Source organism: Zingiber officinale, chromosome 1A (assembly GCF_018446385.1).
Source record: "Zingiber officinale cultivar Zhangliang chromosome 1A, Zo_v1.1, whole genome shotgun sequence".
NCBI lineage: Eukaryota > Viridiplantae > Streptophyta > Magnoliopsida > Zingiberales > Zingiberaceae > Zingiber > Zingiber officinale.
Window position 1 is genome coordinate 32,260,203 of NC_055987.1, and position 72,089 is coordinate 32,332,291.

General features: G+C 36.9%; 4 protein-coding genes, 1 long non-coding RNA gene and 1 other non-coding gene across 10 annotated transcripts; 3 read left to right on the top strand and 3 right to left on the bottom strand.

Moving 5' to 3' along the window:
- Positions 1 to 19,360: 19,360 nt before the first annotated feature.
- On the bottom strand, positions 19,361 to 20,134 carry LOC121997332 (protein MIZU-KUSSEI 1-like). The gene has a single exon (XM_042551689.1). The coding sequence runs from the start codon at positions 20,132 to 20,134 to the stop codon at positions 19,361 to 19,363; it is 774 nt and encodes a 257-aa protein (XP_042407623.1).
- Positions 20,135 to 22,992: 2,858 nt separating this feature from the next.
- On the top strand, positions 22,993 to 31,717 carry LOC122022795 (plastidial pyruvate kinase 2-like). Its single transcript, XM_042580913.1, has 12 exons — positions 22,993 to 23,410; positions 23,736 to 24,023; positions 24,291 to 24,456; positions 24,736 to 24,870; positions 24,982 to 25,092; positions 25,185 to 25,273; positions 30,014 to 30,076; positions 30,330 to 30,505; positions 30,752 to 30,854; positions 30,976 to 31,124; positions 31,252 to 31,360; positions 31,481 to 31,717. The coding sequence occupies exons 1-12, from the start codon at positions 23,159 to 23,161 to the stop codon at positions 31,586 to 31,588; spliced, it is 1,749 nt and encodes a 582-aa protein (XP_042436847.1). The 5' UTR covers positions 22,993 to 23,158; the 3' UTR covers positions 31,589 to 31,717.
- A 5,748-nt stretch (positions 31,718 to 37,465) lies between these two features.
- On the bottom strand, positions 37,466 to 38,279 carry LOC122001975. Its single transcript, XR_006117545.1, has 2 exons — positions 38,117 to 38,279; positions 37,466 to 37,647 (listed from the first exon to the last, which is right to left on the bottom strand). It is a non-coding gene; the product is annotated as an uncharacterized LOC122001975 (long non-coding RNA).
- Positions 38,280 to 38,363: 84 nt separating this feature from the next.
- Positions 38,364 to 38,436, top strand: TRNAA-AGC. Its single transcript has one exon. It is a non-coding gene; the product is annotated as a tRNA-Ala (tRNA).
- Positions 38,437 to 38,762: 326 nt separating this feature from the next.
- LOC122022805 (protein N-lysine methyltransferase METTL21A-like) lies at positions 38,763 to 42,942 on the bottom strand. 2 transcript variants are annotated; one of them, XM_042580921.1, is made up of 8 exons: positions 42,755 to 42,942; positions 42,600 to 42,667; positions 41,015 to 41,134; positions 40,871 to 40,944; positions 40,519 to 40,573; positions 40,260 to 40,361; positions 40,068 to 40,176; positions 38,763 to 39,007 (listed from the first exon to the last, which is right to left on the bottom strand). In XM_042580921.1, exons 1-8 carry the CDS (start codon positions 42,925 to 42,927, stop codon positions 38,881 to 38,883), a joined length of 828 nt encoding a protein of 275 aa, XP_042436855.1. In that variant the 5' UTR covers positions 42,928 to 42,942; the 3' UTR covers positions 38,763 to 38,880. The 2 variants fall into 2 exon arrangements, with proteins under 2 accessions (XP_042436855.1, XP_042436862.1); XM_042580928.1 differs by lacking the exon at positions 38,763 to 39,007 and having other exon boundaries at positions 40,068 to 40,177.
- A 151-nt stretch (positions 42,943 to 43,093) lies between these two features.
- On the top strand, positions 43,094 to 47,584 carry LOC122022818 (tRNA(His) guanylyltransferase 1-like). 4 transcript variants are annotated; one of them, XM_042580939.1, is made up of 8 exons: positions 43,094 to 44,030; positions 44,116 to 44,236; positions 45,118 to 45,249; positions 45,661 to 45,705; positions 45,904 to 46,073; positions 46,169 to 46,254; positions 46,657 to 46,764; positions 47,014 to 47,584. In XM_042580939.1, the coding sequence occupies exons 2-8, from the start codon at positions 44,133 to 44,135 to the stop codon at positions 47,146 to 47,148; spliced, it is 780 nt and encodes a 259-aa protein (XP_042436873.1). In that variant the 5' UTR covers positions 43,094 to 44,030; positions 44,116 to 44,132; the 3' UTR covers positions 47,149 to 47,584. The 4 variants fall into 4 exon arrangements, with proteins under 4 accessions (XP_042436873.1, XP_042436878.1, XP_042436884.1 ...); XM_042580944.1 differs by having other exon boundaries at positions 43,094 to 43,970; positions 44,105 to 44,236; XM_042580936.1 differs by having other exon boundaries at positions 43,095 to 43,970.
- Positions 47,585 to 72,089: the final 24,505 nt, after the last annotated feature.

Here is a 72,089-nt window from a genome sequence, read left to right on the forward strand (position 1 = left end):
TCAGTTTTCAAGTAGACTTCCATCCACTTATTCTAGTATAAGAAATCATCCCCGTAAAATAAGGGTGGATGAACATTGCTATATCCTTCGTTTCGAGCCATTTGTCACTAAAATAGAAAATTAGAGAAAGATACCAAGACTTGCTCTTGGATTAGCAGGGTTCTAAGAAAATAAAATATATCAAGGAACTCAAGTGGTGTTGTACCAGCTTCGAGTAAAAATTGAACGAAAAAGAGTTATTTGAAGAGGTAAACTTTTATTAATTCAAATAAAATGTAAAAAACTAAAATCCAAAGAAAATAAATCAATTCCCCCTGGCTTTATTGATGGTTGCACCAATTCATAGCAGAACTTGGCTCTAATACCACTTGTTGGATCGGGTCGCATGTGAGAGGGGGGTTGAATAACGTGATTTTTGTTAGGATGTATACTAAAAGTCTAGCTTTTTGTATGAACATTTATTTTGAAATGAGAATCACATTGGTCAAATGTCTGTATTTAGTTAAATGCAGTTGTTCATTTAATTTATATTGAAGATAACATGGTGTGTGGTGTCACACAGAAGATCATGTTATCAGTTCCTTATAAATTATAAATAGTAGCTCACAACCAAGATGGATTGGGACAAACCATTGGAATGGTTGTAGTGTAATTTGGTATTAGTTTATCTTGACTATAAAATTACACTAGTACACTATGTGTGTATTGAGCAGGACCATTTGAGGTTGTTTCTTTTTATATTGACTATATAAAAGAACATAACCTCTATTATTATGGATGTGCGTACTCTTAATCCCGATATAATAACAAGCACATATACTTAGTATTTATTTTTTTTATTTATCAATGGGTGAGATTTATTCATTAAATCAATAGGCCCGATAAGTTGGGAAATAATATTATTTATATGGTGTGTTGTTGATTATAGAAGGAAACTGTGTCCTAGTTATCTAGGTTGATGATGTCCCCTTGAGGAGCTCATAAGGATTGTCATGTAAACCCTGCAGGTGGACTTAGTCTGACATGACAATGAAGTTGAGTGGTACTACTCTTGGAGCTAGATGTTAATTAAGTGAGTTGTCAGTAACTCATTTAATTAATAGACATTCGATATCTTAAACACAGGGAGATTAATGCACTCATAATAAGAAGGAGCCCATAATGTAATATGGGATTGGTGTGGTAGTTCAATAATGACTCTTTAGTGGTATGAGTTATTATTGATGAACTTGAGTTAGGTGTTTGGGTCGAACACAGGAAGCTCAAGTCCATCAGGAGGCCAAAACCAATTCCTCCTCTAGGTCCCTGTTGTAGCCTCTTAGACCATCCACACCTGCTTCCCTATCCAAAATGCATAATTTAGGGTAAAAAAATTACGTTATTAAATTTGGATATCCACTTTTCAATACATCATATATCAGTTTCCCTATTTTTTTCTCTCTCCTCTATAATGTTTAGGGAATGGAATCCATTCCCTAAATTTAGAGAAGTATTGTTCATAAATGCATAATTTAGGGAATCGATAGGGTAGCTGATGTAAAGATTTTTTAGCTACCCTATCCAAAATTTAAGGTAAAATTTTTGAATAGGGTATCTGATGTGGATGCTCTTATTAAAAGCCTTTTTATCCACCCAAAGCTCAGCTTCTTACCCAAGCTAGGCGTCGGCCACATCCTTGCTTGGTGCCCAAGCAAGGGGCCTGCCAAGCCCATCTTGGTGTCCAAGATGTGGTCGGCCAAGCCTCGCTTGGTGACCAAGCAAGGGGTCGATCACTAAAGAAATAAAAAGAGATGTTTTAATTTTTTTAAAATCTTTCCTTTTATAGCAATTTACAAAGGATTAAAAGAGAGATTTTAATTCTAAAATCTTTCCTTATTTTGAAGTCATCCACATGGTTTTAAAAGAGAGTATTAAATTTTAAAATCTTTCCTTTTTTGTTGCCATCTATAATGATTTAAAAAGAGAGATTTTAATTTTGATAAAACTTTCCTTTTTTGTAACCATGATTTAGAAGAAGAGAAGTTTAATTTTAAAATCTTTCCTTTTTGTAGACATCTACAATGTTTAAAAGAAAGAGATTTTAATTTTTTAAACTTTCCTTTTGTAGCCATCATAATAGAAAATTTAAAAAAGAGAGATTTTAATTATTATTAAAATTTCCTTTTATGTCATGACCAAGGATTATAAAAGAGAGGTAGAGGGTGCCTTATGGGAATAACACATCTCCATATTTCTCTTGTTCCCTTAGAGTCGAAACCTAAGCTTTCCCTCTTCTCTTTTCCTTGGTGGCCAGCTCTTCTCTCTTTCTCTTCTCCCTTTGTTTTCTTCCCTTAAGGCCGGCGGCACATCAAGCTCCATCTTCTTGTGGCCAGTTTGCTTGGAGGGGAAGAAGAAGAGAAGGAAGTTTCCTATTTTGGCATTCCTTGGGTGGCCGAAACTTGTAGGCAAAGAAGAAGATTCGGGTGGATTTCAACTTGGTAGATCATTGCCCACATGACGTCCAAGAGGAGGAGAGGAATACAATATAAGATCAAAAGGTATTTAGCTGCATAGAAAGGTATAACTAATTATTTATTTCCGCTGCATAATTAGTTTGTGTTCTTTGTATGAATCCTAAAATACCAACACAAGAGACTATCGATTTTATATTTCGATTTTGTGTTTCGATTTTATGTTTCAATTTTATGTTTCTATTGTAGTCTTTATAGTTAAACCTAAGGTTACTATAAGAAGTTTAAATATTCAATTTCTTTGAAAGGCTTTGTCTAGGAAGTAGTGGATGATCCCATATCCAAGAAGGCCGAGTGCCTCGCCATGTTTAACCTGGAAGTCAATCTTTGAAATAAATATTTAATCAACTTTTGTAATATGGTTTAACTTCTGAAGAACACATGGGTTGAATTTGGAGTAAAAATGATAAGTTCCGTTTCCAATCCAAGTTTAACTTCTGAAGAACAACTTGGATTAAAAATGTTAAGTTTTATTTGCAATTCAAGTTTAACTTCTGTAGAGCACATGGGTTGCTAGGAAAAGTTCTGTTCTTGTACAAATTTTTGTACAGGGGAAACGGAACAGAATTCTGAGTAGCACCCAATAATTGGTATCAGAGCTAGTTTTCTGCTTCTGTGTGTTTGGTTTTCAGTTAAATTATGTACTTTTCATACATAAATTTAGGCAGGATAATAGTAGGATATGCAAATAGATTAACTTTGTGGTTCCAGGCATCCTAATTCCAACTATTATGGCCCTATTGTGTTTATGTGTGATTGGACCCTCGGGCATGTCGAGGGCATTTTATGTGTGTGCATGATTGTAATTATTAAATACAGCAGGAGTTGTATTAGTTTTAGGATTTTATATTCTGTTCGATCTAGATTACATGTACATTCCCTTGTAGTTTATAGGATCTATAAATGTAAAATTTTATTTTTATCGCGGATCGTATCCTTGTGAGGCGTGGTGCTATTTGAGGACCAGAGGCGCAGCGGAAAAGGAAGCAAGATAAACGCGACGACATGACCCATTGGAGGCGACTAAGGTTGGTGGCACACGGAGGATAGCTATGGATGAGGCCATAATAGTTGAAAAATTATTTTTCATATTTATTGCCTTTTATGCTGTTTATATGTGTTGTGTGTGCGTGCATGTTAAAATTCCTCGCTTTAAATAACTAAGTGGGAGAGGAATTATTTAAAAACTCCACGGTCTCCATTACTGGTTTGTAAGTGATGCATTCAAACTTGCGCGTTGGCTTTGAGTGTCTTCCTCCACATCGGATGAGTTTGTTTGCGGATCAATATATCAAACTTCCTTTATGGATGATTATAGGAAATTATTTAGGTTTGTGTGATCTTCTCCATCTGAAGGGGCACAATCCTATTTAATAGACTAAGTATCAAGTAATGTTATACACTTAGGCACATTTAATAGTATCCTCCCCATCAGAGTCACTGCTATTATTTGTGTGATCAAAGAAAAATCAACTATTAATTGTATTTATCATAAAGTTAGGTTGACAAGATAATAAAATTAATGGGTAAAACTCTCTCTTACAAATGTTTAAATTTGTATGCATCCACACTATCGTGGCATACAAAATTCATGGTATTTTGAGGTGTTGGTGAATTTAAATGATATTATTTGACGAATCAATATTATTTTAAATTATTAAGTTTTGACCAAATATTTTATGATTATTAGGATTTCAAATAGATATCAATCCTCTTGCTGAGGAATACAAGTTCGTATTTCTTGAGGTCTGTCCTAGCGTGCCTGATAAGGATTCTAGTGAAAAGGAGATAGAGAGGCATAGTTAATAGGTCAAGGCAGATGAGATGGCGCGGTGTTACATTTTGACTTATATGTCAAATGTGCTGCAACATTAGCATCAGGCCATATCCACTGCCTATAACATGATGCTCAAGGAACTCTTCGGACACCAAAATTGAGTTGCTAGGCAAGAAGCCATGAGATACATAATGACCACCACCATGACTGAGGGGACACCCATAAGGGATCATATCTTCAAGATGATGGCTCATTTGATGAACTATCCTCGCTGAAACAAGAACAATAAAGGTGTATCTTATTCATTAGTCGTCGAAACATATTTAGCGGTGTTATCTACCGATACCTGGTGTGTAGATACGGGAGCCACTGATTATGCATACAATTCATTGCAAGGGTTCCAGGAAACCCGACGACTACATGAAGGGGAAATCACCGTCTACATGGCCAATGCTACGAAAGTGGTGGCTATTGCAGTGGGAGATGTTTATTTATCTTTTGATAGAAATAAAACATTGATTTTGAGAAATTGTCTTTATGTACCATGTTTTAGAAAGAACTTGATTTCAGTTGCTAAACTATTTATGGATGGATATTCTGTTTCTTTTGATAACAAAGTAGTTGTCAAGAAAAATAGGGTAGTTATCTATTCTGGTACGTTGGTTGGTAATTTGTATACTCTAAATCCAATAACTCCCATGATACAACAAAAGAAAATTAATAACACATCTTCTAATTCTAATAAGAGAAAGCAACCTCGAAAATAAACCAAACATATCTTTGGCATTTAAGCCTTGGTCATATTAACTTGAGTAGGATTCAAAGGCAAATAGCCGATGAACCTTTGGGTTCATTAGTGGTGGAAAATTTTTCAACCTGCGAATCTTGCTTGAAAGGAAAAATGACCAAGAGACATTTTTAGGCCAAGGGGTATAGAGCCAAAGATGTGTTGCAATTGGTTTATTCTGATTTGTATGGACCTATGACTATCCAGGCAAGAGGTGATTTCAAATATTTTGTCTCTTTTATAGATGACTATTCGATATACTGGTACATTTACTTGATGCGCCGCAAGTCTGAGTGTTTTGATAAGTTCAAAGAATACAAGGCTGATGTGGAGAAACGTCATGGTAAAGGTATCAAGACACTACGTTCTAATCGTAGTGGCGAGTACCTCTTAGGAGAGCTTAGGAGTTACTTATCAGAGGTCGGGATTCAATCCCAACTGTCTGCACCTAGTACATCTCAACAGAATGGTGTGGCAGAACGAAGGAATAGGACTCTTATGGAAATGGTTAGATCAATGATGAGTTATTCAGAATTACCAAATTTGTTTTGGGGATATGCTCTGGAAACGACACTGTACATTCTAAAATTGGTACCTTCTAAGTCAGTACCCTCTACTCCCACAGAATTGTGGAATGAGCGTAAGCCTAGTCTGAAGCATATTCAGATTTGGGGTAGTCCAGCACATGTGCTGAAGAGAGACACCGTAAGTTGGAATCACGTACAGAAGTTCGCTTATTTGTGGGTTATCCTAAAGGAACGAAAGGTGGTTTATTTTATAGTCCTAAAGATCAGAAGGTCATTGTTAGCATCAATGCCCAATTTTTAGAAGAGGACTATGTAATGAACCACAAGCTCATGAGTAAAATTATTCTTGAAAAATAAGAGAAGACACATTTACCTTAGTACCAACGGTACAAGATGAGATACCACAAGAAACTACAACACGTGCCACAAATGATGCACAATTACAAGTAATGCCTCGTCGTAGTGGGAGGGTTATTAGGCAACCTGATAGATTCATGTTTTTAGGAGAATCTTCAGACTTGATCCCTGATAAACATGAACCTGATCCCTGGACATATGATGAAGCACTCCAAGATAAAGATGCAGCATCAGTCTATCTATGGATTGAAGCAAGCTTCGAGATCTTGGAACATCCGATTTAATCTTATGGATTTATTCAGTGTTTGGATGAGTCATGTGTATACAAGAAGAGTGACGGAAACGTGGTGGTATTTCTTGTACTATACGTAGATGACATTTTGCTCATTGGCAACAATGTCAAAGTGTTGTCAGACGTAAAGGTATGGTTGTCCAAGCAGTTTGATATGAAGGATTTAGGAGAATGTGGACATATTCTTGGGATCAAAGTAATAAGGGATCGCAAGAAAAGAATGTTGTGCTTATCCCAAGCTTCATACATCAATATTATCCTAGCTCGTTTTAGCATGCAAAACTCCAAGAAAGGTTTTCTACCTTTTCGGCATGGAGTACCTTTATCTAAAGAGATGTGTCCTAAAACATCAAAGGAGATAGAAGACATGAAGGCAGTTCCTTATGCTTCGGCTGTAGGAAGTCTAATGTATGCAATGCTATATACGAGATCGGATATCTGTTTTACCGTGGACATGGTTAGCAGATATCAAAGTAATCCAGGACAGGGATATTGAACTGCCGTAAAACTTATATTAAAGTACTTGAGAAGGACTAGAGATTATATGCTAGTTTAACAGGCAGATGATTTGCTCTCTGTGGGTTACACGGATTCTGACTTTCAATCAGATAGGGATAATAGTAAGTCGACCTCGGGGTATATGTTTACTTTGGGAGGTGGAGCCATAGCATGGAGGAGTTTTAAGCAGAAATGTGTTTCAGACTCTACCATAGAAGCTGAGTATGTGGCAGCCTCTGAGGCAGCCAAAGAAGTTATATGGCTTAGAAATTTCTTAATGGACTTAGATGTGATTCCTTGTTTGCCCAAAATTATCATAATTTATTGTGATAATAGTGGTGCAGTAGCAAACTCGAAGGTACCACGAACCCATAAGGCAAGTAAACCCATTGAGCGCAAATACCACCTAATACGAGACATCGTAAAATGAGGAGAAGTTGTTGTCGCCAAAATTACATCAGTAGATAACCTGGATCCTTTCACTTAGGCCCTTCAGGCGAGAACTTTTAATGGGCATGTTAAGGGGATGAGAATCAGATGTATGGCAGCATAGTTTTTTAGTATAAGTGGGAGATTGTTAAGATGTATACTAAAAGCCTAGCTTTTTGTATGAACATTTATTTTGAAATGAGAATCACATTGATCAAATGTCTGCATTTAGTTAAATGCAGTTGTTCATTTAATTTATATTGAAGATAACATGGTGTGTGGTGTCACACAGAAGATCATGTTATCAGTTCCTTATAAATTATAAATAGTAGCTCACAACCAAGATGGATTGGGGCAAACTATTGGAATGGTTGTAGTGTAATTTGGTATTAGTTTATCTTGACTATAAAATTACACTAGTACACTATGTGTGTATTGAGCAGGACCATTTGAGGTTGTTTCTTTTTATACTGACTGCATAAAAGAATATAACTTCTGTTATTATGGATGTGCGTACTCTTAATCCCGATATAATAACAAGCACATATACTTAGTATTTATTTCTTTGATTTATCAATGGGTGAGATTTATTCGTTAAATCAATAGGCCCGATAAGTTAGGAAATAATATTATTTATATGTTGTGTTGTTGATTATAGAAGGAAACTGTGTCCTAGTTATCTAGGTTGCTGATGTCCCCTTGAGGATCTCATAAGGATTGTCATGTAAACCCTGCAGGTGGACTTAGTCCGACATGACAATAAAGTTGAGTGGTACTACTCTTGGAGCTAGATATTAATTAAGTGAGTTGTCAGTAACTTATTTAATTAATGGACATTCGATATCTTAAATACAGGGAGATTAATGCACTCATGATAAGAAGGAGCCCATAATATAATATGAGATTGGTGCGGTAGTTTAATAATGACTCTTTAGTGGTATGCGTTATTATTGATGAACTTAAGTTGGGTGTTCGGGTCGAACACAGGATGCTCAAGTCCATCAGGAGGCCAAGACCAATTCCTCCTCTAGGTCCCTGTTGTAGCCTCTTATTAAAAGCCTTTTTATCCACTCAAAGTCCAACTTCTTACCCAAGCTAGGGGTCGGCCACATCCTTGTTTGGTGCCCAAGCAAGGGGCCGACCACTAAAGAAATAAAAAGAGACATTTTAAAAAAAAAAATTAAATCTTTCCTTTTATAGCAATCTACAAAGGATTAAAAGAGAGATTTTAATTTTAAAATCTTTCTTTTTTTGAAGCCATCCACATGGTTTTAAAAGAGAGTTTTAAATTTTAAAATCTTTCCTTTTTTGTTGTCATCTATAATGGTTTAAAAAGAGAGATTTAAATTTTTATAAAACTTTACTTTTTTGTAACCATGATTTAGAAGAAGAGAAGTTTAATTTTAAAATCTTTTCTTTTTGTAGACATCTACAATGTTTAAAAGAAAGAGATTTTATTTTATTTTATTTTTAATTTATTTCTGTAGCCATCACAATAGGAAATTTAAAAGAGAGAGATTTTAATTATTATTAAAATTTTCTTTTATGCCATGACCAAGAATTATAAAAGAGAGGTAGAGGGTGCCTTATGAGAATAACACATCTCCATATTTCTCTTGTTCCCTTAGGACCGAAACCTAAGCTTTTCCTCTTCTCTTTTCCTTGGTGGCTGGCCCTTCTCTCTTTCTCTTCTCCCTTTGTTTTCTTCCCTTAAGGCCAGCGGCAAATCAAGCTTCATCTTCTTGTGACCAGTTTGCTTGGAGGGGAAGAAGAAGAGAAGGAAGTTTCCTATTTTGGCATTCCTTGGGTGGCCGAAACTTGTAGGCAAAGAAGAAGGTTCGGGTGGATTTCATCTTGGTAGATCGTCGCCCACACGACGTCCAAGAGGAGGAGAGGAATACAATAGAAGATCAAGAGATCTTTAGCTGCAAAGAAATGTATAACTAATTATTTGTTTCCGCTGCATAATTAGTTTGTGTTCTTTATATGGATCATGAAATACCAACACAAGAGGCTATCGATTTTGTATTTCTATTGTGGTCTCTATAGTTAAACCTAAGTTTACTGTAAGAAATTTAAATATTCTGAAAGGCTTTGTCTAGGAAGCGGTGGATGATCCCATACCCAAGAAGGTTGAGTGTGTTTAACCTGGAAGTCAATCTTTGAAATAGATATTTAATCAACTTCTGTAATATGGTTTAACTTCTGAAGAACACATGGGTTGAACTTGGAGTAAAAATGTTAAGTTTCATTTCCAATCCAAGTTTAACTTCTGAAGAACAACTTGGATTAAAAATGTTAAATTTCGTTTGCAATCCAAATTTAACTTCTGTAAAGCACATAGGTTGCTAGGAAAAGTTCTGCGCTTGTACAAATTTTTGTACAGGGGAAACAAAACAGAATTTCGAGTAGCACCCAACAGTTTTCAAACACAAATCTTTTTCATTTTTAAGAATAAAGTGTACTGCAAAAAACTAAGAAAGCAAAATAGAAAATAAAGTAAAAGAATATGCACTCGATTTTACTTAGTTCGGAACATTCGGTGACTCCTACTCCAAGACACAGGTCTCACGGACCTATCGATAGATAATCCACTAAAATACCTCTTTCAGTACCTCTGAAAGAGGGAATCGAGTATAAAAGAATTCGAAACAAGTGCAACACACTGCACTTGTCCTTTTGCAGTAATTAAATACACAAATGAAAAGATTACCAAACACTCTTTCAATATGGTCAGCTTGAGCTTGGTGTTTGGGCGGCTTCTTAGTAGTAGATGAGTGTAGCAGCATCGCAGCAGAGTTGTAGCTGAAAGCCAGAGCGTTTGGAAGTTCGATCGAAAGCGTAGATGTTCGTATCAGTGTGTTCTCTGATAGCTTGGGCGAGCAACCCTTATATTGATCATGGAAGGCATCTTCAAAGACCTTGAAGGCACCTCCAATGTGGCAATTCTGATCCTGAACAACTCGATCCTTATCTTTGATGAATTCTGAACTTTATCCTAAGGAAGGTGCCTTCCATGCACTGAAGGCACCTTCTATGAACAGTGCCATGACACCTTCAGTGCTTGAAGGCGCCTTCCATCCTTTAGAATGCGCCTTGGATATTGTTCACTCGAGTCATTTGTGCTCTTCTTTCCTTGCAAAGCGTATTAGTTCAATAAACCAAATAATAACCTGCAAGACAAGTGTTAGCACAATAATACTGAGTAGTAATTAGACTCTGTTTTCCCGAGACTAGAATCTAATCAAGGTCTCAATTTAGGTCCAATTTAGGAGTCCGAAATTGACCTAAATTGGATTGACGCCTATTGTTCCTCAACCGGGACGCGTGTTCACCGAGTTACTCTCCTCGAGTGAGTTACCTTTACTTACCAATTTATAGTCGGTTTGACTAGTCTCTTGACCCACCAGGTCTTCATGTCAGTTATTAGGTCCGCAGACTCAACTGAATTTCTACCGGTCGTTAGGTCCTGCAGACTCGACCGGGCTTCCCGCCATATATCAGGTCAGCTCGTTGACCTATTTGGACTTTACACTAGCTATCTGGTCCCATGGACCTAGTTGGATTTCAACTTGGTGTTAGGTCCTCCAGATCCATCAACTCCTGCACACTTGGTTAAGCAATTAGATCACAACAATACATAACTTAACTTACTTGTTATTCATCAAAATCTGAGTTAGACCGTTAGTACAAACTGCACCAATAAACGTCTCCTCTTTCTTCACCGCAAAGCAAACTCTCCCTCTATAAATACCTCTCTTTTCCAGAGGTTGAAGGCATCCAAGAAGTGTGCAAGTGTGCAAGTGTGCAAGAGTGCAAGCATCCAAGTGTGTTTCTAGTTTTTCTGTAAGTATCTCTTGTAATGTTCGTGTAATAATGTCCTTGTAATTTTCTTATGCAAGTCTATAAAAAAGTTAAGTAAGTTTGATTTCAATTTCCTAGTTTGTATGATTTCCTGTAAAATTTCTATGACAACTTAATAAAAAAAACTCGGTCTTCGTCTCTTTGTCTTCAAAAGTTAGAAACTGTTTCGGGGTTTAAGCTTGTAAAGCCTGTGCTGACTAAGTTGGGTAGCAAGAGCTACTGAAAGCTCATTACAAGACCCATAAAAGTCAAGGTAAAGCTTGAACAATAAGACATAACTAATTAGAAGCAAAAATGAGAAAAATATCCTAGTTTTAGCAATTAGCGTTTAATTACTGTTCACTTTTTACTGTTCACAATAACTGTTTAAGATTACTATTTACTTTTACAAGTCACTTTTATTGTTCACAATCACTGTTTAATATTATTGTTCACATCAGAAAAACACAACTCTTTGACATAAAGTATCACTTTTATGAACCACATTAAAAATACATGTAAAAATTGCACACCCCATGTACATCTAAAAATTGTCACTTTTATAAGACACACCTTATGGTGCACATCTCGAGAGAACCTAACGTAATGTTTTTTTAGAATCTAGAGTTTAGAGTTTAAAGTTTAGAGTATAGTATATATAGACTCGGAACCCACTTATTTAATTAAGGATATTTATTGGATTAAATTATAATTTAATTATATTTTGATTATTTAATTAGAATTCAAATTTATTTAATTAAGGAGATTTATTGAATTAATTATAATTTAATTAGATTTTGAATTTATTTAATTATAATTTAATTAGAATTCAAATTTATTTAATTGAGATTTATTGAATTAATTATAATTTAATTAGATTATGAATTTATTTATTTTATATTAAGAAGATGGTAGAATACAAATATGTGTAAAATTTAGAAAGACTTATAAATTTTATTATAGGTTATTCATTTAAAAAATATAAAAGAAAAATATAAATCTATATGGTATACACAAAATTAAATAAAAGATTAATAACTAATCACTATACTAATATAGCATACGAATTATATATATATATATATATATATATATATATATATATATATATATATATATATATATATATATATATATATATATATATATATATATATATATATATATATATATATATATACAAAGGATAAATAGAATTAAATAAGTAAACTATATATGGAAATTTTATAATCATCAAATAGCTTCCCATTTAAACTTGATATCGTATTAAGTTTATAAAAAAAAGGAATGAAATAAATGACTTGGTATTCATATACGAATTTTTGGGCTAGATATGGAAATACTGCACACATGGGAATAAGTTTTTTTTTTATAAAAATAAAATAAATGACTTAGCAAATTTTATGTGTTGCGAATTTTTATATAGATGGATATGGAAATAGAAAATTTAGATCAAGTCCTAAGTCCCCCTATCTATTTAAACCTTACCTTCTAAAGTCCTCTCTTGGTTTTATTGTCGTCGGCCCTAGGAAGACCTCCTCACCCTCTTATTCTCCACCGGTGCTAGGATTTCCAAAGAAGACAAGGAGTGGGTGGCTAAGTGCTTAAGGCATGTTCTCTACTATGTTATTGCTTTAATTTAGTTTCTATGTCTAGTGAATTTAGGGTATCATAGGTTGAAGTGCGATGCTTTAGTTTAAGTTCCCTTCTTAAGTTTTAAAGGTTTGTAATAATGAGGATTTCGGATTCATGAGGGGAAGTTCCCTCCCTAACTTGTTAAGGATTGTTCATTATGTTTTCCTTTACAAATTGTGCATGTTCCCTAACTTGTAATGCTCTAGTTAGTTTCTATAGGTTTGTGAATTTTGGGTACCATGGATCGATGTATAATGCTCTAGTTTAAGTTCTCTTCTTAAGTTTTAAAGGTTGGTATGAATGGATTGTTGGAAACCTAAGATTGTTTTGGTGTGATCAACAAGTTAAGTTAGGTCCTATGTGTTTCTAACCTTGTGTCTAAGTGTGCAGGAGCTTAGGAGCACAGGTACTCGAGCGGAAGACGCAGCTAGCGAGAAGAACGGCACGTGGTGCGTCTAAGGGACGAGGTGCTGCGGAAGAGTACCCCAGTGGACGAGAAAGAAGCGTGCGGTGGTTCCGAGGGACGAAAGCCGGAGCAGAAGATTGCTCGGGGAGCAAGAGACGCAGCTAGCGAGAAGGTCGGCACGGGGTGCGACCGAGGGACGAAGACTGCGGATGAGTACGCTGGTGGACGAGAAGGAAACATGCGGCGATTCCGAGGGACGAGAAGCCGGAGTGGAAGGCTGCTCGAGAAGACCGGAAGTTGGGTTCGGGTAAGCCTTATTCCGGATGGCAGAGATCACCCAAGTAAGCGGATCCGGAGCGGAAGACCCGGACCGAGGCGGGACTGAAACGGAGCAGAGGTCCCGGAAAAAAAAGTCAACCAGAGTTGACTTTTGGGGTCCGGAGCGCCCGGACCCCTCCGGGCGTCCAGACCAGCCTTTTGACCAGGATAGAGTTTTGACTCGATCTGATCGTTGGGGGATAAAGTTTATCCCCCCAGGGCGCCCGGAACCCTTCCAGGCGCCCCAACCAAGGCTATAAATATAGTCTTGGTCCAGAAACTTTTAAAATGAACTCTGAATTGTAATTCCAACGCTTGTAAGCTTTAGTCTAGAGTTGAGCTTCTGTTTTCTGCGCTTCAACGTTGTACGAGGCTTGTCCGCCTGAAGGAGTTTTTTAGTGAGCTTAATCTTCCTTGGATTAACAACCACATATCGGTTGTAACCAAGTAAATCCTTGTGCCTCGCTTTTCCTTATGCTTTTAATTTATCGGCTTACTTCATATATACAAGTGTAAGCTTAAAGAGTTCGAGGAAGGGTTGTTTTGTTTTTGACTTTACAGGACTATCCAACAACCCCCCCCTTCCAACCGGCCCAACGGTCCTACAAGTGGTATCAGAGTCGAGACGCCTCAGAAGGACTAACCGCCATCTGAAGCAACAAAACGATGGCCGGAGCTAGCGACTACCCACCTACATTCGAGGGGGAGTTTTCCATCTGGAAACAAAAAATGGAGGTATACCTTAATTCAGATTTTGGTATTTCTTTAATATTAAAATTTGGTTATGAAGAACCGAAGAACACGAATGGAGAAAGACTCGATCTACGCCTTTGGAACAAGAAGCAACGTGACGAGTCAATGGCAAACGGTCGGGCATAATTTCACATTCTAAGCGCAATACCAACTAAAGATTTCGACAGAGTCGGAGAGTACAAAAGCGCGAAAGAACTTTGGGAAAAGTTTTTAAAGCTCTACGAAGAACCGGTTGAAGCCGTCTCCTTAATAGACATTGAGTCGTCATCAGAAGAATCCGAGACATAAGAAATTACCGAGACAGCCCCAACAAACTCAATGGTCGAATTCCATCCCGAAGCAAGCCCATCCCGGATGAGCAACGATGAAGGGGAGAAACTTCGGAAGAAAGCAACTCGACAGGGGGAGAATCAACTATCGAAAAGGTAAGTCAGGTATGGACTCGAACTTCCGATCAATTGGTTCAATCAATCGAAAAACTGCATGAAGATTTTTTCGAATCAGAAATTGAATCTTCGAAAAAGTTTTTTAGATTAAGAAATCTATTATTAATAGACTCCTGCAAATTAGAATTTTTGTTAAAAAATTCCTGCAAACTACAAAATATTTTTTCGAACGAATCTTGCACATTGGCGAAAGAATTTTTTATATCGTCGGAAAAATTTTTCGAATTAAAAAATCTTTTGTCAAACAAATCTTGTAAAACAGAAAAATTGCCGAAAGATTTTTTACCTATTATTTTGCTGAAAGAATGTTGCCAAATAAAAGTATTGTCAAAAGAGTCTTGCAAGTTACAAAATACTTTGTCAAACGAATCTTGCAAACTTAAAACATGTTTGAAAGACCTTTTATCAAATATTTCGTCAAAAGAATTTTCTGAATGTTTAATATTATTTACTTTAAATCTGAAAAAGTGTGATTTAAGAAGTTATGATATATTGAAATGAGAATTTAAAACTTTCTGATAAAAGTATTAGAATAAAATAAATAAATAAATAAATACATAGAATTTTTTTTTTAATATTATCAATTTTCTTAAATTTTCTTGCATAAAATTTAGGGCTTAGAAAAAAAAATTTGTGAAAACTTAGAAATTTTCCAAAAGTTATTCTTAACTTTCTCTGATATTTTGAGATTGCTGTTGTGAAAATTATTGCAAAATTTTCAAAGTTCTCAAAATTTGCTAAAAAAAGGTTTTAATGACCTGGAATTTTTTTTTACCTAGAAATTTTCCTTGACTTAGAAATATTTTTTTTAATATTTTTTTCTAAGTCTTTAACCCTTAGATTGTTTTTCTTGAAACTCCATTTTTTTGTGATCAAAGGGGGAGAAGGGAAAGTATAAGTCTAAGGGGAGATAGATAGATTTAATTTTTTTTATCTTTTCTATCTTTTTACACTTAAATTATAAATTAAGTAATTTACTTAATTTTATTTAATGTCTATTTTAACCCTAGCTTAACTTGGGTTGATCACACCAAAAAGGGAGAGATTGTTGGAACCCCAAGGTTGTTTTGGTGTGATCAATAAGTTAAGTTAGGTCATGTGTGTTTCTAACCTTGTGTCTAAGTGTGTAGGAGCTTAGGAGCACAGGTACTCAAACGGAAGATGTAGCTAGCGAGAAGGACGGCACGTGGTACGTTTGAGGGACGAGGTACTGTGGAAGAGTACCCCGGTGGACGAGAAGGAAGAGTGCGGTGGTTCCGAGGGACGAAAGCTGGAGCGGAAGATTGCTCGGGGAGCAAGAGACGCAGCTAGCGAGAAGGTCGGCACGGGGTGCGACCGAGGGACGAAAACTGCGGATGAGTACGCTGGTGGACGAGAATGAAACATGCAGCGATTCCGAGGGACGAGAAACCGGAGCGGAAGGCTGCTCGAGAAGACCGGAAGTTGGGTTCGGGTGAGCCCTATTTCGGATGGCAGATATCACCCAAGTAAGCGGATCCGGAGCGGAAGACCCGGACCGAGGCGGGACTGAAACGGAGCAGAGGTCCCGGACAAAAAAGTCAACCAGAGTTGACTTTTGGGGCCCGGGGTGCCCGAAGCTGACCGGGGCGCCCGGACCCCTCCGGGGCGCCCAGAACCCTTCCGGGCGCATGGACCAGCCTTTTGACCAGGATCGAGTTTTGACTCGATTTGATCGTTGGGGGATAAAGTTTATCCCCCCAAGGCGCCCGAAACCCTTCCAGGCGCCCCGACCAAGGCTATAAATATAGCCTTGGTCCATAAGCTTTTAAAACGAACTCTAAATTGTAATTCCAACACTTGTAAGCTTTAGTCTAGAGTTGAGCTTCTGTTTTCTACGCTTCAACGTTGTACGAGGCTTCTCCGCCTGAAGGAGTTTTTTAGTGAGCTTAATCTTCCTTGGATTAACAACCACATCGGTTGTAACCAAGTAAATCCTTGTGCCTCGCTTTTCCTTATGCTTTTAATTTATCGACTTACTTTATATATACAAGTGTTAGCTTAACGAGTTCGAGGAAGGGTTGTTTTGTTTTTGACTTTACAGGACTATCCAACAACCCCCCCCCCTTCCAGCTGGCCCAACGGTCCTACATGGATGACTTCGGATTGTTTGATGGATCCTTATGTTCTTTTGTAATTTTAAGAAGAAGATACGATGGCTTAGGTTTCTCCCTCATCTCTACATGGAAGCCAGAGAATTTTTTATGTTTCCCTTTATTTTAGAACTTGTAGGTTTCGGATTTCATAAAGGTGGGTTTAAATTCTATTTCTAAGAGTTATGTATTTGGATGTTGCATTCCAATTTGGGTCATGCTTCTAGTTGTATTCTATTAGAAGATAGGAAACTTTTCCATGCTTAATTTCACTCACAAAACTAGAAAATTTCAAATTCATAAAGATAGGTTTAAATTCTATTTTTAGGGGTTATGTGTAGGGATATTACATTATAATTTGTTCCATTCTTGTAGTGGTTTTCCTTTAGAAGATAGGCACTTTTCCATGCTTAATTCAACTTGCAAATTAGTACATTTCAGATTTATGAAGGTATGTTTAAATTTTATTTTTAAAGGTTAATTATTATGATGTTGCACTACAAGTTCCTTCATGTTTTACTACTTATTTACCCTTAAAAGTTAGAGAACTTTGCATGTTCAATTTATAGAGTAAGACTTCCAAGTTTCAAATTCTTTAAGACTTGGGTTAAATTCTGTTTTAGGGGTTTAACTATTATATTTTATTTTAGTTCCTAAAGTTCATGCATGTATAGGTACTTTAAATGAGGTTTCAGTTTTTAGTTATGTGCTACTTATCATGATGACTATACATACATGCTACATCTAGATTTCAGACCTCTAGATTAGGTAAGTTCATGTTGCTTCTTGCTTCTCATTATGATAACCTCAAATGCGTAGGAAATTAATCCACTTATGATGATGCACCTGTTAATATTTACATTCCATGTTTATGTAGTGATCATGTTTATGTATATGTTTATATGCATGTCTATGTAAGGTTTATGTTTAGGTTTATGTACATGCTTGTATTCATGCCTATGTAGTGATCATGATTATGATTGTGCTTATGCTTATGTCTATGTTTATGGAATGAAGTGGTTAGTTATAATCGGGGACCTAAGCCCGGGAAGCTTCTCATCTTATATGGGTTAAGTTATGAATCAAGGACCTAAGCCTGGGGAGCTTGCCAAATCTTTTTATGGGTTAAGTTATAAACTAGGGGCTTAAGCCTAGAGAGCTTCCTAAATCTTTTTATGGGTTAAGTTATGAACCAGAGACCTAAGCCCGGGGAGCTTGCCAAAGAACCTTCATGAATTGGGACGGTGGGATGAACTGAGGTCCTAAGCCTAGGGAGCACACCAAAATCATGCATGGGTAGGGGATTCGTTCCAAGGAGCGGTCCCCGCCAACCTAGCTAGGGTAGTTGTTTGATCAACAACTTATATTACGGTACTGCTAAGTGCAACTAGGTCACCCCCAACGATATGGTTATAAATACGCATACAAGTATGTGCAAGTCATATTCATGTTTATGTATATGCTCACATTTATGTTTATGTCTATGCTCACGTTTATGTTTATGTTTATGTTTATGTTTAGATTTATGATTAGGTTTATATTTATGTTTAGGTTTATATTTATATTTATGTTGATGTTTATGATTATGTTTATATTTATGTTTAGGTTTATATTTATTTTGATGTTTATGATTATGTTCATGTTATTATTATGCTTATGCCTATGGGCATGCTCGTGATCAAGTCTATCATTAGGCTTAGTTCATCTACCATGCTTACCTCTATGTTGTCACACTTATGTCATTGCATGTGCATATGTTCATAGTATGTTAATAGGGAGGTCCCAAGTTACTTTCAATGTGATCTTTCTTAATACACTAGATTATAGATGCTAACTACTGCTTAACATAGTTTTGAATATGTTGAGTCTCTCGACTCACAATCTTTGATTCTTTTTTTTTCAAACAATGAAACTAATGAGGCAGGAGACGTTAACCAGTGAGTCAGCTCGGAGTAACGACAGTACAACCCGAAGACCTTCTAGTTTAATTCCGCATTTAGCTATGCTTATTTTTCTTCAAGTCGTTTATGTAATTTTATTTTAACCAAGAACCGCTATGAAAGTATGAGTACATGGTATTCGCAGTTGATATATTATTATAAAGGGGAAACAAAATTAAGGGCGTTATAGTATATATTTAGAATTTAGGGTTTAAAGTATAGTATTTAAATTAAAGAAATTTTAAAGCAATTCAAAAGAAAAAAAATTTACATTAGGTGTGCGCCATAAAACATGTGGTATAACATCCTTGTATTATTATTATTATTTTTTTTTAAATTTGTGAGTATGTCTTTTATGCATGAAACTAATATATATCCACAATATTATGTATATTTCTTGGCGCGACAATGATCTAGAATTTACGGAGGTTGAGTCCAAAAATCACCTCTTAAAGTAAAACAAGACTATACGTAATAGATTCTTTCCTGGACCTGATAGGGTTTCAGTCATAGGACTGTCCTTTTACAAGAATCACCATAGCTTGATATATGTCAAACTTGAATAGTTTGACTCCAACTTGCATAGACTGATCCAAATTCCTACAAAGTTATCATCAATTGGCTAACTTCATGACTCAGGCCGAAATTCTGCCGTCTGCCAAATCCTAATTCTTTCTTTTTCTTTTTTTATTGTTGTTAATTTATATGTCTACTGCACTGGTATTGATTAATTAGATCCTGACGAAGAATATGCTGAGCTCCGGGCCGTCGTTGCCGTCGGGGTTGAGCATGTAGAACGTCTCGGAATCCTTGGAGCCGGTGACCCGGTCGAAGTAGGCCCGCATGTAGGTGAGCTCGCCGTCGACGGGGTCGGTCATGTCGCCGGGCAGCACGCCGGCTCCCATCGACACCGCGTGGAGTAGCTGCATCACGCCGAGGTCCAGCTCCGTTGGGTCCCTCTTGGCGGCGTAGCCCACGTTTCGGCCGTTGATGTATGCCACCCACAAGGGCTCGTCGAGGACGCAGCTTTTCTCGCCGGCGCCGGCGCCGGCGACCTTCTTCTCGCACTCGAGGGCGACGCGGAGGAGGCTGGAGGAGCCCATGTCCTGCATGAACCGGGCGGTGGGGACGGCCAGCTGGAGGAGGAGGAGAGGCACGCTACGGGGGTTGTCCTGGAAGGCCACCGTGATGCGGGCCTTGCGGTGGCCGAACAGGGTGCCGGTGGTGCGGGTGCCGTGGACGTGGCAGTCCCGGCGGCCGCTGGAGCCGACTCGGCTGAGGGCGGCGGTGGGGATGTGACATCCGGGCGGTGTGGCGATGATGGGAAGGGCTCGGAAGGCGGAGCGGAAGGAGCGCAACAGCTTCGTGGACCTGGAATGGTTGTGCCTCCGCTGCGACGGCGGCTGGAGGAGGATGGCCGGGAAGCGATGAACCGTGCTCGGCTCTGGAGCGTCGGGGTCGGCCGCCGCAGCCGCCTTACCAGGAAGGGGAGGAGGGCCTGCCATGGATCGGCAGAGCGACGTCGGCGTGCGGCACCACCGATCTTGATTACCAAATACAATATATGAAACAGAGAAGAAGAAGATCAGGCTTGGAGAATAAAAATAAATAAATAAAATTGTTAATTAGAAAGAAGAGATTACATCGAATCAAGTTTAGTAAGTGAAAAATTAACGGCCGTGCACGTTTTAAGGCAGGAAGATAATGAGAGGAGGTTAATTAGATTAATGAGAAGAAGTTAATTAGATTTGATGTTTCTGTCTGATTTAAAATATGGCATTAAATTTCATTGATTCCTGAAATCCTTTCACATCTCGTCTAAACGCAAGGACATTAAATTTCAACTAATTGCAGATTGTTTACATAGTACATTTTTCCAATGTAAAACCTAAAGCTTATATATCCTTTTCAAATTTATAAATCTCACCTAAATACCATTAGTTTAAATTAAACTCAAGCTAATGATGTTTAGTTAACATAGTATAACCGGAATGCCCTTATGCTCAAGTCAAGGCTGGACCTGATGGGAGGCCCAAACATCTAAGAGGGGAAAAAAATATATATTATAAATTAATTATAGACTCATTTAATTTTTTGATCATATGTAATCTAATTATTCAATCGTATATGTAGGATCGAGACCTAATAAAGGGATGAATAGTACTCCTAGCTTTCACGTTTATTTTTCGAAAAACACTCATGTAAGAGTTTGTAAAGTGGAAATAAAGGAATAAACGAAAATAACAATACAAGTTTGTTTTACTTGGTTCAGAGTCTATGACAACTCATATTCCAAGACCCACGCTCATTGAGTTTTACTTTGACCAATTTACTATCAGTTCGTAAAATTACCAAGACAAGTACAATTACAATCTGATTAAAGTTAAGTGTTATAAATGAAATTATATCGACAACTTAGAAAGTTGGAGATGCGAGCTTTCGGTCGTCGAAACAACGTTACAGTTTCGTGGACTTGTCTTTGGAGCAGTATGCAAGATCAGAAAATATTTGAACTGTTGTAGTTGAAGTTACTGGTCAAATCCTTTTTTATAGTCGAGTTGAACCTGATCTAGATCCTCTGATCTTGGGATCACTGTTTGACTCGACGTTGATTGGTTGATCGATTCCTCTGATCGGTCGACTGATCCTACCTGAATTTGCCCAGCTTTTCGTCCAAATGCTACTACTCGGATAAGAGTCTTCGTTCGATCAATCGATCTCGTTGTTCGGTTGATCGATCTGTTGATGATCCCTGACTTATCTGATTCGATTGACCTAGTCTGATCAACCCGCTGCTTATCCACTATTCGGTCGACTGAACCCAACGTTCAGTCGACAGATCCCTTGGTCGAAACTTAGCCGTGAGCTGATATGATTTCTGGGGTTTAGTCGATTGATCTCAATGTTCAGTCGAGCGAATAAGGTAAATTTTGATCCTACAAAATGTTAGTCTTCCTGTAAAACAGAGTTAGAATAATATGTAAATAGTATATAAAAATTAACTTTTAACAACCTTTGGGTTGTTCGGTCATGATTTTGAGTTTCGTTGAACGATAGGTCAGCCTGAGGCCTACTGTCCTCTCTTCGGGGAACGTGTCCTCCCCTATTCCTCTTAGAAGAGTTTATCTTTTGCTAGATCGATCTTTCAGACCGTCTGGACTTTTGCTCAGCATCGGAGATATCAGGACTTCATGCTGAATGTCCGATCCTGACCCGTCCGGTCTACCACCTGATGTATGTGACTCCTAGGATTTTCTCCTAGAGTCCTTGACTATAAGATTTTGTCTAATGTCCTCGACTCTAATATTTCGTCCAACGTTCTCGACTTTAGAATTTTGCCCAATGTACTCGACCCATCAAGACTTCGCTCAGTCTCCCGGACCAGGACTTCTTTACATAACCATAGCTAGGACTTTCCTAACCTAGGGTTATCTCCTCCTAAGACCTAAGGTTACTTTCTCCTAGGATTTTTCACTTATCTAAAATTTACTAGGACTTTTACCTAAAAATACTTAGGATTTTCTTACCAGCTCCTCTCAACTTTTAAATCTTCTATCATTATTAAAATTTCAGATTCGATCATCTGATGTGCACAGAACTATATAAAGATTAAAAAACAATTTAGACCATTTTAAGTCAGAAGTTGTAAATTATATAGATTAAAAAAATTATGATATATTAATGATACAATCTGTTTATGACAATTTATGTTTCTTTTTAGTATGAACGAGAGATTTAAGAAGTATATATATTATTTATTATTATATTCCATCCGACTCAAGATATATATATATTTTTTCGATTTTGATAGATTTATATTTTTTATTGTTTAACATGCTCGATAAATGCTATGAGATCTAAGGACTTTTTAATCTACTCCACTTGAGTTATATGTATTTTATTTTTGATATTTCTTTATTATTTCTTTAATTAATTTGATTGTCTATATTCCTTTTTTCCTTTAAGTACGAATTCATAAATTGTATATAATGATGAAAACGTGAGAGACTGAAGGGAGATTATGAGTTGAATACTCAAATTATAAAAAAAATAACTATAAATTTTAATTATATTTTATCAATATAATATATTCCATTTTTTTCAAGTATCATTTATATTTTTATATAATATATTATATTTTTAAAATTAGATTTAAAATATTTAAATTAATTATGTATAAAAATTAATAATTTATATATTTTAAATAGAGAGATTTTAAAAAATTCGCCTAGCCTCCAAAATGTTAAGTAACGCAGTTCGCGGCGAACGCATGGTAGGCAAATATTTTTGATATCGTACGTGGCACGCGATGATTGGTGATACAATGCAATGGGATCGGTTCTGAAAAGACCAAGAAAAGGAGATGATGAGCCAGAGGGGCAGCTCAGCGCTTCGATACAACCTAAGCTGGACACTTCTTGTTTTTAAATCCCACCTCGCCTTAGGCGGCGACCTGCATCAACGAAGAGGATCTCGCCGTCCGGTGGCACGAAAGGCTCCTCTTGTTGGCTATCCTGGACGTAGAAGCCATGGCGCAGCTGGTGGCGACCAGATCCATCCAGAGTTCGCACCTTTCGCGCCCAGAAGCCAGATCCGAGGGCCGGAGCATGCAAGCGTGCGACCTGAAGCCTTCGAGCATCCCTGCTCGATTCTACCGCCAGGAGAAGAAGACGAGCGTGCAGGTGGGCGGTTGTCGCCGCTCCGCCGTGGTTGCCGTGGCCAGGCCGCTGTCTCGTCCCGATTCCGGTGTTCTTCCTGTGTCTCCGGATGACGTATCAAAGGTTTTTCTTACATTCTAACTTGTGAATGCTAAATTTCATCCCTTTTTTCCCGTATCTGTGTTGTTATAATGTGCTTCTTTAGATAGTTCCTGTTCTTATTTGCTAACTGTTTAAGTGCATCATTTGATTTTCTTGGGGATTAAGAAAGTACTTGCTATGTTGGTTTGTAGTCCACCCACGAAATATTAGACATTTTCATATTAACAAATTCAGTAATTTATGATTGGGAATGTGAAGAAACGATTTCATTTATTAAATCCTTATGTCTCACTTTGTAACTTCGATACTCTTAAAACTATAGTGAAATTGGAGACTTTGATTGCAGGAAGAAGCGCAGTATCAGCATCTGAAGAGCATTCAACAATTGGGTGATGTTTCAAATGGTTTCTTGTCTAAGCCAAATAAAATGCGCAAGACGAAGATAGTCTGCACCATTGGCCCATCGACCAACACAAAGGAAATGATATGGAAGCTGGCTGAGGCCGGCATGAATGTTGCTCGGCTTAACATGTCTCACGGAGACCATGCATCTCATCAGAAAGTTATTGATCTTGTGAAAGAATACAACCTGCAAAATAAGGACAATGTTATTGCAATTATGCTCGATACAAAGGTGGGGATACTCTTACTCCTATTTCCTTCATCTATCATTTTGGATTTATGAGAGCATTATAAAGCTCAGGGAATTAAATAAGCAACATCCATTTGGTGCCTGTTTATTTCCTGTTCTTCTGAGGCAATTATAAATATCTTAGCAAGGATTTGCTATTTTGAGGGTTGATTACAGATCTAGTAGAGTGTTTTGATATTTAATCTGAATGTCTATTCCATCATCATAATGTCTAATGTGGTATCTTCTCCATACCTCTTTTTTTCTCAGGGGCCTGAGGTTAGGAGTGGTGACTTACCTCAGCCAATTAACTTGCTTCCTGGACAAGAATTCACTTTCACAATAAAAAGAGGAGTTAGCTCAGAGACTTGTGTTAGTGTAAATTATGATGATTTCGTCAATGATGTAGAAGTTGGTGACATGCTTCTTGTAGATGGTAACCAAATACTTATCTTTTGTATGTGTGTGTCAAATAATCTTTTGAGATATAAATAGAGTGCATGAATTTGGGCATAGACTACTGTCCAATGAGTTTGTCATAATCAATGACATACACACTCCTCAGTACCATAAAATCCAAATTAAATACAAGAAAATAATGCAAAAGAAAGTCTTTTATAGATAATCAAATTGGAAACCTAGCAAACAATTTCCACTTTTAGGCTTTTATATGCCTATCCTTAGGCTATCAATAAGTCAACTTGGGTTTATTCAGGTGGAATGATGTCCCTAACGGTGAAGTCAAAAACTGAGGATTCTGTCAAGTGTGAAGTTGTTGATGGTGGCGAACTCAAGTCCAGGAGGCATCTAAATGTTAGAGGAAAGAGTGCAACCTTGCCATCCATCACAGGTAAATTAGTATGGTTATGCATGTCTTTTTCTTCTTATTAAGAGAGGGGTCATTGTCTCAGAGGCATTCACATTGTGCTCGGTATAATAACTTTATCTTCATCTCTTACAGAAAAGGATTGGGATGATATCAAATTTGGAGTTGAGAACAAAGTGGATTTCTATGCAGTTTCTTTTGTAAAAGATGCCAAAGTTGTCCATGAACTGAAGGATTATCTGAAGAGTAGGTGCTCAGGAATAAATTGCCTCAAAGTAACCTTCGATTGGCATGTGAATTTATCTGTTCAAAGCTAATTCCTCAATTTATTTTGTTAGGTTGCAATGCAGATATACATGTTACAGTAAAGATTGAAAGTGCCGATTCGATTCCAAATTTACACTCCATAATTTCTGCATCTGATGGGGTAAGTGCCTGAATGTCATATTCTAAAGATTAAAGATGACGTGCTAGTTTAATGCTTTTCTACCTCTCTGGACATTGTGATATAAATAATGCAGGCAAGGAAATATATGTTTGATGTCGTCCAGTGTGTTGGTCCCTTTGGAGGCCGGCAAGAGGGGAGGGGTGAATTGTCCTACAAAAAATAAACCACAAACCTTTCTGGGATATTCAACTAATTTAAAAGAACTTGTAATAATAAATGAAAGAGACTAATTAGAAACAAATTCAGACACAGAGGGTTTACTTGGTTTGCAATCAGGATTGCTAATCCAAGGCAAAGATGGCGTACTATCTGATTCTCCTCTAGGCGGAGTAGCCTCTTACAACGTTGACAGTACAAAAGAATAGAAAGCACAGAGAAAATGGATTACAAGTTGGTTCAATAATCTGTGCAGATCAGTGCTATATTTATAGCACTGTTCGGGGCGCCCCGAAGGGTTCTGGGCGCCCTGGGGGATAAAACTTTATCCCCGAACGTTCAGTCAACGTCCACATCATCGTGGATGAATTTTGGGTTCCGGGCGCCCGGACCCTCAAAAGCTGCCCAGGGCGCCCGGACCACTTAAGTCAACCTTGTTGACTCCGCTAGTCTGGGTGATCTCAGTCATTCGGAATAGGGCTCACTCGAACCCAGGTTCCGGCCTTCTCCTCGAGCAGCCTTCCTTCCCGGTTTCTCGTCCCTCGAACGCCACGCACGTTCTTCTCGTCCACCGGTGTACTTTTCCATGGTCACCTCGTCCCTCGGACGCACCGAGCCCGTCGGCTCTCTCCCGTGCCGTCCTTCTCGCTAGTCGCGTCTTCCGCTTGACTACCTGTGTTCCTAAGCTCCTGCACACTTAGACACAAGGGTTAGACAAAGCAGGACCTAACTTAACTTGTTTGATCACATCAAAACACCTTGGGGTTCCAACAATCTCCCCCTTTTTGATGTGAGCAACCTAAGTTAAGTTAGGGTAAAATAGATGCAATAAAAAACAATTAATATGCAAATAAGTCTAAATATTTTTTAATTGAAAAATTATATACCTCCCCCTAGACTTAACATACTTATCCCTCTTTGATCACATAAAAAATGGGGTTTCTTTTAATAAGTCTAAGGTAAATTCTAAAAAAAATTCTTTCGAAATACTCTTTTTAAATTCGCAAATAAGTCCAAAATTAATTTGAGAATTGTTTTTCAAAATTTTTTGCAAAAAATGTCTAAGTAAAGACCCTCTTCAGAATTTTCTTTCGAAAAAGAATTTTAAGTAAAACATTTTTTAGAATTTTAAAAAAAAATTCATAAGTCTTAAAAAATTCTAAAATTTAAGTTTGTAACTTATTTCAACATTTCCTTTTAAAAAAATTTCTATAAGTAAAAAAAAATTTAAGGCAATTTTTTAAAAAAATTCAAAGGCAATATTTAAAAAACTTTTTAAGTCAAGTTAAAAAAAATTTCTAAGGCAATTTCCAAAAAAAATTTCTAAGTCAATTTTAAAAAATTTTCTAAGGTAATTTTTTTTGTTAAAAAAAAATTTCTAAAACACATTGAATAACTCTTTTAAAGCATTAAGTAATTTAAATTAATGCTTTTTCCAAAAAGTTAATTAAAATTTCAGTATTTTGGCTTCCAGGTCGTGGCGAGGCACTAGGCTTTCTTGGTTATTGGAGCAACGACCACTTCCTTAGACAAAGCCTCATAAAGAAACTATCTGTTTAACTTTCTTGCTGAAAATGCTAAGTCTAATTTTAATTTTAAATTAAACGAGTTTTTGGAATCCAATAGAGGTTCCTTCCTACAGGGTTAATTAAATATTTTCTAGGTACATAGGCCTTTGATATTTTTCTAATTTGATTTTGATGAAACCTATAATACCAGTTTAATCTTCTATAATTTTTAAAAGCAGAAACATTTGAACCGTTAGACTTTTTCGGCCTTACAATTTCTTCTTTTAGTTTTTATTTTCAATTTTCAATTTTTCAAAATCCTCTATAAGACATGATTTTGCCAAAACTCTTTTTGTTTCTAAAATTTCATTTTCTAATTTGGTATTTTTATTTTCTAATTTATACATGGATTTTGCTATTACCTTAATACCAAAGTAAAATTGATCAGGGGATAAGAGGCATACCTCACTTACCATATCAGAATTGAAGCCTGAATCTCCCCCTGCTTCGCTGCTTTCATCTGAGGTCGCTTCCCCTTCATTGATGCTGGGTTTTGATGTGCTTTGTACTTCGTAGCTTGCCATCAGCGCTAGCCTGGCATATTCTTGAATCTCAGACTCAGATGAAGAAGTGTCGTCCCAAGTAGCTTTTAGGTCCTTGTGCTTCTTGGGAATCTTGCCTTTGTCCTTCTTTAGTTTTGGGCAATTTTCTTTTAGGTGTCCTTCCTTTTGACACTGGTAGCAACGCATCCTTCTTCTATTCCTTGGATTCTTTTTATTATGCATTTCTTTAAATTTATCAGATCTAAAAAACTTTTTAAAATTTCTTACCATGTATGCTTCTTGATCATCTTCTGAGTCTAACTCGGGTTTATCTCTTTTGGTTGCGTTTAGTGCGATCATCTGACTTGATTCCTTTGTTCTTGCACACCTGGTTTCATGCAATTTAAGAGTGGAGAACAGTTCTTCTAAAGTACTTATCTCCATGTCTTTCGAAATGTAGTAGGCGTCGACGATTGATGTCCATTCTGAAGTTTTGGGAAATGTGTTGAGTGCGTAGCGTATAGTGTCCCGATTTGTTACCGTTTCTCCGAGGTTCTCGAGACTAGTAATCAGTTCTTTTACCTTCACGTGTAGATTGGTTACCTTCTCACCTTTTTCCAGACGGATGTTCATCAGCTTGTTCCGGAGGATGTCTCTTCTAGCGAGCTTTGCTTCGGCCGTGCCTTCATGGAGTTCCAGGAACTTCTCCCAGAGTTCTTTAGCAGATGAATAGCTTCCGATGCGGTTGACCTCTTGAGACGACAACACGCTCAGCAGGTGATATTCCGCACGGCTGTTCGCTACAGTCTCATTCTGCTCCTTCTTTGTCCAATAGCTCTCTTCTTTTTCTTCTCCATCTTGATTCATCGGAGCTATAAAACCATACTTCATAATAAATCGAATTTTGAAATCAGTTTTTAGAAATATCTCCATACGACGCTTCCAGTCTGCGACGTCCCCCTCGAATTTTGGTGGAACGATGCTTGGTCCGGCCATCTCGTTGCTTCGATCGACGGTTAGTCCTCCTGAAGCGCCTTGCTTTGATACCACTTGTTAGTCCCTTTGGAGGCCGGCAAGAGGAGAGGAGTGAATTGCCCTACAAAAAATAAACCACAAACCTTTCTGGGATATTTAACTAATTTAAAAGAACTTGCAATAATAAATGAAAGAGACTAATTAGAAACAAATTCAGACACAGAGGGTTTACTTGGTTTGCAATTAGAGGATTGCTAATCCAAGGCAAAGATGGTGCACTATCTGATTCTCCTCTGGGCGGAGTAGCCTCGTACAACCTTGACAGTACAAAAGAATAGAAAGCACAGAGAAAATGGATTACAAGTTGGTTCAATAATCTGTGCAGATCAGTGCTATATTTATAGCACTGTTCGGGGCGCCCCGAAGTGTTATGGGCGCCCTGGGGGGCTAAAATTTTATCCCCTAATGTTCAGTCAACGTCCACATCATCGTGGATGAATTTTGGGTTCCGGGCGCCTGGAAGGGTTTCGGGCGCCCGGACCACTTAAGTCAACCTTGTTGGCTTTTTGTGGTCCGGTTCCACTGCTCCGGTTTAGCTCATCTTAGTCCGGGTCTTCTGTTCCGGCTCCGCTAACTTGGGTGATCTCGGCCATCTAGAATAGGACTCACCCGAACCCAGGTTCCGGCCTTCTCCTCGAGCAGCCTTCCTTCCCGGGACGCACCGAGCTCGTCGGCTCTCTCCCGTGCAGTCCTTCTCGCTAACTGCGTCTTTCGCTCGACTTCCTGTGTTCTTAAGCTCCTGCACACTTAGACACAAGGGTTAGACAAAGTAGGACCTAATTTAACTTGTTTGATCACATCAAAACACCTTGGGGTTCCAACACAGTGCTCTAAAGTTCATTAGCCTTTGCTGAATTTTATGTGCTAAGCATTTCTTATGAAGTGTTGTACAATGATCCATCTTCAACTGCTTCAAGTAATTCCTAGCAAATTGGAATGCATATACTGATACATTGTGTGCTTGAACTTTTTATGTTTTAATCTAAAGTTTCATGATAAACATACTAAATCAGTCATATAAATTAAGCTTAAATGTTTGTCTTCCTTTATTAGAGCTGATCATTGACTGCAGCTACAATGGAAGCTCACTTATAGGAAATACCATGCCACTTACAGGTGAAGAGAATTAGAATCAACTTGGTGATGGCTATTCATTTAAAGGGATGGTGAAATCATGGACAAGTTTCAAGTATTAATGAAATTCAGCGTACTTTAGTAATGTTAAAAATTTCAAGGATAAAAGAACTCATCCAATACAGTGTCAAATTTTTTGAATGCTATCATATGACGCTTCATTGTGTAGCATGCTTTAGAGTTTCCATTTATGTTTATTAGCAAATTGTTTTTTGATAGAATTTTAGCAATTTATACTAATTATGGATGAATCTGCTTTAAGAGTTTTTTTGTTCCTTTTCTTTGAAGTAATAAAGCATTTTTTATCCACAGCAGACAATTTAATTTTTTTATGCCTTTTGTAGGCTATGGTAGCTAGGGGCGATCTTGGAGCTGAACTCCCTATTGAAGAGGTTCCTCTGCTGCAGGTATTTGTCGCCCATCAATGATAAAATTCATAGCAAAAATGTCCAGTTGATGTTTATATTTTTTCATTAGTCTAGAATGCCCTGTTGCATATGTTTGCACCATACTGTACTAAACTTTTCCAATTCTTATGATTTGTTAATCTATTGAATGAATGAAAACAAATATTGACCTCCTATTCCTTTTTGAATGGAACAGATATTTTATCTGCTTTACTTGTGTGTGTGTATATATATATATATATGTTTTGTGCAGGAAGAGATCATAAGAATATGCCGGAGCATGGGAAAAGCTGTTATTGTAGCAACAAACATGCTTGAGAGCATGATTGTTCATCCAACACCAACACGTGCTGAGGTCTCAGACATTGCCATTGCAGTCCGTGAGGGTTCTGATGCCATAATGCTTTCCGGGGAAACTGCTCATGGGAAGTAAGAAATTTTTCTTTTTTTTTATGTGCATTCTTTCTAACTTCTGTTTTCTTTCTTCTTCTACAATTTTGTGTTGTAAATTACTCTGTTAAGTAAGATCTTACTAAGACTGTTCTCTCAAATAGCCTAAGGGTGTATTAATTGCCAATATGTGTAAATTCATATAATTCATGAAGTTCTTAGGTGCATAATTATCAGATCATTCCCTATCTAATCTATTATCTTTTTTTTACTTATCTTTATCAGATACCCACTTAAAGCCGTTAAGGTCATGCACACTGTAGCTCTGAGAACTGAAGCAACTCTTAATGGAGGAGAAGCACCAGCTAATCTTGGTCAGGCATTCAAGGTAACAATCATATATATTCTTATCTAATGGCAAGATCCGTCGCTTCCAAACTTTATCCAAGTAACATGAAACCTAAGATATTGCTGATTTTTTTCGTTTATTTGATGATGGTGTTTCCTAGAGTCACATGAGCGAAATGTTCGCCTACCATGCAACCATGATGTCGAATACTATTGGCACATCAATTGTCGTCTTCACCAGATCCGGGTTTATGGCAATCTTACTCAGCCATTATAGGCCCTTTGGCACTATATTTGCTTTCACCGATGAGTACGTTCCTCTTCCTTTACCGTTCTACTTACACATTTGAGTAAAATTCTCTATCCTTAATGTTGTTTCAATCACGCCCGTTTATAAGTTTGCAAGCAAAAGATTAAAGAGATTAGTTTATGCGCAGTGAACGAGTGAGGCAAAGATTGGCTCTGTACCAAGGAGTGTGCCCAATGTATATGAGTTTTTCAGATGACGCCGACACAACATTCACTGATGCCTTGGGCTTATTGCAGGTAGCCACGCCTGCCCCCTATTTTCCTTCTGCTTCTTTATGCTAAATCAACTCCTTAATTAGAGTTCCCAGATAGTAATTATTCTGATAATTAGATATTTTTAAAAATGATGTGATTCAGAAGCTTGGCATGGTCAAGGAAGGCGAGCAAGTAGCTCTTGTCCAGAGTGGCCGGAAACCTATTTGGAGGTCCCAAACCACACACAACATCCAGGTCCGAAAGGTTTAATCGATTGTGATGAAACATAATCAACCTAAGCATTTAGACTTTTGCTGCCTGCTCCAGTTTTCCAATTTATTTTGATTGTTGTGTTGAATTATTATCCGATATTATGCATCGCTTGACAATTTTATGCTATGTGCTAAAAGGACTCAGACACGTTAGATATACTAACACTGATCATGGCAACTGAAAGGATATATATATTTATATATATAAAGGTACATGGCTGTAATGGCAATTTTTTTTAAAAAAAATTCTTAATTTATTGTTAAGCATATTTATTGTTATTGTATTCAGATAAATTCTTTAAAAAATATATACTTTTCTCTAATTTTTGAGAATAACAGTTACTAATAAAATTATATATTTAAGTTTTGATAATAATTTTTTAAATAATAAAATATAAATTATATAATCTTTAAACATTATTAAAAACATTATAAATTTTAATTAAAATTTATCTTTTATAAAATTTAATATCGCAAGTGTATTTAATTATGAGTATTATTTTTTAAAAAAATATTTAATTTTAAAAATAAATCTAAATCATCAATATTAAATCATATTTTATATTTTAAAAAATGTTTGAGATTAAAAAATGGAGAAATCAAAGATAGTCATTTTTTACCTTATATGATAAAAAAATAATTTCGTATTTAAAAAATAAAGAACATCTACATCTATCCTTCTATTTATTTCATAAATATAATAATCTGAAATAATGAAAAAATAGATTTCTCCTCTTATTTCATAAATATAGTAATATGAAATAATAAAAAGATAGCATCTATTCTTCCACTTATTTCACAAATATAATAATATGAAATAATAAAAAAATAGATTCTTTCACTTATTTTATAAATATAATAATATGAATTAATAAAAAAATAGAAGAAAGAGGAGAAATTAATAAAAAATTGAAGATAAAAGAAATTTTAGGTTAGTTAATATAGCGTGTAATGAAAAATAATTATCTAAATTTAATAAAATGAGTTATTTATTTTAAATTTTAAATATAAAGATAGAAAAATTGACGTGGATGCTACTAATTTTTTAACATGATGAATAAAAATTTCTACGTTTTTTATTTTAATTGAGGAAGTAGTAGAAAAAATAATAAAAAAAAATGGATCAACGATAAAAGAAAAAAGGATTTAATAAGAAAAAAAGATCAGCGATAAAAGAAAAAGGGAAAAAATGGAATATTTAGTATAACTAACAAGGATTGCCTAGTTGATATGTGTATGGATCGTTGTTGTAATAAGATTTGAGGTTAATAAAAAGTATCTATGGTTGACCCTTTTTCATTAGAAAGATTGTTGTATTAGGGTAAAATAGTCCTCGTGATTTATTCCTTTTCAGAATATACAACTTTGAACGTATCTCTTTTGTTGTAACTAATAAGGGAGGATTAAAACAACCTAAGTGGTATACTTGTATATATGGGCAACGGTTTGAGTTGAGGCTACGACAAATAATCCTCCCCACTTAGGGGGTCATTCAATACTTGATTTACCTCCTTTTATTTTAACTAGGGGCAGACGATGAGGGGTATTTGGTATGAATATTATAATATTTTTATATCCCTGGTAAGGGAGAAGGACACATAATTGATGAATGAGAAAGAAAAAGAATATAAAAATATCAATGATAAGAAAAAGACATGAGATCACGGACAACTACAAGACCTAGAGCGTATAGTTTTTAAGAGATCAATAGAAAAAAATAATCGATCAAGATTTTTTTAAAAAAAATATATACAATTTTAAAAAATCAACAAATAAAATTGAAATAATCTAAAATTAAAAAAATATATTTTTTAAAATCGATCTAAATTGAATGTTTTTTAAAAATAAATATAAATAATATAAAAAATTATGTCCCAATCAAATTGAGACCCTAGGTATATGTAGGGGTGTAAAATAAGTCAAGCCGCTCATGAACTATTCGAGTCTCGGTTCAAAAAAAAAAATTCATTCGAGTTCATTCGATTAAATAAACGAGTCGAGTTTAAGTCTAATTTCAAACTCATAAACATTATCGAGCCGAGCTCAAGCTTAATAGTATTTGATTCATGAGCTCACGAACATATTTATTTAGAGGCTCATAAATGTGTTCGCTAAGAGATTCATTTATCTTATTATATATATAACTAAATACCACATAAATAATAAATATAATAATATATTATTAATTATTGTAGTTAATTATCTTAAATCAATTTAACTAAACTCCTTTAATTTTTAAATATATTTTTTTTCAAACCGAGCTCAAGTTATATAATTTTATTATAAACTAAGATCGAACTTAAGATTAACAAATCGAGCTCGAGCTCTCTTATTATTTGATTTGGTTTGATTACATCCTAAGCATAGGCCAATGCCTTGAGCCGAGGGCGATATTAAATTTATTAATTATATAGTTTTTGATCTTTCAAACACTGGTACAAGTTCTTGTTAAATAAATTTAAAGCATAATTTATACACGTGGACTTTGAAAATATTTATCCCAGATTCAAAGGCGGATATTTTTATTATTCTCTCAGGTATTTTATCACTAGACCATACCTATCGTTAGGGCGGTAAATAAATTAAGCGTTCGTGAATAAACTTGTTGTTCACTTTGGTAAGAGTTTGTTTATATTCGTTCAATATACATAAGATTAATTAAACAAACAAGCTTGAACAACTCGTTAAGCTAAATAAACAAGCTTGAACACATATGTGTTCAGCTCGTTAATGTTCGTGAACAATGTTCGTGAACAACGTTCGTGATCAATGTTCATGAACCATATTTATTAATAAAACTCTTTTCAATATGCTAAATAAATAATAAAATAAAATAAAAAATAAATTTAAATTATCAATCTTAATAACCAATCAAACAATTAAAAGTTTCAAACAATCAAACAAGTTTGAATTGAGAGCTTGATAATATCTAAACGAACCAAACTCAAACCAAGCTCAAGTCAAGCTTGAATTGAGAGTTTGATAACATCTAAACGAATCAAGCTCAAGCCAAGCTTCAAATAAGCTCAAACTCATAAAAAAATAAACTAAGCCAAACTTGAATACTCATTTTAAAAAGTTGGTTCATTTTAAGCTCGGCTTGGCTCGATTATCTTATCAAACAAACTTGAACACCTCAAATCCCGACTCGACTCGGCTCGTTTACAACTCTACCCGTCGTTGGACGTTCAATTTTCTTGTATTGGTCATCCTTATTAGCTATTTAATCGTGGCTGTCCCTATTACATACACATATATAATTCGGTTAAATCAGTTTATTCGATCTGAATCAAATTTACAAGTTCAGTTATTTTGAAAATTTAATTTTTATTTATAAAAAATGTTTGATTAATTTAATTAAATCGGTTCAATGTTGATTTTATAAATTCAAATTAAGTTAAATCGTGATTAAACAAAAGAAACGATTGATATGTTATTAGCGGTCAAATGCTATAACAGTCAACTGCGAACTAAACCGTTAAATTTAAAAACTGAATAGAATACTCGATTGTTGGACTTCACTGTTCCTCATCAATCGATTGTTGGAACTCGGACAATAGCAATCGACTACTTAGCTCATCACCAATCAATTGTTAAAAAATATCAAAAAATTATAGTTATTTTGATTTTTAATATTTTATTTATTCAGTTTGTTTAATTTTTAATTATTATTAGTTTCATTTACTTTATTTTTATTGAAAAATGTTATTAATTCAGTTAGTTTGTAAAAAAAAATTACTCCTGAGATAGTTGAATTATTCTAATTATGAATATATCAAATTTGCATTTTGATTTGATCTAAAAATGGATGGAACATTAAATACAAAACGAAATATCGTAAGGCTATTTTTTTTTGTTAAAAAAATCTTTTAGCATCCTTAATTATTTCACATCATACCCTATTCAAGGCACGAATGCCACGGTGAAGCACTCTTTTAGCTCGAGAAAGTTTAATTTTGAGGATGAAAATTTAAACGGAGGACCATGGCGATATATTTGTCCTTTCTAAACCAAAATAGTCTTTCCAATTTCCATCCTTCGCCCAAAAGCTTCTGATCTAAATTTTGACCATGCTAAAATTCTAACGATCACTCTACAAAAGCTTCCCTTTTATCATCGTTCATTCCTCACACTCCTCCTCCTCCAACTGCATCGACATCATCGTAATCCATCTAACAAGAATACATTTGAGTAAAGGGAAAAAAGGAGGAGGAATTGTCATGGCAAAGACGTTGACCTACACCATCTCACTACTCTTGGCGACTTTGCTATGTCTTTTGACAACCTCGCAAGCCCATATAAAGATTCACATCGTCGGAGGAAGCTATGGTTGGAAGATTCCTCCGACCACCACCTTTTATCAAGATTGGGCAAAGAATCAAACCTTCCTCGTGGGCGATAAACTAAGTGAGATCTAAAAATTTAATGTTGTCATCATCATTGTCATTGATTTCAGGAGCAAGTGGCAAATCCAATCAGCGGCTTCAATTGGCAAAATCCAATTGGCAGCAGCACTTGATTACCTATTATAATTTATTAATTGAATTTGGTCATTTTGATCTTGATTGGAATTTGTTCCTTGGAATCGTGCCGATCGGATTTTGCCCATTTGCATATGACTGAAATTTGATTGTCGATCGGATTTAATCCATTGGTGCTGCCATTTGGCTCAAGCCAAACTTTACTTGACTGCCAGAGTAGCAACAGAGCACCCTGCTTCTTCTTTTGTTTTTTTTCCTCTATCTCAGGCTCAGCTTACTCTCCTGTAGACTCCCTCCAATTGTCTATCCAACAACTTCAATCAACATCACCTTCATCTCACCGGTGGCTCATCTTCCGAGGGTCTTAGAGACTCTTGAAGAATCAGTCATTAGTGAATTGTCGGCAAGGTTGATTGGAGTTTTTGGAGAGCCAATGAGAGGGACTTTGCAGGAGAGTAAGCTAAACCTGAATGACGGCGGTGGCCCGGCTCATCCCCACATCACTCCTCGTCGTCAAAATTGTCTTCGAGTATTTAAAAGTGTAACATGATTTCAATCTTCACAGTGTTTCTATACACGAGCGGGTTGCAGAATGTAGTGGTGGGATCCACAGAGGATGACTTTGCCACGTGTCAACAGAAGAACGTGGTGGACATCCTCTACCAGGGCCCATCCATAGCAGAGTTGACCGAGGCCGGCACTCACTACTACTATTGCAGCGTGGGGCTTCACTGCGAGGGCGGTCAAAAGCTAAAGATCAACGTCAACGCCTCTGCTTAAGTCATTAACCAAAGTCAAACAACAGAATCCTCGGTGGCAGGTTGCTTGTTTTGTGAGCGTGTCGATATACCACGTGTGGCTGCTTGTTTTGCAATACTGTACCGTACGAATGATTATATTTTAATTTCGGGTTGACGATTTATTAATTTTTCATTTGTTTGGTGGAAATAAAGTCACTGATTGAGTTATATCTATCAAGCATCACTTCTACTATGAATGAAAGAGTATCACTTCTATCAAGCATCACTTCTAATAAATAAATGAAAGAGGAGACAATTTTTTTAAAGTCATTGAAGCTAAATGAATACACTTTCTTGATAGTGAGCATATTTTTGAGATTCATTACCACATAGAACTTCTACTATGAAAGAGGAGACAATGTTAGGAGAAATTGCCCGGCTCCGAGCAAACACACATCTATTGGAAACTTGGAGCAAAGGTCTTGTGGACTTCTCCCAGCGAAGAAACAGATCCAATTAATATGAGATACTATGATATGCAATTCCATTCATAGCAAACACTAATTTGTTCCATAGCTTTATCAAAGTATGGTGAGTAAGGATGTTGGGTTGAATTTGCATTTAGATAACTTCTAATAAACCAAAGATCCGATATGCATGGAGTATGCAATCAAATTTAAGTAGTCGATAACTGTTGTAATTACAAATTATTCAAATGTTTTACAAGGAAACCAAGGGACTCTACATTTTTTTCCATGACTGCATTGGTGTAGAATCCCCTTCTTGGTATTGTATGCATTGGGTTGGTGATCATCCTGGATGACAGCAGAAACACTCTGCAAGTAAAGGAACTAACTAAACGTTTGAGAACAATCAGCAGTTCAAAATGTTCTCAAATGGTGAAATCAAAAAACAACAAAAGAGGATCTTTTTTTCTTTCACTAGTTCAGATGAATGGAAGGCAGGAAGCCTACTGGTTATGTTTGTGATATATAACTATAGTCCAAAGACACATCAAAGAAAGGGCTATCTGAACACTAAGTCGAAATCATCAAATATAAACAAGTTACGATCAGAAAACAAACAAAAGTTCAGTCTTGCTAAACATCTACGTTGATGATTCATTAGATTTAAACGAACAAGAAAAAGTTCGTACGGCAAGAAACAATGGCTATTGATGGTCAGATTAACTTCAGAGCAATTGTCCGCTGCCCGATCCATCAAAGCTCAGGGATTTTAGAAGAGCCCACGCCAAATCAATAGCAGTAAGAACAAAAGAAGAAATAGCGGAGGGATGGGCTCGACCTGTGTAGAAATATGAATTCTCGGAGAGCGAATCTGAGGCTGAAGAATTGATGGCCCAAGCCATTGCGGGTATCGCAGTGCTTTCTGAGACAATCGCTGTGGTTTTATGGGTAGCATCTCCCTGAACGGGCTTTTGACCTAGCGATGTGAAGTGAGAAAGCAGAGAACAGAGAGAAGAAACGACTGGGCAAGGAAAGAAAGCACGTTTTATGTATACAATATTAATTCCATACGAACCTCCAACGCAGGGGATGTAGCTCAGATGGTAGAGCGCTCGCTTAGCATGCGAGAGGTATGGGGATCGATACCCCGCATCTCCATTCATCTTTTTTTAAAAATTTTTACGTTCCACTGTGAATAAAATGTAGTTGCTCACAGAGAATCTGTTTAAAATATAGTTCCATACGAATTTCAAATATAGGGGCTGTAGCTCAAACGGTAGAATGTGCATGAGAGAGGTAAAGACATCGATATCCTGCATCTCCATCTATGTATGGCTGTTTTTTTTTTTTTTTAATTTTTTAGGTTCCCCTGTGAATAAAATGTAGTTGCTCACAGAGGGCCAACTTTGAAGGAATCGATAAAGTTGATAATTGTACTTTACCAGTGCTATATATTTGATAAAAATAAAATAAAACAAAAAAAATTAAACCATCATGAAATTCGAATATATTTTTAACAGCGTAACAAACAAATCATTCAATTAAATATCAAACACGTAGCTCCTTGTTCACAATCAGATTGGGACATTTGCAGATCAGTCGTCAAGAAGATTGCATGGTTATCTCAAATATGACTCCTTCGAGGTTTGCGACAACCGATCTAGTACCTTGCACTTCGCTGATCTGCATTCCATGCTTGAGAGCTTCATCGACAATCATCGCGTCCATACTGTTTAAAGGAGGTGTGGAAAGATACTTTCAGTTAGCATTTTGCTTGGGCATAATCCATTGAGTGCCGATATTAAAAATATGGATCAGAGCTTAAACTAGAAAAATATGATTTCCATCAATTAGTTTCAGCCATTGTATTAGAATATAATAAAATGCAACAGCTCTAAGTCTACACGATGGTGATGGGATAATATTGGAATGGCGAGGTTTAGAGCCAAGCTCATTTGAAAGAAGCTCTAGTACCATATCAATGTTGCGAGGGGCATATCAATGAAAAAACAGAATGAATGAAGACTAAACCACCGAATCGAATTGCCTTCGTTTGATACATATTTTGCTATTTACAAACTTCATCAAATCGGTTAACTACTTGAACTGCATCTCTGCTGGGATATTTGAATCTCCAAAGGAACAAAATAACAATAAAAGTTCAACTACTTTACCACTTGTTCCTAGCATGTTCTGTTTACTAATAGCATTTTATAACAAGCCTTAGATGAAGAATAATGGACTAATCAACAAAGTTTATGGGATTAACTGACTTATATGTACTGTCAATTTAAACTCAAGTGTTTTGCAACTGTGGTTGAAACAAAGTTAAAGACCCAATTATCCTATGCAGACACCTTGTGGCATTTTGGTATTAAAACAGATACCATCTTTAATCACATTGAATTGTTTGAAAAATGTTGTTCAGAAACTTTGGATCTTAATGGAGATTTGAAATCTTTACTGGAAGTTTATGAATCATGACATCCTATTTTAGCCTGAAAATTGGAGTTGTGAGCTAATGAAGAGGAGACTAGATGATAAAATTGCTATTAAGTAGGGCTTAAGTATTTTGATCAATTGTTGGACCAAACAAAGCTAATAAGTTAGTTATCTTATTTGGATGGGTTGTAATATAATTGAAAGTAAATTCTCATTTCAGTAGTGTTAGGACAATGTTAAGAGAGTCCAAGCTGTAGATGAATACAAACAAAAACAAACAAGGTAATGTCAGATGACTGAAAGGAATAAGCTTATGGCAACAAAATGCTTGAAAGTAATAAGCTTACTTCTTCGCTCGAGATACGTATGCAAGTATAAATTTGCACTTGCCACCCCTAAAAAGCAGAAGCTTCTCTACAGTATTGAAAAGAGGAGGGATGCTGGACTGTTGGAAGCTTTAGATAATGTCAAGGAAAGAAACATGACTTCTGAGTATGGAACAATTAAAATAAAAAATAATCCAGAAATATAAAAGATATAAATGTCAGCGCCAAGAACAAGATCAAATCCTGCAGGGTGCTCCTGCAAAATTTTGCTCAACTGGTCACTGTTTCCCCATTCTAATTTCAGAGCACTTAATCCTGCAAATAAAATGAGTCAAGCCACATTATTTCAAGTGCCTACTTAGCAACAAACATTACTCTTGCTAGAGAAATAATGTAGTTGAAAAGAATATATAAACTTTTATCAGTTTTCAAGAAAAGAATATATTACTGTTAAAAAGCTTAGCTCCCTTACCAGCAGAACATGGATCATCTAATGATGACTGAAGTTCTATATTTTTCCTTATTATCTGAGACGAAAAAGGAAAACATCAGGACATAAAATCAAATAATAACTGGCCAAGGAATAGAGAAAGAAGTGCCACCTGACTAATTAAAGATATCCTTCTTTATTGCTTTATAGTACGTATTGATCAATTACTAACTTATCAAACTGCTATCACTTTCTTTGCAGTTGTCTAATCAAAATAAAGATTAACAGAACATCTTGATAGAAAATGTCTAATCAACGAAAAAATTGTAAAATGTAAAGTATTGAGGTTCCACCAAACCACAAAATGTACTAACAAGACGAGTTTGGACCTTGCCTCGAGAACTTCCACATTGTGGTCAGTTAGTACAATCTCACGGCAGAATCTACTGCATAAAATACCAGTGATTCCTGTTAAAGAAATGCATAATTAGTTCACTAGTATTTCACAGAAGATAAAGGCAAGCTGTTGCAAGCTTACCAATTCCAGATCCTAACTCTATAATTGAACATCCATGGAGCATTCCGGCATTCTCTGTAAGGTAATTGTTTAGCAAAACTGCACCAGGCCACACAACTTGTCCTGTAAGATCATAATCGGCTGCCAAAAAAATTGTTACAAACAAACAAAATCATTCTTCTCTCAAGCAGCACAATACTAAATAAATATGAAAGAAGACAACCAGTTTATAGGCAGACCGCAGACCCAGTTTAATATTAATACTAAAGTACAAATTTTAGTTGGGATTAACATAGCTTGTTGAAATAATAAGTGTATACTTCTTTATCTTTTTAATCAACTGAATACACTTGAAACCTACTCAACTTTATCTACAGTTTGAAATTGGAAAAGATTAGCCCCAACTTTGAGAAACTACAAATCTAGAAACAACATGCTCATAAGGGAGGCAATCCAAATCCGACAAAACCACAACAAAACAAAAATGGTTATCAGTTTAATAGTTCAGTTTCAGTTTGAAATATAGTGAAAATTTACATTTAAGTTCAGTTTCATCTTGGGACAATGGCAAGCCAATGTGTCAACCCAAGCCAATCGAACTGATAAGAAATTATGAGGACATATGCAAATACATTTATCTGTCAAACCAAATGAATAAGATCAGCTAGGTTTCTGAAGCTTATCTGTTTTTCCATTTTTTTTGCTTTAGTTTAAAAATTTTCAGCTTTAAAATTTCAATTTGGTTTTGGATATCTTCCGTAGACCAATAAGCTGAACTGTGCTCGGCCCTATTTTCTTGTGTGTAACAAATCTATCCATCGGAGAAGTTCATGCTATCTTCACTACTATGCTTTCTAGTTCATATGGCCAAATGTACCCTTATGTAGATGAGTTGTACACGAAGTTAAATTAAGAGCTTAGTAATTATGCTCCATTTTCAGGAACATGAATAAATCTAGCACTAACACTTTGAATTGATATGTGAAAAGTATTAACACTTCTATCATGAAGTCGATACTCTGAATTGTTAAGTGACTTAATATTGCTGACTTGTTGTGCCAAGTAAGCAACCTAGTCAATGTTTAATTCAACCTTAAAAACCTGACCAGTCGAACCTCATGATATCCCACCAACCAAAGCAATTAAGGTTTTACTACGTTTACTTGGTGGGTATATTGACATGGAATTTAATGTCAAATTAGAATTTGACCTAATAGCAATTTAATAAGGTGCTAATTTGTTACACAACCGAAGTAGTGTCTATATAGTGAAAGATGTAAGTCGTGATAAATAATAAATGTATATGATGTATGTGAATTAGAAGTTAAATTGTAAAGTAGACGATCTAAAAGTTGAACCAACCTAGAACCATAATTCTAGTATTGACATTTGATTATAGTATGTTGATTAAGGGTGCAATTGGTGAAGCTAAACCGAGTCTTGATCTTGTAATGGTATGCCAAAATTAACAGTATTACTTTGTCTTGATTTTACTCGATTCTTGTAGGCTTTAAGATTATCAATGAACAACTCGTGATTCACCGGCCAAAATCATAATCAAATGGGATAACAAAAGAAAAGAAAAGAAAAGAAAAGCGGAACATACTGGAAGCGGAGCGAAGACATAGTAGGCGGAGGGAATGACGCCCGAAAGTGAAGGTCGTGAGCTCGTAGCTAAACCAGAGCCAGAAAACAGGGTTTATGAGTAACCAAGCAGAAATAAAAAGATGAAGAAAGAGACATGTGTGGAAGGAACAATACTCGCGGTTGACGAAGATGGAATCACCCAAGCAGATCGTGTCGTCATCGCTTTCCTCCATCGCGCAAATCGCGTGGCAAACCCTGCTGCTGTCCGTCGCCGCTGCACTCCAGCACAGCTGGCGCTTCAACCTGCAACGAAAAAGCAATAGGGGAAGAAAGACTGCGAAGCCCATGTAGTAATCGACTGGGCCGAGAAGCCCGCACCGATTGTTCTAACTTTTCACTTTGCCCAAAATAATTTCATAAATAGCAATCCAGTTATTTGTCCTCTTTCAAAAAGGCTCCACCTTTTTTTTTTTTTTTTTTTTTTTTTGACAAAACCATATCCTCCAATGAACTCCCCAACATATCAACGTCAGGTTCGCCGGCAGCCAGAGACACCGAATCGCACAGAGGTGGAGCTATGAGAGAGACAGAGAACACCGCGTCGCGGTCTCTGTCGAGGAATACACTAGCGCAAGTCATCCACTCTCGTAGCTGTCAGCTTCTCCAGCCGCCATGGACGTCAGATCTCGCAGAGGTGGAACCATGAGCGTGAAGGAGGACAGAATGCCGCGAACATTGCTGGAGAATCCGCTCTTTCGAGCTCGCGCAGAAGCGGAACCGTCGCGTGATGGAGAACAGTGTGCCGCGGACATTGCTGCTGAACCCGCTCGTTCGAGCTTACCGAGGAGGATACCTCGCAATTCAATGTCCTCATCGTCGTCATCTTCGATGACCCGGAACCGGAGCATGGGGTGGACGAATCACGAATGGGAGACAATCGGCGCCGGGCATCGAAGAGGGAGACGTTAGGGTTTTTTTGGAAAGTTCATGTAGTTGGTAGGGACGATCTCAGTAATTTTAACAAATGAGAGGTTTATGATATTATAGTTCATCTGTGAGGATTTCATGGGCATTGCCGAAAATTAGCAGCGAATTCTGCCTTGTTTAAAACTCACACTCTCTCTCATGTTTCTTTTTCCCACTGCAGCCGCCTGCGTCCTCCCCCCTCCCTCTCTCCTGAATTTTCGCCACAGGGTTTCACGGCGCCCCGTCTTTCACCGTCGACACCTCGTCCTTAGCAATCTCTGTCTCCGGCGACTCCGTCCGCGAGACCTTCCTTTCTCCGCTGGATCTGTTGTTGCCGCCAGTCGCCCTAGCCGCTGCTCTTAACCTAAATTCCGTCCGATTATCTGTCGCACATGCAGCAACAGAGAAGATCTGAACCCATCGGGTGAGCAGAACAGGGCATTTTTTTCTCACGCACATCAGATGTTCGGTGAAAGTTCACATCGTACTACCATATAGATTTTATATTTTTTAGTTTGTTTTATTTAATCTATTTGAACTAATTTATTCTTCTGCAAGATATGCTGTAGGCTCTAAGTTTGTTTGAATGGCTAATAGCAAGTACGAGTATGTGAAGAAATTTGAAGCTGACGACAGATTGCCTCCTTCCAATTGGATTGTTGTCAGAATTGATGGTTGTCATTTTCACAGGTTAGAAGATTTCCTTGACCTAGAAGAAGAACGTGAAGATCAAAGAGAAACTCTGGTCGATTATCATGTTGCAAAATTTAATTGTCATATCATGGCATGAATGAAAAGATGAGTTAAAGATAGTAAAACAGTATGTGCTCTATAATCACATTAAGCATTCTTTATCTTGTAAAATAGATTGCATTCCTTAGTACATTTAGGGCAATCACTACGTGAAGCTATCAGCAACATGAAGAATCTGTATGCACACCCTTGCTGACTAGAAAATTTTTAAAATGAAACATCCAAGGTCAGAATTTGATTGATGATAATCTTCATAGAAAGAGTGAAGATGATAAGCTTTATGACAAAAATGTCAGTAGCTTTCCTAAGTCATCATCCTATGGCTTTTAAAAATTGCATTAACTTTTCATGTTTATATCATGCTTTACTTCTTTTTTGCTTGACATTGAATAGTGTACTTTGATTTCATCAGTTGGTTTGATTTATGGGATCTTACATCTCTTATTAACTCTTTCACTTGAACTATTAGGGTTTGCTTCTTGTTTAAAATTTGAGCACAATATATTTAATTAAGAGGTAATTTTTCAAAATTCAGAAATCAATTGTAAACTCCACTATGTTCCTTTCAACCTTGTCAAACATCGATAATCTGATACACCATATGTTCTCTAGCTTTTACTTTTTTGGCTGAACAAAGTTCCTTTTTTAGGAAGTCATTTTTTGTCTTTGATTTTCTTCTGGAGAATTACTGTCATACTACTAAATCACATTTAGTGCATGGATAATACAAACACTCAATTAGGTAGTGAGACTTCTCATTTCATTCCTCCATTCTATTTTTCTATCACATATCAGATATGTTTTTCTCTCTCTGATAGGTTTTCTGCAGAACATGCATTTGAAAAGCCCAATGATGAGAATGCCTTAAACTTAATGAATGTGTGTGCTGTTTCGATGCTAGAACAATTTCCAGAAATTGTGTTTGCTTATGGTGTCAGTGATGAATACAGGTACTAATCTTTTAATCTACTATTGATCCCAAATGCTTGGGTTGTACTTTTTGAATTGAGGAGGGGGGGTGGTGGGGGGTGGTGGGGGCTGCCACAATGGAAAGAGAGATCTGTGTTTTAGAGTTTTAAAATCCCATATAACTTTGAAAAAGTCACATCTCGAAAAGAGAAAACTATATTATGAAGTAAAAAAATAAATACATAATAATTTTCTGACCCAATGTGATACAAGTAATGTCCATACAACTTTGCATACCAATTTGAATGAAACTGTATAGTAGCCAATCATTTGCAATCTTATCAGCTATTTTACAATATATGAATCAAACATCTAAGGTGACAATCTTATAAGAAGACTTAAATAGGTTGAGTATGCTTCTACTGAATCATCTGATATTTACTTTTTTGCAGTTTTATATGGAGGGAAAACACTCAATTTTACCAAAGACGAGCAAGGTAGATCCTTTCTGCCTTTTGTTTTTATGAATAGGCATATTTTTATATATGCAAATGGTGCATGAAACTCTAGATTGTTATGTTTATCCTATATCTGATCTTATTCCATGTTCCATAATTAAAAAATTTACCTGAATTAGAATGATAAATATGATGTTGATGATTCACTGACTGTTTGCTTTGATTAAAATAATACAGCAAATTGCTTTCACTCTGTGTATCCTATTTCACATCTATGTATGTGATGAAATGGAAGGAATTCTTTTCGTACAAGGAGCTGAAAGGACCCCCATATTTTGATGGACGAGTTGTATGTTACCCAAGAGCAAAAATGATCAGAGACTATCTGGCATGGAGGCAGGTTGACTGTAAGTGCACAGATAAAGAATCAGAAAATTTTGTTGATATTACTCCAGCAATCAAAACATACCATGATCAGGTTGACGTTGACTTTGTTTTGCAGGTCACATCAACAATCAATACAATACATGTTTTTGGATGTTGGTTAAGTCAGGAAAGACACAAAAGGAAGCACAAGAATATCTCAAGGTATGGCAAACCACCCTTTAACTTGTTTATTTTTATAAAGAATTCCCTTTCATCCTAAATGCAATGGATTAATATTTCTGTTGAATACTGAAATAAAATTTTCTGAAAAATTATCTCATCAAGTTGAATTCTCTTAAAATATGGTTCTAGTGATTGCTTGTCCTTATGGTAGAGAAAATAATGAAATATCAAATGCAGCAAAGAATTATTATTCTCTTGCAGAATTTTTCTCTAATTTTCTGAATACAACATAGCATAGGGTAGTTATTTTAATTATTTGTTTTTTCATACAATTTTATGGGCACCCCTTCTCCTAGTTCATATGTTTAGTTATATTTGAGCCTTTGACTGCATCTGTACTTTCCTGATGTTTCTCTATGCTCAAAATTTATCATGCTACAGGGCACACAAGCAAAAGATAAGAATGAGCTGCTTTTTCAACAGTTCAATATTAATTATGATAAGCTACCTCAAATGTTCCGAAAAGGATCTTGTATTTATAGAGAAAAGGTAAACTAATCATTTCTTCGCGTCTTATTCCCGTTCATAGCAAAATATTTTACGTGGTTCACTTTTTCTTCAAAATAGTTCGCATAGAGTTGATTTATAAATGTGGAATGTTGTTTTGGCTTCCTTTGCTTTTGTTAAACTAAGAAAGCAAACCAAAACATTTCAATGCTACAATGATCACTTTGGTACTAGGCTTTTCATTTTCATCCATTATCTTTGCTGATATTTACCTGTTCAATGTAATTGTAGGTGGAAGAAATAGTGAAGGAAGATGGCAATGCCAATGGCGTCACGAGAACTCGAAACAAAGTGGTTCTGGGGCACATGGACATTATAGGCCCCAATTTTTGGATCCAACACCCTTATATTCTCCAAGAGGATTAATGCTAAAAAAATTAACAGAATTGAACCTGTAAGACATTTTTATGACCAATTTGTTTGGTATGCATCATGATTTTAAGGAGTAGCTGAATGCTGCTCTGCAGTTTAGACGGATTTGATGCAGATCAAGTGGTTGCATATCAGTTGAAAAAAGAATTTATAGTTGATCCATTCAAATCTGTTCAGACTAAAGAGATTTAAAATCCTAAGGTACCCCTTTTGGTTATTTAAAATTTGTAATTGTCTGCAGATTAGCTTGCTTATTTAAAATCTGGCAGATTAGCTTATCACGTTTGAGAAGTTGTAGATTGCTTATTTGTTCTTTGCAGGTTAGCGTTTTCCATACTTTTTAGCCTGCTGCTTTGCTTACTATAAAAAATGTTTGTTGATTAAACATGGAGACTTTCCAATTCATTTATATATTATATTTGAAAGAATAGATCTTACGTTCATGCATTGGCGTGCCTTACTCATACAGTTTTGTTCGAAATTATACTCTCAAAATATAATTTTGTGCCACATATATATCTATTAACTTTGTTTCTCATATGTAGATATCATCATAGTGACATTTTTTTTGTTTATATAGATTATATCCTGTGTGTCACACGGTGCGTGATTATGCGCGTGCAGGATATCAGAGCATTTATTTATTTATTTATTTTATTTTATTTTTAAAAATTAACATTTCTTACAATATAAATTTTAAATACATTTATTATATCCCATAAATGTATTATTATATTCTGTAAATGTTTAAATTTTTTTATTTTTAAATTTTCTTTTAACTAAATATTATAATTCATTTGGGAAGTGTAATTCAATTCGGAAGTGTGAATTTTAAAATTAAAATCTTAAAAAAAATTTAACTTGGAAATTATAATCCAATTGGAAACTGTAAATCTTAGGGGTAGAGAGTTAAAAAAATAAAAAATAAAAACTAAAAACTAAAAACTAAAGATTGATATGTGGCGTGTACGGTCGTGCATAATTGGGTTATAGTGTTGAAAGAAAAAAATTTTAATATTTTACTTTTGGAGTTCAGACTTCCAATTAAGGTTATAGTGTTCAGTTCAAATAAAAATTAAAACAAAAAAATTTAGACGTTTATGGGGTATAGTAATATGTCTACAGGGTATAACAATATATTTAAAATTTACATTCAAAGAAATATTGATTTTTAAAAATAAAAAAAATTAAAAAATAAAAATAAAATAACATGTTAATATCTTGTGCGTGCACAATTATACACTATGCAATGCACATGATATCGATACTATATATATATACATACACAATAGTGTTATACTGCACGACTTATAATGCGTGATTGTGCGTGATTTCTACGTTGACATTTCGTGACATGGATGTGACCTTTCTTCTGCGTTGTTTTGTTTGCTGACCAACACATTTAATTTGTATTTTTTTTTTCTATTTCTCACCTCACACGTTTTGACTTTTTCATTTTTTTGCTTTTTCGTTTTTTCCACATAGCACACTTTCATCATCGCCTCTAAAGCCGATCGCTCTGCAAAAGCGAAAACTAGGGCAACCTTATTTTGCTGTCGCGCCATCGTCCTCGCCATGCGCCCTTGTTCCTCGCGCAACAAACCTTCGACGAGAAGCTTTCACACCCTACCTCGCGCAACCTCCAAACTCTATTTCACCGTCGCGACACTGTCCTTGCCCTATTTTGCCGTCGCGACGCCGTACTTGCCGCTCCGGTGTTCCTCGCTTTCAGATCCTCGTGCGGCCACGAAGCTTCCAGATTGCGCTCTTCAATACCGCCCCATTGTTCTCATTGTCGACCTCTCGTCGCAGCCCCTCTCTGTGAGACTCCTTATTTAGCAGTTATGTGGTTCGAGACAGTAGATGCAGCATGGGAAGTTGCAAACGTAGGAAAGACGCACAGCCTTCGCCCTCCCTGGTTGCAATGGCAATCATCATCCATATTTTAAAATAAAATTCTCGGTCGCATCATTCTCGGATCTCTTTCCTTTATGTAAATGAGTACATAAACTAAATTAAGGGCATCGACAAAATATTACACGAGATGTTGTCTTTATTGCTTGATCTAACCATTTTCATTTAGCAGCTTATGCTTACCTACGAAGTCTTGTTCATATACTTGATAATTGGAAAGGTAGACATGGGCTGCCTACTGTCTTTTTGCACTCGAGTTCAATATTTTCTTCCCATATTATCATCATGATCTTCTTTTGTTATTAGTTATTTATTTCTAGTGATTCGTTGTTTTGCTTATTGATTGGTTGAGGGCCATAACCCATCAATTACTTGGCCTATAAAAGTCTCCATGATGATGTTGATAGGAGACAGAATGGTCCAAGATCAAGTAGCAATTGCTTATTGCAATGTATGCTCAAGAAATAAACGGTGAATTAAATAAAAATAAACATTGTGTCACACACTCAAAAACCTTTCCTTCAATTTGAGATTAACAGGATACAATTAGCAATAGAGGCGGCAGTTCAACTTTTTTTTTACATTTTTTTTCTACTTCTTTCTACACATGGGATAGGTCAATGTTAATTGAGATTCATACAATTGCAACCTAAATCTTTGGCTATTAACCATCTAACTACAATCCATTACAAATTACATCAGCAAGGAAACAAAATTACCTCCCAACTGTGGAAAACGAAACAAACAGACATTAGAAATGGACTGGTTCGATCACTTCACAGCTATGGAATCGGACGACATCAACAAGCAAGACTTTCTGATCACTTCACAACTATGGAATTGGACGACATCGACAAGCAAGACTTTAAGATGTGCATTCGTCTGTGATCTGAACATTGAATCACAAAACACTTCAATGATCATATTTGGATGCTCCATCTTTAAGTCCAAAGAAGCTTGCTCTGGAACAATAATGTAGAACAGCTAATGGCAGGCCAATTAATCAAAAGGAAAAGGAAGAGGAATACATACATCTATCGAGCCTTCGCAAGGGATTGGGTTGATCGACTAGAGACGCCATGCAAGAGCTTAACAAATCCTAGAAAGCTTAGTTTCCCATATGTGTGACTTACCCAATCATGTAGAACAGCATGAACAGGTACAGAGGGGCTGAGACCAAGTTCCTGTAAATAAAACGAGAGATGCTTCAATTAGCATGCATCCTGCAAAGATTAACATTAGAGGTAGTAAAACCTTTAAAAACATAAATAATTACTACACTGTAGTATTTATGACATAAACACCGATATGGCATCACACAACCTTTAAATGTATGAAGGCATCTCCTGTGCTCTAGAACACTTTATCGGTGAGGAAATCTGCAACTGTCATAATTCCATCGGAGAGAATCTAGTAGTGCCATAATTTCAGCTGAAATCCAGTCTCAAATCACTGAACATACTCTAAAACTAAGTAGATTGGTGGTTTGGACCCTAGCCGAATCAATCTTGGCGTTTACAACAGATACAAAAATGAGAGTTCACAATAAATATAGAAATGAGAGTTCACAAAAGTCTACTCAAATATGCAGGCGTTTGAAGCTTGTTTAAACAGATACGAAAATGATTAAAGAGTTCACAATAGCCTACACAAATATGAAACATATGAAGCTTGTTTAAACAGATACAGAAATAATTAAAGAGGTCATAACAGTCTGCTCAAATGTGAAAAGTATGAAGTTGGTTCAATGCCTCTCCAAGCACTAGGTCTGGGACTTCATCGTCTTCTCCACCGTTAGATGCAACAGCTTCAAATTCAGGTGTTTGTCTATGCAACTACTCCATGAGCTATAAGCACAACTAAAGCTAATATAAGTGTAATAGCTAACAAATTTAAAATAAATTGTACAAACATCTTCTATGGAAATAAATAGACATAATTAACAAAAGTAAAAAAGAAATCTTCAAAGTTGATCTGTCAATTGCTAGCGTATATTGTTAGAACCTACAATAATAAAGACAATTATTATTTTTAATATTTCAATCAATCAACCAGCAATTTTAAATTAAACTTTGATAGTCCTTGCCTGCTATTGATGCCAATTCTTCTTCGTATATGTCGTCATCGTTGTTATGATGATTATCCAAAGTTGATCTGTCAATCAACACATTGTCATATTTATACAATTTAATAAAGGTAATTAATTTACAAATAAAATTATCATACAAATAGAGAATTAATTGACACATACCCTTGTTGTAAATTTGGACAATTACGCTTATCATGTGACGCACCTCGACGCCCACATCCATGACATAACCGAGACTTTGAGGTTGACTTCTCCTTTGATGATTTCAATCTCTTCCCACATCCCTTTGTTCTCACTAAAGAAGGATCCATAATATTAGGGGACTCATCCATAGATTTCTTCCTTTGACTTCTATTGTCACATGTTCTACTAATGTTCACCTCTTGAATTTTACTATAAATACAATCCAATTATTCATCCAAGAAGTTTATCTCCTTATCAGTCAAAGATACATCATCAATTAATATTGAAGCTTTATAGGATAACCTTGAGTGCCTTGACATCAAAACCCTATCTAGATCATCAATGAAATTTTGTACCCCCAAAGATATATTGCTCCAACCTTTGCATCTCGTGTCCAGCATTTGAGTATATATTTATCAGGCAAATGAAATACTTGGTTGATACGAAAAAAAACTAACATATGCCTGCATGGGATGCCATCAAGCTCAAATTTCCTACAGCTACAGAATATGTTGTCCCTCTGTTTGTCATGCATAAGCACCCTTGGTTTGGAGGAAGAACAACTTTGAAAATTCATCACATGGTAAACTACTGAGTCAACTTCCATAGATACTTGTTGCACATAATAACCATGACTCTCACTCATTTCACTTTGAAACTCCATCCATTTTTTTTGTGTATAACTTAACCATCTAAGTTTCCATTGGCCAGTTTGTCTTAACCCTGGGATGCTCATTCAAATCAATATGATCTGCAACTAACTCATTGTGCCTTTGATATCTCAGTGCCCTATTGAAACGGGTGATAAAGTCCATCAATGAATTTTTATTTGAGACATATCTCTTGAAAAATGCATGCGAGCCTTCAGATATCTGACTACTTGACATTCCAGCACAAAAAACATGGCTAAAATAAGCTGGCACCCACTTATGTCACAATTCATACATCAAAGACAACCAATCATTTTTCTCTAAGTTAGCACACTTGATAACCTCTTCCCATGAATTCTCAAATTCATCAGGTGTTGTAGAATTTCTAATTACATTATTTATACTTTGATAGTAGTCACGAAAAGTCAAAGGATGTAATTTTTTTGGGAATTTGTTCAGTATATGCCACAAACAATATCGATGCACTGTCTGAGGGAAAACTTGGGCAATGACTTTTGTCATAGCAGGATCCTGATCAGTGATGATCACATTTGGTGCACCTTTAGGCATGACTTCTATAAACTTGTTGAACATCCAAACGAAAGATTCAATTTTCTCATCACTTATAAAGTCACAACAAAAAATAATTTTCTGGTGATGATGATTAACTCCTACAAATGATGTAAAAATTAACCCATATTTGTTGGTGTTATATGTTGTATCAAATACAACTACATCACCAAATACATTATATGCCATTCTTGATACATGATCAGCCCAAAAACACCTACTGAATCTGTTATCTGAATCAGTCTCATATTTAAAGAAAAAGCTGAATTTTTCTCTTTCTCAGATGCAAATAGTTCGATTAGTGTTTCGGCATCGATACCCTTTTGTTGATCCCTTAGATCTTTTTCAAAATTTCTAATATCTCTTTTTGTGCAACCTACTTGCTCGGGCCCTCCATACTCTATCTCTAATAATCGGATTTGTTGACAAGTTGACACATTGGCCTCTGAAAATCGTTGAGTCAATGTTTTTTTTGCTTCTGAAACATTGCGATGTGAGTGTAGTAAATGGACCTTTGAAGGTGTTGAAAGTGGATGATTATGACCTTCTATAAAGTTAGTGACAACCCATGAATGCCCAGTTTGTTTTTTGACAAGTGAAATCTTCGACTTACAACCAGTTCTAACTTCACCACGTGCTCTTTCCCTTGTCCGCTGATCACCTTTTGCTTGTTTATTCCGTTGATCATCCGTATATCCTTCTTTAAAGCAAACAAATGTTTTCCACACAACTTCATTTGTCATCTTATTTTTTTTGCTACTATTTATCCTGCCACTAAATCCAGATTCATGTGCATATTGGTTATAGAATGAAAATGCCTCATCTATTGATGAGAATTCCATCCCATATTTTGGCTTTCGGGCATCTACAACTTGAGAATGTATACTTGATCTTCACCGTAATTTTCATCCATTGCTGGAAAATTTCAGATTAAGATGAAATGAGACTCTTCATATTATCATCATATAGCTAGAAAAAACATTCTAAATCAAATATACATTAAAAAAAAGAATATTTTTACAATATAAATTAAATGGACAACTGCATTTAACTAAATGTAGACATTTGACCAATGCGATTCTCATTTCAAAATAAATGTTTATATAAAAAGCTAGACTTTTAGTATACATTCTAACATTGACAGCATGCATTTTGCCTATCTCATCTCGAGATGTCGCGAATATGCGTCCATCGCATTCCTTCTTTTTGTATGCATTGTGTCAACACTTAGATATAGATATCGCATTACACATGTTTTATAACATTATTCATGCGGTCAGTCTCGTTACGTCCCATGTAGTCCATATGCCCTACTGTCATATCTTGACATATATCTTCTCGACTATAGATGGTATAGATATGACTCAGGGGATGGTTACCCACCTTACACTGTATGATGAGATTGATCAGCGTCATCTTAGGTTAGCACATATAGACATCACTGCTCAAGGGATCCTAGCATGGAGAGGTGGGCCATCGCCAGCCGATCCAGTCGAGGATGAGCCTGTTGCTCCATCCGAGGAGTTCGACCTAGCCCCAGACGAGTACTTTCAGCTAGCCGAGGGATAGGAGGAGTTATTTGAGTTCACTGATGTTCAGCTATTTGGGGAGCCTCTTGATCCATTATAGCCCTCGACGTCAGCTCAAACTTTCACTTCCTTATCCATTGAGGATAGACTCACTCGTCTCAAGCGATCTTCCGCGTAGACACGATGGCATGTCTCGGACGGTTTCCGTACACTACGAGCTGAGATGATTACTTTCCGAGAGGAGATTCTTAGTGCGCTACATGCACCCAAGCGATCTCGATCACCTCCTCCAGCTGACGACCCTTCTATTTGATCATACTTCAGACTTGCATTGTATCTATTATACACCTATTTACTTCTTGTATAGATAACTGTCTTTTGGTTTATTTTTATGCTTAGTAGAATAGACCTTATTTCTATGTTTAAATCAGCTTGATTTTAAGATTATCCTTTTTAATCTTAGGAAAAACATTTTTCAAAATTCCAACTTTTGTTACTTTTTCAAAAGTCTGGTTTAGCCTAGGAAATTATTCCCTAGAAAGCATGTACCCTTAGAAAAAGCCAGAGCATCTCACAAGTACACTAGGTTCAATTTGCTTATGTTTGAAAATACTTAGAATAGTGTGAGATGCATAGGGTACTACATAGACTTAAGAATCTTATGTTGTTGGATTTTTCGGGCCGCAAAAATCACTTTTTGCGTTGCGGAAACCTCGAAACCCATGCCATCGGATCCGTGCGAAGAAAATAATTTCAAAAATTTTACGTGTATGAGTTTCTAAACCTAGATCTACTCTAGATCTACAAGAAGAGACTTATACCTTTGTAGCGAAGCCCTTCGCTAATCCCGCTCGTCCAAGGTTCGTCGGATCTCGAGAGTATCAAAGTAGATACTCCTCTATGTGTATCCACACAAGCAAGAGATGGAGAAACCAAACAAAAGGTGTGCTAGCACCTTTGAAAGGTTCGGCTAAGGTGGAGGAGAGGGAGAGAAGAAAGAGCTTGAGGAAGAAGATGAGAGTTACAAAAGAAAATGAAACTCACACAAGCACTAAAGTGGCCGGCCACTTCCAAAAAGGCTTTTAAACCTCCATGGGATATCAAGAGTCACAACTCTTGATCTCTCTCATGAGGTGGCACACACATGTGCTAGCCTTGATGAGGTGACACATCATAATTAGCCCACTTAATGCCAACTCACAAATGAGGTGGCAATGGTCAAGTCAAACTTGACCTTTCATCTTCCTCTCAAGTCAAGTCAAACTTGACCACTTCTCTCCCATGGTTGATCAAATCTAACCATTGGTTCAAGTCAATTTTAATTTAATGAATCTCTATTCATTGAATTAATTGACTCAATGAGTCTAAGTCCAAATTAGACTCATCTAACACATGAACCAAATTGAGTCCAACTCAATTAGCCTAATTTGGATTACTCTTAATCCAATTTGGTTCATCACATAGACCTAATCCTTTAGGTTCATCAAATCAACCTAATCTCCATCTAATTGCCCTTTGTGTGTGACCCGATAGGTTCTTATAATATTGGTAATGCTCCTAAACCCATTTATAAGCATAAGTAATGAGCGGTATCTAGTAACACTACCCAAGTTATAAGAAAGTTGAGATCCAACATCACCTTGTAACTACTAATTGTGACTCTTCACAATATATGACAAGTGTCCTTCTATCCTAGACATCTAGATTGATAAATGTGAGGCATAGACTGTGTCATCCTCTAATCAATCTAAATCTTGAATCCCAAGTAGACTCACTCAATCAAATGAGCTCAACATCTCATATTGACTCATTTGGGCATGGTCATGCACTTAGTGATCTCACTCTATCAAGAATATCGATGTCTCTCCCGTCATATAGGAGGGATAGATCTCATTTACATCACTCACATCCCTCCGCATAATTTGTTACATACCCAGTAATCGCCTTTATAGTCCACCCAGTTACGGGTGACGTTTGATGAAGCCAAAGTATGCAACTCCTTATGTAGGAAACCATTGTGACTTTATGTCCAAGGACTAATAGTCATACTAATAGCTACATGAGAAAGTATATGACACTCATATAACGATCCATGATACTTTCTCATGGCGGGTCATTCAGTATACATTCTCCAACGCATACCCATGTGTCAACTTGATATCTCCATATCCATGACTTGTGAGATCAAGTCATCGAGTTGACCTACATACTAGTCTCGTCGTATTAACATTGTCCCTGAATGCTAATACTTGACTAGGAATGATTAAGAGTAGTGTTCCCTATATATCTCACTATCAATTCAACTAACCGATTGATATAGGTAAGAACCTTCTACTCAAGAACACTATTATACTTAGTTATTTGGCACTAATACAAGTAAGCATAATAACCATAAACAAATGCCTTTATATATATAAGAATATGATACAACGAGTCCATACAACAATCATCAAATGATTGACTCTAGGGCTCTAACTAACAATCTCCCACTAGCACTAGTGCCAATTAGTATAGGCTCTAAGGCCTAATGACCTAATGTGACCATCATGCTTTCTCTGTGCCAAAACCTTGGTCAAGGGATCTGCGATGTTACCCTCAGTGGGTACTCTGCAAATCTTCACATCTCCTCTATCGATGATCTCTCGAATGAGATGGAAGCGCCGTAGTATATGTTTGGTCCGCTGGTGTGAGCGAGGTTCCTTGGCCTGTGCTATTGCTCCATTGTTGTCACAATAGAGCTCTATCGGATCAGCTATGCTAGGAACCACCCCAAGCTCAGTAATGAACTTGCGGATCCAAATTGCCTCCTTTGCTACTTCTGATGCAGCAATATACTCGACCTCTGTTGTAGAATCAGCTACTGTGTCCTGCTTCGAACTCTTCCAGCTCATAGCACCACCATTTATGCAAAACACGAACCCTGACTGCTATCGATAATGATCCTGATCAGTTTAGAAGCTAGCATTACTGTAACCCTTTACAGCTAGCTCGTTATCGCCTCCATATATCAAGAAATATTCTTTAGTCCTTCTCAAGTACTTAAGAATATTTTTGACTGCTATCCAGTGACTTTCACTTGGATCTGACTGGTATCTGCTCGTCATGCTCAAAGCATACGAGACATCAGGACGAGTACATAGCATGGCGTACATGATAGATCCTATGGATGAAGCATAAGGGATCTGATCCATGCGGTCTCTCTCCTCTCTAGAAGAGGGACTTTGAGTCTTCGAAAGACTCACACCATGTGACATCGGTAGAAATCCCTTCTTGGAGTTCTGCATGGCAAACCGAAGTAATACCTTGTCAATGTATGTACTCTGACTTTGGCCAAACAATCTCTTAGATCTATCTCTATAGATCTGTATGCCTAGAATGCGGGATACTTCACCTAAGTTTTTTATTGAGAAACAAGTCCCTAGCCAAGTCTTGACAGACTGCAGTAAAGGGATGTCTTTCCCAATGAGTAGTATGTCATCCACATACAATATAAGGAAGACAACTGTGCTCCCAACAACCTTCTTGTAGACACAAGGTTCATCTTCATTCTTGATGAAACCAAACTGTTTGATTGCATCATCGATTCGAAGATTCCAGCTCTGAGAAGCTTGCTTTAGTCCATAAATGGACCTATGCAGCTTGGATACTCTGCCAATATGCTGTGGATCTACAAAACCCTCAGGCTGTGTCATGTATACATCCTCGAGCAGGTTTCCATTCAGAAATGCGGTTTCGACATCCATCTGCCAGATCTCATAATCGTGGTATACTGCAATAGCAAACATGATCTGAATGGATTTAAACATCGCTACTGGAGAAAAGATTTCATCATAGTCAATACCATGAATTTGCTTGAAATCTTTAGCTACCAAGCGACCCTTATAAATAAGTCCATCCATGTCAGTTTTTCTCTTAAAGACCCACTTACACCCAATGGGTTTGACCCCTTCAGGTGGATCAACCAAAGTCCATACTTGGTTAGTGTACATGGATTTCATCTCGGATCTCATGGCCTCTAGCCATTTCTCGAAATATGTTCTCATCATAGCTTCCTGATAGGAGGTAGGCTCATTCTTAATGAGCACAACGTCATCATGGTCAGACAAGAGAAATGAATATCTCTCAGGCTGAGACACACCCTATCAGACCTGCGAAGAGGTAGGTCTACTTGAACTGGTTGTTGTTCCTCAACTCCTTGTGGAACAACATCATCCACAACACTTTGTGGTTCCAGTTCAACTTCCATCGAGGCTTTAGTGCTATGGTTCACATCTTGAACTTCTTCAAGATCAAACGTACTCCCACTAGTCTTTCTAGAAACAAAATTCCTTTCTAAAAATACCCCAGTCTTAGCCACAACTATCTTGTGTTGACTGAGAATGTAGAAGTAATATCCCTTCATTTCCTTGGGATATCCAATAAAATAGCACTTATCAGATTTGGGTCTCAATTTGTCCGAGACTTGACGTCGAACGTAAGCCTCACAACCCCAAATCCTCATAAAAGACACTTGGGCATCTCTCCCAGTCCATATCCTATATAGTGTCTTTATTGCAGCCTTGGATGAAACTCGGCTGAGTATGAAGGCTGCTGTGTCTAGAGCACAACCCTAAAGATACATGAGAAGATCTGTGTGACTCATCATAGATCGTACCATATCTAATAGGGTACGATTCCTCCTTTCAGATACACCATTCCACTGTAGTGTTCCAGGAGGAGTGAGTTGAGATAGAATCCCACACTCAGCTACATAGTCATGAAACTCATGGCTAAGGTATTCACCACCTCGATCTGATCGAAGTATCTTAATACTCTTGCCAAGCTGATTTTGTACTTCATTCTTGAATTCTTTGAACTTTTCAAAAGATTCTGATTTATGTGTCATCATATACACATAATCATATCTACTGAAGTCATCAGTAAATGTAATGAAGTACCTATAACCACCTCTAACAACGACATTGAAAGGGCCACATACATCACTATTTATAAGTCCTAACAAGTCAGTCGCTCTCTCGCTGTGTCCACTAAAGGGAGTCTTGGTCATCTTGCCTAGAAGGCGTGACTCGCATGTCTCATATAATTCAAAATCAAATAAGTCCAGCAAACCATCTTTATGGAGCTGGGATAAGCGTTTGTCATTTATATGACCTAAGCGACAGTGCCAGAGCTAGGTTTGGTTCATATCATTTGACTTGAACCTCTTGGTACTTATGTTATAGATAGGGTTCTCAAGGTCTAGAATATAAAGTCCGTTCATCAGAGGTGCACTACAATAGAACATATCATTTAAATAAACTGAACAACATTTGTTCTTTATTGTAAATGAAAAACCTTTCTTGTCCAAACAAGAAACTGAAATTATGTTCTTAGTTAAAGCAGGCACATAACAACATTCATCTAATTCTAATACAAGCCCAGAAAGCAGAGATAGATGATAAGTTCCTACATCAACAGCAGCAACCCGTGCTCCATTGCCTACTCGTAGTCCACCTCACCCTTCGTCAATGCCCTACTATTTCTCAGCGCCTGCACATTAGTACAAATGTGAGAAGCACATCCGGTATCTAATACCCATGATGAAGAAATAGATAGATTGACTTCTATAACATATATACCTGAAGTGGAAGTCTCACTTCGCTTCTTCTTAAGATCTTCCAGGTACACCTTGCAGTTCCTCTTCCAGTGCCCGGTCTGACCGCAGTGGAAGCAGGTAGCATCCTTGGCGACCCCTCCTTTAGGCTTCAGTGCCTTGCCTTGGCCCTTGGCTTGGGACTTTCCTTTGCCTTTGGGCTTGCCCTTGCACTTGTGTTTCTGAACCATCAGAACAGAGTGGGGCTTAACCTTCTTAAGGTTCAGCTCAGCAGTTCTTAACATGCTAAGCAGCTCGGGTAGTGTCTTGTCAATTTCGTTCATGTTGTAGTTCATGACAAACTGACTATAGCTCTCTGGCAAGGACTGCAAGATCAAGTCAGTGGCCAGCTCTTGGCCAAGGGGAAATCCCAACCTCTGTAGGTTTTCTATGTACCCAATTATCTTGAGTATATATGGGCCTACGGGAGTCCCATCTTGCATCTTGCACTCAAACAGTGCCTTAGAGATCTCGAATCTCTCGTGCCTCGCTTGTCCTTAATATAGTTGACGCAGATGTTCAACCATCTCATAAGCACCCATCAACTCGTGTTGCTTCTGAAGCTCAGAGTTCATGGTCGCGAGCATAAGACATGACACATCTAATGCGTTATCTTGATGCTTCTTGTAAGCATCACGATCAGCTCGCGTGGCAGTGGCAGGAGGTGCCTCAGGAATGGGCTGCTCCAGGATATACAGTTTTCGTTCCTGTGTGAGAACTATTCTCAGGTTCCTGTACCAGTCCAGGAAGTTAGCTCCATTGAGCTTGTCCTTATCGAGGACAGAACGCAGGGAGAAGGAGTTCGTGTTTGACGACATGGTAATCTACAACAAAAAAATACAGAAAATAAATATCATATTCCAATTAATCATCTAATTAGGCCTTTAATTAAATGATGCTCCCACTAAATTCTATAATTCATGTGGGACAAGATCCACATCATACTATGCCCTAAGTTAGCTTTGGCTAAATCGCCCAAGACTTAGTATGATCGGTAGGTAATTAATTACCAATTACATCTCTATACAACTCTTGTATATAGGATCAAGATCCGCATTTATATTAAAACTCGAGTTAACTTTGGCTAATACGCCCAAGAGTTAATATAAACGTGATTTTGTTCCATCTTCCAACTATTGGATAAATGCCAACAGTTAAACTTGATTTAACTAGTTGTACTCAATCTAATTGAGTTTTTACTCACCCATGCGTTGATAGGCGGGACCAAGATTGTCCCTCCGTACTCTACCAAGATAATATGTGTTGCTCTGCTTTGGCAGATTCAACAACAACATGTGATCGAGGTAGTGATAGATATCACGACATGGTAGGTATTTTTGAGTTGGCGCGATTGAGATCTAATCTAATCGACGATGCGTATCATATACTCGATTTAGATCTAATCTAATCGTGGAGGTGCATCATGTGCGTGACTTAGATCTAATCTAATCGTTAAGGCACTAATTAATTACTAATCTAGCATGCATCACATATACACATATAAGAAATTAATTAATTTTGTGATTAGTCATGGCCCTACTACGATCTTCTCAAGCCAATGAGAAGATCGGATGGTCAACCTAAGGTCAACAGCTTCTCAATCTCCTTCCTTTGACCACCTTGTGCTGCTTGCACCATCCTCGTAACTCCGTCTCGAGTGAACCTTCCACCGCCTCATTTTGTACATTACAAAAGGTGAAACTCGAGTTACATTCGAGTATAAACTATTTACAATAGGAATAAATAAATAGAAAGGCACGACGCGCAGGTCGCGTATCAAATATACAACACGCACAATCACATGACGGCACGTATTATGAATTACAACACAATTGCCAATCAAATTGGGGTCTTTTGGGCCATGCCCATCATAAAATGATACACAATTCTAAATTATGTAATTTCCATAATTTTTTGTAATTTTTGTCTCATATTTTTACGATTTTATGAGTAAAAATTCACGGCGGTCCCGTTTAGCGATTTTCGGGCGCAATCGCGGAACAAAGCCCCATGCGGGGTTAGGGTGTCACGCCCCAGAGGAGTCCCTGTCCGAAGAAATTTCGGCAGCATCTCCCCTGTATGGCGGACAATCTGAAACTTTACTACATCACCATATACCTCAGCCACATGCGGCTGGATTAATATCAATAATAAACAAAACAATAACACAGACATCCACATGCGGATGGTCCTCCCAACTGCCTCCGAAATCCATAACACATGACCTCAGTAGATCCTCTAAAGTCTGAATGGTCCGCTCTGACTGTCCATCTGTCTGTGGATGGAAAGCTGTACTGAAACGGAGCTGTGTGCCCAAGGTCTGCTGCAGACTCTGCCAGAAACGAGACGTGAACCGTGGATCTCTATCCGAAATGATACTCAACGGAACACCATGTAGTCTGATGATCTCCCGGCAATATAGATCTGCCAATCGATCCAGGGGATCAGTCATCTGAATCGCTAAAAAGTGCGCGGATTTGGTTAATCGATCAATGATTACCCAAATCGCGTTATGGCCTCGTTGTGTCCTCGGCAATCCCACCACAAAGTCCATAGTAATGTGATCTCACTTCCACTCAGGAATAGGAATCTGCTGAAGTAATCCTGTAGGTCTCTGGTGCTCAGCCTTCACCTGTTGACAAACAAGACATCTAGCTACGAAATCCGCGATGTCTTTCTTCATGCCGTTCCACCAGTAGGAACGCCTCAAGTCTTGATACATACGGGTTCCGCTTGGGTGGATCGTAAATCGAGAGCGGTGAGCCTCCTGAAGTATCTCCTGTAAGACCGGATGAGCCTGAGGTACGCACAATCTGCCTCGGAAGTATATAATACCCTCCTCGTCTCGTGTAAACTCGGTCTGCTGCCCGGAAGCTATCTGACTGCCAATAAACTGCAAATGCTGATCACTGGCCTGGGCCTCTTGGATCCTCGTCCTGATCGACGACTGAGCAACCATGGTAACAAGAATACCCTGCTCTGTCTGTCCGTGCTCCTCAAGGTCTAACTCAGAGAAACCCTGAACCAAGTCTGTAACTGAAACTCGGTGGCAAGCCAAAGTCCCTTTGGACTTCTAGCTGAGTGCATCTGCAACCACATTAGCTTTCCCCGGGTGGTAGCCAATGGTACAATCGTAATCCTTCAGGAACTCCATCCATCTCCTCTATCGGAGATTAAGCTCCTTCTAAGTGAAAATATATTTGAGACTCTTATGATCAGAGAAAATCTCAAATGTAATGTCGTATAAATGATGCCGCCAAAGCTTCAGAGCAAAGATGATGGCAGCTAACTCCAGATCATGAACTGGGTAGTTCTTCTCATGCTCCTTCAACTGTCGAGAAGCATAAGAGACTACCATGCCGTGCTGTATCAGAACAGCGCCCAAACCCTGAAGAGACGCGTCGGTGTAGAGGACAAATCCGTCCTCTCCGGAAGGTAAAACCAAAATCGGAGCTGACACTAATCTCCACTTCAGCTCCTGAAAGCTGGTCTCGCAATCCTCGGACCACGTAAACTTCACGCCTTTCCTGGTAAGACGTGTCAACGGCATAGCAATACACGAGAAACCCTCGATGAACCGTCTGTAATATCCTGCTAGTCCCAGAAAACTACGGATCTCCTGTAATGATTTCGACTGCTCCCAACTGGTGACAGCCTCGATCTTCTGAGGATCTACAGAAATACCTTTGCTCGGGACCACATGTCCCAGAAAACTGACTGAGGATAACCAGAATGCACACTTGCTGAACTTCGCGTACAGCTGATGTCGTCTAAGAGTCTCCAAGACTATACGAAGATGCTGTGCATGCTCCTCCTCGGAATGCGAGTAGACCAATATGTCATCAATAAAAACGATAACAAACTGATCCAGATACTCCATAAAGATGCGGTTCATCAAGTCCATAAACACCGCTGGAGCATTGGTAAGCCCAAATGGCATTACCAAAAACTCATAATGACCGTATCTCGTACGGAAAGCTGTCTTCTGAATATCTGAGTCTCTGACCCTCAACTGACGATATCCGGATCGCAGATCAATCTTAGAATACACTGATGTACCTCTGAGCTGATCAAACAAATCCTCGATCCGTGGTAAAAGATATTTATTTCTGACGGTCACTGCATTCAGCTGTCTGTAGTCAATATATAACCTCATAGTGCCGTCTTTTTTATTGACAAATAATACCGTAGAACCCCATGGAGAAACACTAGAGCGAGTAAATCCCCTGTCTAAAAGCTCCTGGAGTTGAACCTTCAGCTCGTTCAACTCTTTTGGTGCCATACGATACGGAGCTTTCGACATCGGCGTGATTCCCGGAATCAGCTCAATAGCGAACTCCACTGGCCTTCTGGGAGGCAAACCAGGTAGCTCCTCTGGAAACACATCCAGGTACTCACAGACCACATGAACGTCGGAGAGCTGTGAGCTACTGCTGTCTTCAGTACTAATCAGAGATAATAGAAAACTGTGACAGCCGTGAGACAACAACTCTGCGCCTGGATCGCCGAAATAATCGAGATGCCGTCGTCTCTAATGCCAGTGAAACTCCATGAGGGTTGGTTCAGAGGCCGGAAGGTGACCACCCTCGTATGGCAATCAATGGTAGCATGATATACTGACAGCCAATCTATGCCAAGTATGATATCAAACTCGACCATCTCCAATACTAAAAGATCTACCGTAAGTATCATGTTGCCAAAGTCTAACGGGCAACCTCTGACCTCCTGGGTGACGTCTATGTTGGTTGCTACTCGGAAAGCCTAGAGGTTCCACTGTACAAAAATTTTGTACAAAGGTCCGAACCTTTTCCTAGCTACCATGTGTTCTTTTAAATTAAATTTTGGATCGCCTGCGGAACTTAACATGTTTGATCCAAAACTTAATCTATTTGTTCTTTTAGGTTTTGACTTGGATCTCCTGCGGAACTTAACACGTTCGACCCAAATCACCTTAAGTTATTAATTCCATTAAATATTAATTTCTATAATTGGTTCCCAGTACTGACGTGGCGAGGCACATGGCCTTCTTGGATATGGGAGCAACCACCACCGACTAGACAAAACCTTTTATGGAAAACTAATATTTAATTTCCTAAAATAACTTTAGGTTAACCGAAAAGAACAATCAAATCACAAGGAAAAATAAAACAAAAGAACACATCATCGAAAAACATATTCGAAATACTAGAATCGTAAGCCTCTTGTATTTGGTATTATTTCCATAAATAACTAGCATGATGCGGAAAGGAAAAATTACTAGTTATACCTTCTAGAAAGACCTCTTGATCTTCTACCGTATTCCTCTTCTAACCTCGGACGTTGTGTGGGCAACGTTCTTCCGAGATGAGAAACCACCAATCACCTTCTTCTTCCTTGCAAGTTTCGGCCATCAAAACATCTTCTAGGATGAAGAGGTTCGGCCACCACCACCATGCTCCAAGGGATGCTAGAAACGAGGCTTGCTTTCTCTCCTTCTTCTCCTTCCTTGATCCGGCCACTAACAAAAGCTCCACCAAGAGATAAGTTTCGGCCAACAAGAGGAGAGGAGAGAAATAGGGCCGGCCACACCACCAAGGAAAAGAGGGAGAAAAATAGAATAGAGTCGTTAGCTTGAAGCCTCCTCTACCCCCTCTTTATAATCCTTGATCCGGCAAATAAGGAAAATTTAATAAAATTTCCTTAATTCTTTTCCATTGAAAAGAAAAATTATTTAATTAAAATAATTTTCTTTCTCAATTTTATTTGGTCGACATAAAAGCTACAAACAAGGAGAGTTTTAATTAATTAAAACTTCCTAATTTGTCTCCAGAAATTTATAAAATTTCTCCAATAATTTAATCCTTCATGATTGGTTTATAAAAGGAAATTTAATAAATTAAAATATTTCTTTTAAACATATGGATAAAAGAAAGTTATCTCTAAAATTAAAATCTCTTTTAATCTACAAATAAGGAAAGATATCAAATCTTTTCTCAATTTTTATAGAAACTAATAAAAGAGAATTATTAATTTTAAACTTTCTTTTAAATCATGAACATGGTTAAAAGGAAAGTTTTCTTAAAATTTAAAATTCTCCTTTAATCAACAAGTAAGGAAAGATTTCAAATTTTAAACTCTCTTTTAAACATGTAGATGAATAAGGAAAGCTTTACAAAAATTAAAACCATCCTTTTAAACTACAAATAAGGAAAGAGATTAATCTCTTCTCTTAATCTTTTGTAGAAAACTATAAAAGGAAATTTTTAATTTTTAAACTCTCTTTTAAAATCATGATATCCACATAAGAAATAATTTTAATAAAAATCCTTTTTAATATTCTAGTGGCCGGCCACCTAAGCTTGGGACCCAAGCTTTGGCCGGCCACCTACATGGCTCATCCACTTGGTCTTGGCCGGCCCTAGCTTGGGTTCCAAGCTAGCTTGGCCGACCCCATTGGATGGGTAAGAAGGTGGGTATAAATCTCTATATACTAGAGGCTATGATAGGGACCGAGAGGAGGAATTGGTTTTGGTCTCCCGATGAAATTAAGCATCCCGTGTTCGCCCCGAACACACAACTTAATTTCATCAATAATAATTCATTCCACTAAAGAACTATTATTGAACTACTGCACCAATCCCAAATTACATTTTGGGCTCCTTCTTATTATGAGTGTGTTAGTCTCCCTGTGTTTAAGATAACAAATGCCCACTAATTAAGTAAGTTACTTACAACTCGCTTAATTAATATCTAGCTCCAAGAGTAATACCACTCAACTTCATCGTCATGTCGGACTAAGTCCACCTACAGGGTTTAACATGACAATCCTTATGAGCTCCTCTTGGGGACATTCTCAACCTAGATCACTAGGACACAGTTTTCTTCTATAATCAACAACACACACTATAAGTGATATCAATTTTCAACTTATCGGACTTATTGATTTATCGAACTAAATCTCACCCATTGATAAATTAAAGAAATAAATATCAAATATATGTGCTTGTTATTATATTAGGATTAAGAGCACACACTTCCATAATAACTGAGGTCTTTGTTCCTCTATAAAGTCAGTATAAAAGGAACGACCTCAAATGGTCCTACTCAATACACTCTAAGTGTACTAGTGTAATTATATAGTTAAGATAAACTAATACCTAATTACACTACGACCTTCCAATGGTTTGTTCCTTTCCATCTTGGTCGTGAGCTACTGTTTATAATTTATAAGGAACCGATAACATGATCTTCTGTATGTGACACCACACACCATGGTATCTACAATATAAATTAATTGAGCAACTACATTTATCATAAATGTAGACATTTGACCAATGTGATTCTTATTTCTAGATAAATGTTTATACCAAAAGCTTGGCTTTTAGTATACATTCTAACAATCTCCCACTTATACTAAAAGACTAAGCTGCCATATCTGCTGCCATACATCTGATTCCCAACCCTTCAACATGCCCATCAAAAGCTCTTGCCTTAAGGACCTTAGTGAAAGGATCTATAGGTCATCACCTGATGCAATCTAGGCAGCAACAACTTCTCCTCGTTTATACGATTTCTCGTATTGGGTGGTACTTGCGCTCTATTGTGTTTACTTGCCTTATAGACTTATGGTTTCTTCGAGTTTGCTACTGCACCAACATTATTACAATAAATTGTAACAATCTTTGGACAAACTAGAAATCATATCTAAGTCTATCTTGAGGTTATTGAGTCATTCAGCTTTTATGGCTACCTCAGAGGCTTGCCATATACTAAGCTTCTATGGTGGAGTCCAGAAAAACACCTATGCTTATCACTCTTCCATAGTTATGACTTTACCTCCTAAAGTAAACACAAAACCCCGAGGTTGACTTATTATTATCCCTATCCGATTGGAAGCCAAAACCCATGCAACCCACTAGGACCAAATTAACTGCCTTGTAAGCTAGCATATAATCTCTAGTGCCTCTAAGGTACTTCAATATATGCTTTACTGCAGTCCACTGTCCTTGTCCAAGGTTACTTTGATATCTGCTAACTATGCCCTTGGCAAAACAGATTTCTGATCTCGTGCATAGCATATATTAGGCTTCCGATAGCCGAAGCATAAAGAACTGCCTTTATTTCCTTTATCTCCTTTGATGTCTACAGAGACATATCTTTAGATAAAGTTACTCGATCCTAAAAAAGTAAGAAACCTTTCTTGGAGTTTTGCATGCTTAAAACGAGCAAGGATTTTTCCGATGTATGAAGCTTGGAATAAGTAAAATATTCTTTTTTTTTGCGATCCCTTATTACTTTGATCTCAAGAATATATACATTCTCCCAAGTCCTTTATATCGAATTGTTTGGACAACCATACCCTTACTTCTGACAACATTTTGATATTGTTTCCAACTACCAAAAATGTTATCTACGTATAGTACAAGAAATACCACCACGCTTCCATCACACCTTTTGTATACACAAGACTTATCCAGTTACTAAATGAATCCAAAGGTCTGGATTACTTTGATAAACTGGATGTTCCAAGACCTTGAAGCTTTGTATCAGTCCATAGACTGATTGAGCTTGCACACAAGATGCTCTTAGCCCTTTGCAATGAACCCTTCTGGTTGCTTTATATGGATGCTTTCTTCAAGACTTCCATTAAGGAATGCTGTCTTGACATCCACTTACCAAATAGATAAAAGAATCCGGATAGACTTAAGCATGGCTACCAGTGAAAAAGTTTCCTTTTTCATCTAGCCTTGCTTTGAAAGTTTCTACCTTCCTGTCTATCCCTCTTGTCCTATTATAGACCTTTTTATACCCAAAGGCTTTTACACCATTTGGTGATTCTACAAGCTTCTAGATTTTATTAGAATACATATATTCTAATTCTGTTATTCATTATTCTTTGCCAAGATATTGCATCTTTATCTTGGAGTGCTTCGTCATATATCCGGAGATCAGGTTCATGTCCTCCAGGGATCGAGTCCAAAAACTCTCCCAAAACATGAATCTTTTTAGGTTGCCTAACAACCCTCCCACTACGACAAGACACTTTCTGCAATTGTGTATCATTTATGATACGTGTTGCAGTTTCCTTATGGTATCTCATCTTGTACAATTGGTACTAGATTAGACATGTCTTTTATTATTTCCTTAAGAACAAGTTTTCTTATGGGTACATGGTTTATTACATAGTCCTTTTTCTAAAATTGGTCATTGATGCTAGCAATGACCTTCTGATTTTTAAGACTATAAACCTACTTTCATTTCTCTAGGATAACCCACAAACAAGTGAATTCCTGTCCAACTTATCATTGTCTCTCTTCAGCATATGTGCTGGACTACCCGAATCCAAATATGCTTTAAAATAAGCTTACGCCTATTCAGCAATTCTATATGAGTAGAGAGTTCTGACTTTGGAAGGTACTATGTTCACTTCTGTTTCCAGAGTATATCCTTAAAATGAATTTGGTAAAATAACTCATCATCAATCTACTTATTTCCATAAGAGTCCTATACCTTCTTTCTACTACACCATTCTGTAGAGGTGTACCAGGTGCAGTTAGTTTGGATTGAATCCCTACTTCTGATAAGTGACTCCTAAATTCTCCCAAGAGGTACTTGCCACTATGATTTCACCATAGTGTCTTTTTACTTTGTCGTTTCTCCACATCAGCCTAGTACTCTTTGAACTAATCAAAGTACTTAGTCTTGCGGTACATTAAGTAAATTTATTTGTATCTTGAATAGTTGTCTATAAAATAGACGAAATATTCAATACTACCTCTTGTTATAGGATCACACAAATCAGAATGAACCAATTTCAACATATCTTTGACTCCATACCCCTTAGACTTGAAAGCTTCTTGGTTATTTTTTCCTTCCAAGTAAGACTCGCAGGTTGGAAAGATTTCCACTACTAATGAACCCAAAAGTTCATCAGCTACCAATGAATCATACTCAAGTTAATATAACCTAGCCTTAGATGCCAAAGATATAATTGGTTCATTTTCGAAGGTTACTTTCTCTTAAAGTTAGAAGATGTGTTACTAATTTCCATTTGTTGCATCATGAGAGTTATTGGATTTATAAATTGCCAACCAACGTACCAGAACAGATAACTTCCCTCTTTTTCTTAATAACAACTTTGTTATTAAAAGAGGCAGAATATCAAGTTCTTTGAATAGTTTAGAAACTGAAAACTAGTTCTTTCTAAACTTGGTGCGTAAAGACAATTACTCAAAAATCCATATTTTATTCTTATCAAAAGATAAACATCTCCCACTGCAACAGCTACCATTTTTACAGTAGTGCCCATGTGGATGGTGTTTTAATTCTCATTTAGTTGTTGGGTTTCCTGGAACCCTGCAATGAATTGCGGACATGATTAATGACATCTGTATCTACACTCCAGGTTCTGGTAGATAACACCACTAAACATGTTTCAACTAATGAATTAAATACACCTATGTTGTTCTTACTTTTAAGAAGACAGTCTACCTTAATGTCCAAGTCCTATTTCCAATCATTACAATTGGTACTACTAAGCCTTTTCTATAGTATGACTACTGGGGGATCGACAAATATTTAAATCCTAAGAATCACAAAAATATTTGGTCAAGATCGACTCCTTAAATATCCCCATGAATTTTGTATGCCACGATAGTGTGGACGTATACAAAATCGAAGAGGAGATTTTATTCATTAATTTTATTATCTCGTCAACTTTACTTTATGACGAATAAAATTAATAGTTGATCTGTCTTTGATCAAATATTTGGTCAAAAACTTTTTTTTTAAAAAAATATTGATTCCTCCAACAATATTATTTAAATTCACCAACACCTCAAACACCGTGAATTTTGCATGCCACGTTAGTGTGGATGTATACAAATTCAACATTTGTAAAAGGAGGGTTTTAACCCATTAATTTTATTATCTTGTCAACCTAACTTTTTGACAAATAAAATTAATAGTTGGTATCATTTGGTCACACAAATAATAGCAGTGACTCCGATGGGGAGGATACTATTAGATGTGTCTAAGTGTATACCATTACTTGACACTAAGTCCATTAATAAGATTATGCCCCTTCCGTTGGGGAAGATCACACGCTCTTAATTAACTTCCTATAGTCATCCAAAAATGGAAGTCTGTTCTAGTGATCCACAAACAAACTCATCCGTTATGGAGAAAGGCACTCAGAGCCAACGCGCAAGCTTGTTTGCATCACTTACAAACCAATAATGGAGACCATGGGATTTACTTAAAAATCCCTCTCCCACTTAGTTATTTATAAATGAGGAATTTTAACTATACTAGCCTACTAAATATGTAAACTAACATGCACACAATATAAAAGCAATAAATAGAAAATCTAATTTTCAACTATTATGGCTTTTATCTCTAGTTGTCCTCCGTGTGTTGTCATCCCAAGCTGCTGCCATATTTGGCCACTGCCACCGGGTCTAGCTGTCGCATCCATCTTGCTCCTAGTTCCGCTGCGCCTCTGGTCCTTAGAAGGTTCCATGCTTTGCAAGATTCGATCCGCGACATAAATAGAATTTTACATTTTGATCCTATATTCCATAAAAGGAATGTACATGTATCTAGATCAAAAATAAAATCCTAATAAAACTAAATACAGCTCCTGCTGTATTTTATAATACAATCATGCATACACAATAAAATGCCCTTGACATATCCAAGGGTCCAATCACACACATAATAACTATAAGCCATAATAGTTGGATCCTGCATCCACAAAGTTAGCACATCCTACTATTATCCTGCCTAAATTATGTATGACATGTGCATAATTAAACTAATACCAAATACACAGAGGCAAAACCCTAGCTCTGATACCAATTGTTGGTTGCTACTCGGAAAACCTAGAGGTTCCACTGTATAAAAATTTTGTACAAAGGTCTGAACCTTTTCCTAGCTACCATGTGTTCTTTTAAATTAAATTTTGGATCGCCTGCGGAACTTAACATGTTTGATCCAAAACTTAATCTATTTGTTCTTTTAGGTTTTGACTTGGATCTCCTGCGGAACTTAACACGTTCGACCCAAATCACCTTAAGTTATTAATTCCATTAAATATTAATTTTCATAATTGGTTCCCAGTACTGACGTGGCAAGGCACATGACCTTCTTAGATATGGGAGCAACCACCACCGACTAGACAAAACCTTTTATGGAAAGCTAATATTTAATTTCCTAAAATAACTTTAGGTTAACCGAAAAGAACAATCAAATCACAAGGAAAAATAAAACAAAAGAACACATCATCGAAAAACATATTCGAAATACTAGAATCGTAAGCCTCTTGTATTTGGTATTATTTCCATAAATAACTAGCATGATGCGGAAAGGAAAAATTACTAGTTATACCT

Bases quoted from the DNA above. Each gene is read 5' to 3' on its own strand.
- LOC122022805 (XM_042580921.1), bottom strand. From the start codon at position 42,927: ATGGGCTTCGCAGTCTTTCTTCCCCTATTGCTTTTTCGTTGCAGGTTG. The intron at 42,668-42,754 runs GTATTGTTCCTT...GCTCTGGTTTAG, and splicing joins TCCATCTTCGTCAACCGCGA to CTACGAGCTCACGACCTTCA. The intron at 40,177-40,259 runs ATATCTTTTATA...ACATTATCTAAA, and splicing joins TGTTCTTGGCGCTGACATTT to GCTTCCAACAGTCCAGCATC.
- LOC122022795 (XM_042580913.1), top strand. From the start codon at position 23,159: ATGGCGCAGCTGGTGGCGACCAGATCCATCCAGAGTTCGCACCTTTCG. The intron at 24,871-24,981 runs GTAAATTAGTAT...CATCTCTTACAG, and splicing joins AACCTTGCCATCCATCACAG to AAAAGGATTGGGATGATATC. The intron at 30,506-30,751 runs GTAAGAAATTTT...TATCTTTATCAG, and splicing joins GGGGAAACTGCTCATGGGAA to ATACCCACTTAAAGCCGTTA.
- LOC121997332 (XM_042551689.1), bottom strand. From the start codon at position 20,134: ATGGCAGGCCCTCCTCCCCTTCCTGGTAAGGCGGCTGCGGCGGCCGAC.
- LOC122022818 (XM_042580939.1), top strand. From the start codon at position 44,133: ATGGCTAATAGCAAGTACGAGTATGTGAAGAAATTTGAAGCTGACGAC. The intron at 44,237-45,117 runs GTTAGAAGATTT...TCTCTCTGATAG, and splicing joins GATGGTTGTCATTTTCACAG to GTTTTCTGCAGAACATGCAT. The intron at 45,250-45,660 runs GTACTAATCTTT...ACTTTTTTGCAG, and splicing joins GGTGTCAGTGATGAATACAG to TTTTATATGGAGGGAAAACA.